Source organism: Trachypithecus francoisi, unplaced genomic scaffold (assembly GCF_009764315.1).
Source record: "Trachypithecus francoisi isolate TF-2019V2 unplaced genomic scaffold, Tfra_2.0 Lachesis_group16, whole genome shotgun sequence".
Lineage (NCBI taxonomy): Eukaryota > Metazoa > Chordata > Mammalia > Primates > Cercopithecidae > Trachypithecus > Trachypithecus francoisi.
Genome location: NW_022681461.1, coordinates 59,607,433 through 59,679,521, shown reverse-complemented (window position 1 = coordinate 59,679,521; position 72,089 = coordinate 59,607,433).

The following is a 72,089-nucleotide window of genomic DNA, read 5'->3' as shown; positions in this document are numbered from 1 at the left end:
CAGGCAAAGATGTGGTATCACAGAAATTGTTTCTCCTAATCAAAAGAAAGCTGGAATTTTATTAATCTTATTTATTTTTTGAGATGAAGTCTCTGTAGCCCAGGATGGAGTGCAGTGGTGCGATCTTGGCTCACTGCAACCTCCGCCTCCCAGATTCAAGCGATTCTCCTGCCTTAGCCTCTGAAGTCGCCGGGATTACAGGTGCCCACCACCAGGCTCATTACAAACTTCTTTGTATTAGTTCTAACACTGCTCATGAAGACACCTGAGACTGGGTAATTTATAAAGGAAAGAGAATTAACTCACAGTTTAGCATGGCTGGGGAGGTCTCAGGAAACTTACAATCATGGCAGAAGGGGGAAGTAAACACCTTTTTGCTGCCAGCATGTGAAGAAGGATAAGAATGAGTGTCCAGTGAAAGCGAAAATCCTTTTCATGAGAACAAGATGGGGGAACCACCCCCATGATTCAATTATCTCCACCTGGTCACTCCAACATGTGGGGATAATAGGAACTACAATTCAAGATTTGTGTGGGGACACAGCCAAACCATAAAACTCGTACAAAGAACATGTGTAGCTGAGTCTGCATGTTTTCAGCCCAGTTGTATAACAGAGTTCTCTAAAATAACTTTCAATTATAAAACACTATTAATGATACATAATGTAAATGTGCTAATATGAAGCATGTTTGTGTAATTAAAACAATTTCTACACAATGTTTGTATTGTTATTTCAAAATTAGACTAAGAAAAGATTTGGAAGGGTAATTGCTGTCGATATGAAAATTGTGAGCACATGGTGAGAATAAAATGACCATGAGTTAGTAAATGTAATTATTTCTTATTTTTTTACAGAAAATGTATTCCTTTATCCCCTACACCCAGATCAGGCCATCTTTACCACACTTATGGAATTTCATTGAGCAGGATCTATTCTAAGAATTTAATACAAAAAAATTAATACTTCAGTAGTATTTTTGTTGTAATATCAGCATTTTTACTTTGGAACTTTTTAATAAGGTAAAGCAAATTAAGCAGTCATGTTAATTACATTAAGAATAAGTTTATTCAATATGAAAAAGATGCAACTATAAAATGAAGTGAAAATACTAAATATTACACTGAAAATTATTGATATATTTAGTCTATTCTATAAACATATTCTCAGTAACTATAAACACTAGTATTACAGTTAAGTTTGTAAAACAATTACTAAATCTAAGATTCTTTCAGGTCCTGGCCATGGAAAGTTGAAAGTAATCCTGATGTAAGGCAGGATAACAGAAAGAGGAATGCTGTCTTAGTTTGTATTGCTCTAACAAAATATCAGAGACTGTGTAATTTGTAAAGAACACAATTTTATTTTCTAACAGTTCTGAAGTCTGAAGTTCAAAAGCATGGTGCCAGCATTTAGTTTCTGGCAAGGGTTATCCTTTTTCCTTCCAGGGTGATGCCTGTTGCTTCCTCCTCTGGAAGGGATGAACTGTGTCCTCAGATGGAAAGAAGGGGCAGAAAGGCTTATTTCGTAAGAGCCTTAATCTCATTCACAAGTGGGAATCCCCTTGTGAGAGGGGAGCCTGGTGGCCTAAGGCTGTTACCAAATAGGCCTATTTCCTGTGGTCTAATCACTCCTAAAGGCCCTACCTTTTGATATTATTGCATTAACAACTGACATTTCAACATGAATTTGGAGAGGACGCAAACATTAAAACAATAGCAAAAGCTTTAAAAAAAAAATCAAAAAATGAGACTGCCTGAATTCATACCATTGTGAAAATGAGCAAAGGAATCGGTTTTTGTTTTTGTTTTGTTGTTGAGATGGAGTCTTGCTCTGTTGTCCAGGCTGGAGTGCAGTGACGCAATCTTGGCTCACTGCAACCCACGCCTCCCAGGTTCACTCCATTCTCCTGCCTCAGCCTCCGGAGTAGCTGGGACTACAGGCTCCCGTCACCACACCCGGCTAATTTTTTGTATTTTTAGTAGAGACGGGGTTTTGCCGTGTGTTAACCAGGATGGTCTCGATCTCCTGACCTCATGATCTGCCTGCCTCGGCCTCCCAAAGTGCTGGGATTACAGGTGTGAGCCACTGCGCCCGGCGGAATCGTTTTTATAATAATTGACACATACGGACTCAAAGAAAATTATAATAATACATTTTAAAAACAATGTTAGGGAAAAAATCTTGTAAGCATTTGGGAAACCAATCGAATAGCTGCTTCTTAAAATTGTGACAGTTTTAACATATATCCATTTTTTCTAGTAGGAAAACAATGGTCCAACTTGATCCACATTTAAAAATTACTATTCCATAACACTGAATAAATTGATCCAGACAAAGGTTACCAACTGTTGTTGAAAGCATGTGGTCTGTGGTCAAAAGAAGACATTCATATGATACCAAAATATTAGGCAAGTTACTTCTTAGTTACAAGTTGGTCAACAACTGTAACGGAGAAGTTAGAATGTCATGATCATAATATAATGATGTAATTCAGAATCAATTATAAATGTTCAATCAGATGTGTGTGTCATGATGTAATGCAATTTGAACTTCAAAATACAACACTTAGCACTTATGAGCTATTTTATCCACATTTAGTATATGAGAACATCACATTTTTAGAAGTATTTCCAGGTTACATGAAAACAAGTCAATGGGGAAAAGCTACACGCCACTATAATACCTAGACTATTTGGTAACATTCATCACACTTTATTATACCCGTTTATAGCTCTCCAATTTTCTCAAATTGCTGGTACATTCATAAAAAAGGAAATTGAACGGATAAAAATATTTCCTCATCTTTCTACATCTGGCCCATAGCAAATGCTTAATGCTTAGTTGTTAAATGAGAAATAAAGTGGAATGGAATGCTTATCCTATCTACTGCCTTTCCATTTGAGAATAATATTTTACTTAAGTATTATAAAGGAAATTATCTTTTTAGAGGAAATCCTTCACAGGGCATGGATAGTATCTATCAATCAAGTTCAAGTGAAAAAGGTATAATCTTGATTATTGGAGCATCTGTTTTGTCACTCATCACTTATACTCACTAGTGAATGGAGGATAATTATTTCACAGAATTATTTCGAGGATTACATGGTAAACCATCATCTGACTTTATATCAGGGCTATTCTACCTCTTAGATTGCTTGAACATGTCTATATGACTTGAGTTATAGAAGCAAATTATTTCCTTCCGAGTTTAGAACCATTCAAAGCAAAAATGTGAATTACCTGTGAAGTGTTCTGATTTATAAATAATCTTAGTCCACTATTAGAACGAGAGAGAGTACACCTTTGGCCAACATGTTTGATATTGACCAACATCAAACATTATTATACCAAGAGTTAACTATGAACTCTCCACACTCAGAAGCAATAGAGTAGATTAAAAATGAATTTAAAGAGGAATATAAAAGTTGTCTCAGCTTTAAACTCATATAGATATCACCTAGAGTCCAAGTGGTAGGGGTTTTTCAATAGAAGTCAGAAACATATCCTGTATTAGAATCAGGAAAGTGTCATCTCAGAATAAATTCCTTGCTTCTATTTACCTACGTTTTGTCATTTTTGCCTTGCCTGGAAAACAAGATCACTGAAACTTCACTTGATCCATCTTCTCTAGCAATGTGTAGTTTATGACAAAGCAGGGTTTTATGGAGCTTTTGATCTATAGAGTTCTGTTTGATTGTGAGAAGCCCAAACTCGTGTTTGGAATACAGATTAAGACAGAGGTGAAATACCTGTGAAAATAAAAACTAACCATTGAAATAGTGCTGTATATTTAGAGCTGGGAATAATCCTTCATAGCAAAATTATAAAATCATACACTAAGAACTATATATATTTTATGATTCCCAGTTTCCTAAATTTATAATAACATTACCATCTTAAATAGACTTTCTGTCCACAACGTTTGATTCTGTACTAAAACACACTCTAAATAACTTGGGATAATTTACTGAAGTCTTCTATGTCTCGGCTTCCTGTAACATGAAATGGTGGTGATAATAATAGTAACTACTTCCAAAGTTTATTGTAAAAATTAAGATATAAATAAATCAGTTGGAAATGTGCCAGTAACATTTTCTACCATTCTCTGCTATGCACTCCTTGTTCCAATCATGACAAATTACAATGCTTCACATTTAGTATGCTATAATCTCCAGTGGTTCCAGGCCTTTGAACAAGCTGCTTCATATACTGAGAATTTCTCTCAAGCTCTGGCTCCCCTAGCAAACATTGTCTCATATTCAGAAATCAGTTAATCCTTCTGAAAGCCAGGAAGCTACATCTGGCCTTCTTAGTCTACATTTTATATGATACCATCCAGGATAATCTATAATTCTCATTAATCACTTTGGTATCAAATGACTTATCTGTGCTCTTGAAAAAGCCACTCACCAGCCTGCAAATATAATATCCATATGCCCCTGAAATTCAAAGCGGTGATAGCTTAGAAATAGCAAGAAAAAATATAATTAACATTCAGGACACAATTTACAAGAATGATATAAGTAAAACCATGATAAGTACAAATATGGAAGTTTGAGACATGTATTGTTGTAATTTATTACTGATATTCATTGAAAATACATGATTTGGATTTTACTAGTAACTAGAGAAAACAGACAAAAAAATGAACAAAACAGAAATGGCACACCATCATAGACACATGAAATTACATGCATGAACAAAATATGGAATTGTCATACTATGAAAGTAAATTGGAAAAGTAACTCAGATTAGAAGAGTTGATCCAGCAATGGTAAAGGTTATAGTAAGCAACTGGAAAAAAATGACAAGCAATATTATAAGGCAATGTAGACTTTAAAACAACAAATGATGCAAATAGTTTTATATTAATAAAAATTATAACTTATAAAACACATGACTTATCCTCAATCTTTAGCATCAGTGTGTGGAGCAAAAAGTTTTTAAAATTGTAACAGTTTGAGAAATGTATAATATTTGCTAAGAAGATTGTCTCAGAATTTGAGATTAAATTAGATAATGTGCATCCATGTAATATTTGATATTACCGACAAATGTGATTACAAACATATGCATCCACATTCATATAAAAAAGTAGTCTGATATTCATGAATATCACTCTTTCAAAAGTAATCTTATCGATAACAAAGGAAGCCTTAATACAAGAATAACCAAATGTTATAACCTCTACAGGATAGTGGGGGAAAAAAAGGAAATGTCACAATATGGTTTCAGCTTAAATGTCATCACAGAGACATTCATACAGATTTCAATGTGTGTAGTTTCAATTAAAAATATAGAAAAGATATGAAGTAAGCATTCACCTGTGGAAAATATAAAAATTAACATTAGTGGAAAGAAAAGCAATTAATGAAGATATAAGCAGATTAGGAAATATGGTAAAAGTTGGTAAATAAAACAACTGTTCGTCTCAAGTGAAACATAAATAAAAAGCACTGTGGAAAATGTGATTTTAAAAAAACACAAGTACACCACAGCACTTAGTAGCCAATACAAAGAAAAAGTAAGATTAGCAATATTTGCATAATGTATAATTTATCTACCTATAAAATCAAAAGGAATAAACTAAAACTTTGCATAACTAATACTTTACTAATATAGCAAAATTCAAAATAAATATTAAAAACTAGGTTTTTAATGTGAGTAAAATAAACGCCTGGAAATTTTAATTAAAAGAAGTGGAACAAAAGCTATAATATACTTTGTAAATATAATTGTTGCAAAAATAGTATAAAATTATAAACATTTTGAAAGTTTCATTCATTCTTTTCTACCTATCAATTATATATTGAAAAAACATAATATTTCACCCTTTTTTAACTTCCACAAAATTCACTATTTCTTTGTTTGCCTACATGTAAGTGGAGGAGTAGATTAAGGAATAATCATTTGTGTCTAAAATTTATCCGAGATTATGTGGAAAGAGGTAATAAACAGGCTGTTTTAAACCTCAGCCTTTCTCTGCAAGTTTGTTGAATCTGAGCTCCCATATTACTGGAACCTCCTTATAACAGAAGTTTTTTTTTTTTTTTTCCTCACTTATGTGTTTTGGGATGTGTTTATGCTGTCTATTTTCCTCCATCATGCTGACCTTAATTGCTGTCTTCCTGGAATTGCTCAAAATTTCTGTTCTAATAAAGTTTCAATGTTTAAGCTTTTCCCCATAAAAGTTTTTACTTTGAGATAATTGTAGAGTCACATGTAGTTGTAAGGAACAATATTTTAAAATCTCAAGTACCCTTTACTCAGTTTCCCCATTAACATCTAACAGAACAATATAATATCAGAACCAGGATATTGATATTGATACAGTTAAGAAGATATATAACATTTTCATCACCAGAAAGATCTTTCCAGCACTTTGAGACACAACCACTACCTTCCTGCCTTCACCCTCTTCTTAAACTGAATGGAAGCAACCACTAGTCCCTTCTCCAGTTTTATAATTTCGTCCTTTCAAGAGTCTGATATGCATTAATCATACAGTATATAGCTTCCTAATCTATTTTTGTGACACTGATTCTTGGAAGATTTATCTTGGATTTTTGTGTGTATCAGTAGTTTTTCTTTTTATTTCTCAGTAGTATCATAGGATATAGATGTAGAACAGTTTAACCTTTCACCTATTAAATGATATTCGGATTGTTTCCAGTTTTGAGCTATTAGGAATTAAGCATAAACATTTGTGAGGAGATTCTTATCTGAACATGTATCCTCATTTATCTGAGATAAACGCCTCTGAGTGCAATTGTTGGGTCATTGGGTCATATGGGAGTTGCATGTTGAGTTTTTTTTTTTTAAAGAAACTTTCGAATTGTTCAATATATCTGTACCATTTTTCATTCCTACTTACCATGTATCTTCACAAGCATATTATGTTTTCACTAATTTTTAAATTTTAGCCATATCAATAGGTATACAGTGAAACAGTTCACTGTTTTAATTTAGCTAATGGCTAATAATACTGAATACATTTCCATGTGCTTATATACCATTTGCTTATTCTGTAAAAGTCTAAATATTTTACCCACTTTTGAATGTAATTGTCTGCTTTTTACTAAATTTCAACAATTTTTAATATATTCTAGATATTTAGTCCTTTGTCAGAAATTTGGTTTGCAAATATTTTCTCCTTATTTGTAGCTTGTCTTTCACCTCTTAGCAGAGTCTTCTAGAGCATTTAATAAATTTTTCTTGTAATTTACCAAATTTTCCTTTTATAAATTGTGCCTTTGGTGTCAAAACTAAACTCTTTAAAAGATTTTCTTCTATTCACTTTTTTAAAAGTTTTATTATAGTTTTATGATTTATTTTTTATAAGAGGTAAGTCTTGATGTTTAGTCTATAGATGTCAAACTGCTCCAACACTATGATGAAACAAAGGTTGAGCATATATTTGTGGATTTAATTTGGTGTCTTTATTCTGTAATATTGACTTCTGAATCTTACCTCTACCAATATCACACACTTTTGATTAGTGAGCTATGTATACATCTTGTAATTGTTTAGGGAATCCTTATACTTGATTCTTCCTTTCAAAAATACTCTATTTCTTGTGCCTTTCTATATATATATATATTTTGAAGTAGTGTCTTTTAAAAAAAAAAAAAAATGCTGGGAATTGGGGACTACGTTAAGCCTGTCTATCAGTTTGGAGACAATGGGTATCCTCACTAGTTGAGTACCACAAACCATGAACACATATCTTCTTTATTTTCTTTTTTTGCCTGATTTCACTGGATATAAATTTTAACAGTATGTTCAATAAGTTTGAGAAAGGACAACCTTGTTTAGTTTTCTCAATCTGGAGGGAAAGCATTCGATCTTTCATCACTAAGTATGATGTTAGCAGTAAGTTTTTGATAGATGCTTTTTATCCACTTAAGGTAATTTCCTTCAAATTCTAGTTTTCTGAGTATTATGAATGGGTGTTAAATTTTGTCAAATGCTTTATTTTCAGTGTCTGATATAATCATGTGATTTTATTCTTTAGCATGCTAATATACTGAATTGTTCGACTTTTAAATATTAAGGTATATAATTTATTTTATTGCTACATTCTATAATGTTTGCATCTGTATTCATTGTTCTACAGTTTTTTTTTGCAAATGTTTGGTTTTGGTATTGCGAATATTAACTTCATAAAATTGGGAATCACTTTTTTACGTCAATTTTTCTGGAAGAGATTGTGTAGAACTGATGTTAATTCTGTTTAAAATGTTTGGTAGAATTCTCCAATGAAATATGGGCCTGAATATTTCTTTAATTGGAGTTTTAAAATTATGAATTTTAAATGCAATTCAAAGTTTCATACTGCATGAGTGTGGTAGCTAGGGTTATTTGAGGTATTGGTCTATTTTCTGTAAGTTATTAGTTTCTGTGCATAGAGGTGTTTGTATGACTCCTATTATCCACTAGATGTCTACAAACTGTAGACATGTTCTTTGTTGCATCCCTAATCTTGCTGATTTGTGATAGATATATCTATAGATATATATATTTTCTTTTTCTGGTGTTGAGACTCAGTAAATACTGTACCCCAAAAATGAAGTCCACAAAAGCAGGCTCAGAATGAAAGCTTTCCCTGACTTTTTGACTGTTAGTCTCATTCTTCCTCAAAGCTAGCCATAGAAACTAGAATCTGTCTTTCCTAAGGTGAGTCATAGAAACTAGAACCTCTTTTCACCAGAGCCAGCCATAAAACCTAAAAGGATTGCTCAAACTTACTCCTCCACCTTTCTGTGTAAAAACTGGTCTTGGAGAAATGTTCTGGCCTATGATGATTGATTGTAGGGCCTAAGACCCCCATTGATGTTGGTTTTGCTATAACTTTGTCAGCTGCTGTCATCTTTCCAAAGAATCAGCTCTTTTTATTGATTCTTCTCTATTGCTTTTTCCTTTCCAATGTCATAAGTTTCGGCTATGTATGTTTCCTTTCTTCTGTTTCCTTTGAGTTTATTTTACTTTTTCTAAGTTTTATAAGTAGGACCTCAGATTATTGACTTGACTTCTCTTCTTTTGTAATGTATATGTCTACTTATTGCTGAAAATTTCCCTCACAGCATTGTTTTACCTGTGTCACATAAATTTTGATATATTGCATTTTAAATTTCATTTTTCACTGTTTTAGTTTCCCTTAAGACCTCCTCTATAATTCATAAATTATTTAGAAGTTTCTTGTTTCATTTTCAGATATTTGGAGATTTTTCTTTTGTTATTGATTTCTAGTTTGATTCTATTGTGGTTGGAAACAGCATTCTGTATAATTTAAATTACTTTTAAATCTGCTTAGATTTGTTTTATTGTCCAGAATACACTTATGGTATGCAAAGTGCATTTTGATGTTTTTTGTATGGAATATTGTATGAATACCAATTAAATCTTATGGGCTGCAGATGTTATTGGATTATTTTATGTCATGTCGATTCTGTCTGGTTGGTCAATCAATTGTTAAGAGAGAAGTGTTAAAGTCTCCAGCTCTACTTATGGATTTGTATTTCTCTGTTGGTGTTTTCAGGTTATCGGCAAATACAGGCCCAAGTCCTAGGTTATGTGAAGCCCAGGAAGCTCATTATCATGTCATTCTTTGGATTCTGGGGTCCCTAGCAGTTTTCTTTCTTTTACTGACCTTTCAGAGAAATCTTATTTGTGTGTGTGTGTTATAATACATAATATGTATAATATATAAAATATATATATTTAATATATAAAATATATTTATATAATATATATAAAATATATAAAAAGTCAAGACCCTCAGCTCTACTTAGTAGATTAGGAAAAAGTACATCTACTCCATCTTCCTGGAGGGATTTTTTTCTGCTTTTTCTTTTTACTTTTCATCTGTGGTGTGCCACAATCCCATAAAAATACTTTTCTGCCATTTTAAGTTGTGTTCTCAACTTTTGGTAGAAGTTTGAATTATATGGGGATTTTAAAAGTTACTCATATCACCCCCTATATATTCTGATTTAAGAGTAGTTATTGCTTGGATATTGAGAGCTTAGAAGTTGTCTCTATAATTGAAAATATTAAAGATGAAGAAACTTATTTTAAGAAATTTGTGAAGGACAGGAAGTATCCCGATGCAGTCTACTCTCGAGTCACCCATTTTGATCTTTTTTTTTTTCTATGAGATACTATATCAAATTTAAATACCTGAATCTTCCCACTCGGCCTGAGCCGCTGACAGCTGAGTACATGTTGGTGTATCATCATCTTCCCTCCTAACTGGAAGCAAAATACTTACATAAAAATTCAGACACATCCACCTGTTACAATTTTATGCTTGCTTTGGTAACTATTTTTTTCTAACCACATTTCTTATAATTAAATTTTGGAGCTGAACCAATAAACTTCTGAAAATATGGGATACTAAAAAATAAAATCTCAGCTAAGTGAACATTCTAAGTTTCATTTTTATGTTTGACATACCTGCTTACACTCCAATGTTACACTCCAATGTCTTTGATGCCCAAAGGTCTTTTGAAGTTATAATGTTAACAGCAAGATTTTGATCTTATAATCAGCGGAAATGTCATATGAATGCAATGCTCTTGGGCTCTGAGCACTGGTATGAGTAACATAAATCAGTAGGTAATCATTTCTGTTGGATTGTGTTTTGATAAATTTGGATTTTTTTTTTTTTTTTTTTTTACACTGAATAACTTCCTACTATAGAGAATGCTTAGTCCATAATTTGGTATTAGATGTTCACACACCTAGAGTATATTAATCACTTAAAGCGCCATCTATCCACACTGTTGTATTGAAAATTAAGTTATCAGCACATGCTTTCTGGAAGACCCATTCAAACCATAGCATTTTGGGCCAGCCTTAACATTCATGTTCTTCTCATTGCAAAATACATTCATTCCATCCCAGTAGTCCCAAAAGTTTTAACTTATTTCAGTATCAACTCAAAAGTCCAAAATCCAGAGTCTCTTCTGAATCAGATACGGATGGAGACCCAAGGCAAATTCCAAGACAAATTCCTCAACTGTGAGCCTATAAAATTAACAAGAATACATGCTTCCAAATACAATGGTGACATGGGCATAGAATGGAATTTTCCATTCTAAAATATAAGTAGGCAAAAAGAAGGAGTAACTGGTTCCAGTAAGTCCAAAACCCAATTGGAAAAACTATTAACTCTTGAAGCTGGAGAATAATCTCCTTTGACTCCATGTCCCTCATCCTGGGCACAATGGGCCAGAGTCTGAAGCTCTACCCCTATGGCTTTATTGGGCTCAGTTCACCTCTAGCAGCTCTCATTGGTTGGAATCTCATGCCTGAAGCTCTCCCAGGCTGAAACTGCAAAGCTAGTCGCTCTACACTTTTGGGGTCCTGGGAGTGGCCCCACATACATGGGTCCATAAGGCATTTCACTAGTGGGGATTCTCTGTAGCAGCTCCAACTCCACATTTTTGCTTGGCCTTGTCCTATTAAAGCCTCTCTTCAGTGACTCCACCCTTGTGACAAGTCTCTGCCTGAGCCTCCAGCTGTCTATGATATCATAAACATTTGAAATGTAGGTGAAGGAAACCATGTCCTACCATTCTTGCATTCTGGGCACATGCAAAATTAACACTGGGGGTGTCACAAAGGTTTGCAGCTGATACCTTCTTGAACAACAGGTGTAGCCACACCTGGTATCACTTGAAGCACTGCTGGTGTGGCCAAGGAGTGTTGAGCTGGAATGCAGGGAACAGAAAGTTGAGGTGGTTCTGGGCACTGAACAGGTGGAGAGCTTCCCAGCTTGAAACCATTCTGCCCTCCATGAGCTCTGGGTCTGTGATGGGAGTGGCAGCCTCAAAGCTCCCTGAAGTGCCTTTGAGGTCATTCTTCCATTGTCTTAATGATCTATTCCTGCTAATCTCTTTATCAAATGATCTCTTGACCATACCCCTGGTTTGCTCTCCTGAAAACATTTTTATTCTTTACATGACCAGCCTCAAAAATTTCAAAAACTTTCCATTCTGCTCCTCTTCTAACAACAAATTCCTTCTTTAGGTATTTTTTACCTCTGGAATCTTACTGTATACTGTTAAAAGTAGCCTCACGGGTTTTAATATTTTACTTAGAAATTCCATTCACCAGCTGTTCTAGTTTATCACTCTTAAATTCCCTTTTCCATAAAGGCTTTGGGCTTTTCAACACTTTGTTTCTCCATTCTATTTGAGGTCCCATCAGAATAGCCTTAACTGTTCATATTTCTATCCACATTCCGATCTTTAAGAAGTCCAGGCTTTCCTGCTTCTGAGCCTTCGCCAGAGTTGCCTTGAATGCTCAGTTTTATAGCAATCTAGGCTTTTTCTAGTCTTCTCCTCCAAAGTATTCCAGCCTCTACCTGTTACCTACTTCCAAAGCTACTTCTGATTTTTGTTATTTGTTACAGCAGCAACCTCACTTCTCAGTACCAATTTTCTTCTGTAGTTTATTCTGTGCTGCTATAATAGCATACCATAGACTGGATAATTTATAAAGAAGATAAATTTGTTTCTTACAGTGTTCCAAGGTTTGAGGGCTGCATCTTGTGAACGCCTTCTTGCTGCATCATGCTATGGTGAAACGCAGAAGGTCAAGAGCACAACCGCAAGAGAGAGCCAGCAAAAATGGGTCAAACTCACTTTTATAACAAATCCACTCTCAAAATAACAAACCTGCTCCCATGATAAATACATTAATCCATTCCTGAAGGCAGAGCCCTCATGACCTACTCATCTTGTCAAAGGTCCATCTATCAACATTGTTGCATTGGGGATTCAGTTTCCAATACATGCTTTCTGGGGACACATTCAAACCATGTGATTAAGGTGATACCAGCAACATAAAATATACACTTGAAAGCTTAGTGGTTTAAAAATAGTTTTTTTTCCCTCTTAGTAAAGTCCCAAATTTTAGCTTTGTCAGTCATTCAGGGACCAAGCATGACAGAAGAGATGTCATTTTTTAACATACAGCTACCAATGTTTCCCTGTACCAGAACAAGGGGGAAAAGGTTTGTGCTAGAAATTTAATAGTCTGAGCCTGGAAGGGGTGTACATCCTGTACACTCATATTTCATTGCTTAGAAATTCTCATTACATACCTACACCTAAATGAAAGCAATACGTTAGCTGGTCAGTTTCTACCTTTACTGATCCTGTTATACATATTGTCTGATTTTGTTGGATTGATATGATGTGAAATCATTTTATTGATGAAGAGACTGAAGCTTTAAGAGAATAAGTAGATACTGTAAGGCCAATGAACTGTACACAGGTAAAAATGGGAGAGCAGGATTTTCTAACTCTAAAACAAAGTGTTGCAGATACAAAATGAAACACTATAAGCACTTCAGCTAAAGACAATGAAGTGAGCCAAAAGTATTGAATAATTTCTAATTTATCAAAAATTAGTATTATTTAATATTACTTGAATGGCGTTTTCACTAACATTTCTTTTTTAGTATGTTAAACTAAATCTTTATGTGGGAAATAAAAATACAACCCAAATGCAACTTGATTCTGTATACAAAACTGCTGAGGCTATGTCAGATATTTCTAGCTATTACAGCATTTTGTTGCCTTTATCAAATCCAAGCAATATACGGTAAGGTACTGAAATTCACCAGCATATTTTCGGTCCTAAGAAAAAGCAAAAGTTACTCTAAGAATAAAATAACATGGATTCCCTTAGTTAACACAAAGTTAAATTTTGTTGTTGTTTTGAGACAGGCTGTCAATCTGTTGCCCTGAGTGGAGTGTACTGGTACCATAATAACTCACTGAAGCCTTGATCTCTCAGTCACAAGTAATCCTCCTCTCTCAGCCTCCCATGTTGCTGGGACTGCAGGTATGTGCCACAACATCCAGCTAAATTTTTAAAAATTTTTAGTAGAGACAAGGTCTTACTATGTTGTCCAGGCTGGTCTTGAGCTTCTAAGCTCAAATGATCCTCCCACCACGGCCTCCTAAACATCTGAGATTACAGTCATGAGCCACTGTGCCTGTCCTATAAAGTTAAATTTCAAAAACATTATCCTAGGTGCCATAAATCCTAGGCTAAATTTGAATAGTTAGGAAAAAAAAAAAGCTTAATAAGATGGTTCATTTTTGTTTTAATTTTTGCTTTTTTGAGACAGATTCTTACTCTATCACCCAGGCTGGAGTGCAGTGGTGAAATCTCCCCTCACTGCAACCTCTGCCTCCTGGGTTCAAATGATTCTCATGACTCAGCCTCCAAAGGAGCTAAGACTATAGGTGCATGCCACCACGTCCAGCTAATTATTTTTTATTTTTAGTAGAGATAGGGTTTTTCTGTGTTGGCCAGGCTGGTCTTGCATTCCTGGCCTCAAATGATCCTGCTTCGGATTCCCAAAATGCTGGGATTGCAGGTACAAATCACCATGCCCGGCTAGATGATACATGTTTTTATTGTTAATAAGCAACCCAGTTATTTGTGGCAATTAAGATGTATAGACACAGGCGGTTCTTTGCTATTATCGCAATTTACAAAGAAATTTATATTTGCATCTTGTGAAGATGACTGCATATAAGTTTTTATGGGAAAATATGAAAATTACTATACAAAGTAGTGGAGGAAAAGTTTTAGGTTCTTATGCATAAAAGGCCTGCATTTGAGAGTACAGTGACACACTCCACCAACAATTCTGTAATACCTCTAACAATCCTACCTTTGGAATAAGTAACACAACACATTACAAACCTCACGAAAATAAACCCAAAATTGTCATTTGTGGACCAATTATTTCTTGGTAACTTCATATCACAAAAAATGCCTTTTAGGTTCATCACTCTTGCTAAGAGTATGAATGGAGATGTGGTAACATGATATTGAAAGGAGAAAGAGGGAATAGAATCAGACCAAATTAAAATGTATGTTAATAAAAAATGTATTTCTATAGTACTCCAGGTGGAAAAATAAGGTCAAGTCAGAATCTTAATGCTTCTCATAGAAAAAAATAAATGACAGTCTAAACATTTACATTTAGTATTTTAACTTTCAAAGCAAATTCTTATATTTTACCTGCTCCATACTTTATATGAATGTCTAAATTATTTTGCATTTTGATTGCCAAAGGGGAAATTTTATAAAAATGTTCTATAAGGTAATTCTCCTTTATACATGGATAATATAAATAGGTTGAGATCAGTGGTATAAAAATGACAAAGTAAAATTTTGACTGTAATCTAAATCTCAACTAGGATTGTGGTTAGCACAAATTCGACAAATTCGACTTCTTAGTGTTCTTAGATTGTAAAAACTAATATTTAAAATACTAATTTGAAAAAGAAAACTGAATAAAAGTCCATTTTCTTTTTCTGAATTTGTTTTTTGAAGAAGTTTAAACCTAATATGAAATCAGATTTAAAATTATACAGAAAAAGTGCATATTATTACAGAGACAAGTTTGGTTATTATAATTTAGTGTTTTCTTTTTACTACTTTATAAAACCACTATGCCCTGAAGGACATTTTGACACTCAGGCAGGTCAAAGCTTTAAAACTTGAAGATGGGCCAGGCGCGGTGGCTCACACATTTTGGGAGGCTGAGGCGGGTGGATTACAAGGTCAGGAAATCGAGACCATCCTGGCTAACACGGTTGAAACCCTGTCTCTACTAAAAATACAAAAAATCAGCTGTGTGTGGTGGCGGGTGCTTGTAGTCCCAGCTACTCAGGAGGCTGAGGCAGGAGAATGGCATGAAACCCAGGAAGTGGAGTTTGTAGTGAGCAGAGATGGTGCCACCGCACTCCAGCCTGGGTGACAGAGCGAGACTGTCTCAAAAAAAAAAAAAAAAAAAAAAAAACTTGAATATATGTATTAAAAACAAATAACTTCTATCAAATTGTAAAATTGCTTTACAATTTAAAATGTTTCAATTGCATATTTTAGAAGTGGGACTCTAGTGGACCTAGAAGTTTATTCTCCAGATATTCATTTAACTTCCCTAAATTCTGGGATGTTTATTTATAGTGGTTTGATTAGTTAGTAAAAATTGACCAAGCAAATTAGTGAATACAATTGAATTGGTTTATATTTACAAATACAATGTGTTTTGTTTCTTTACCCTGACATACTTGTTGAAATTATTAATTTTAGGCAGAGATTATTTTAAACTCTACAGTAAGAGAACATTACATCCACTTAAATTATTTAGCATGGTACTTTCAAATAATCACTTAAATTAATTGAATTAAGGTTTAAAATATACAGAAAACTACGCTAGAAATATTATTGGAATGTTGAAAAATGTTTCCAGAGTGAAAGTATACAATATGTATACAATATTGATATTTAAGAATCTATTAAAATGAGCACAGTTTTGCCCAAATAATAGAATGCATGCCAATATTGCCTCATTGATAATTGAATAGGCTGGCATCCAAATCTTAAATCCTATTCTCATATCCAGAAAAAAATTAAAACACTGGGACATAATTAAAATATAGTGATGCTTTATAATTAGAACAAAAATTACAAGCAATTATTTAGGAAAGTGTTTTATTTCTCGAGTGCACACAAAATATTACTGAATTGGTTCTTTTTACCTTTTGCGTAGTATATAAGCTTAAGAATCAGTCGTCATGCAATATCCAATCTCACATTACTAACTTAATTTTCTGAAATATGGATGGATTATAATGTGAACTTTGACTAATTTTTAAAGAATAAGACCAACTGTTGGCTACTGTAAAAGTTACCAAGCAAAAGTCTTAAAACCAAGAGTAAAGTAAAAATGTGATGAATTTTTAAAAGTAACATAAAAAACAAGAGACCTGATGACCCCTTTTATAATAAAGAAATAATTTTTGTGAATCTAATCTTTTCCAAGATTCCACAAAGAGTTGTATGCTTTGGCAGGTAATTGATAGCCAGATAAGAATAAAGAAGCATGAAGCACAATTACAACCATAAAACTAAATATTAACCAATATCATGGTAATGTAATATTTGAAAACAATTGAATGGCTTAATGTATCTCCAATCATAACCACAAGAAAATAACATGATTATTAATATGACTTCACGACAACAGTGGTAATTAAGTACATCAGACAGTGTGACACAATGCATGTCAGCCTTTTCCTCTAAACAGATTTGTTAATTTATAGTAATATCAGATAATAACCAATTCTATAAGTGGATAAGCTTTTTTTTAAAAAAAAATAATATGGCAATAACTGAAATGGAAAAACAATTATTGCCCACTCTGACATCATCTAATTTCTGCAATATGCTTACTTGTCCTTGTTACTTTGTCTTCATCAACAAGCCATTCACAATGAAAATAGTAGTGATGACTTCTTAGAGGGGGGATAATGAGACATTTAAACTTTATTTACCTTCAAAATTTTCTTACAGATTCATATATTACCTCTGTAATCAGAAAAGAAGACCACATACTTTATTTCTAAAATTATTAGGGAAAAAATCTGAGTGTTAAGAAGATATAAGTAGAATGTATTATAACAGAATTTACCAGATTTAACCTCCTGGGCTTTTCTCTAACTTAGGAATCTTACCACTCATGTCTACCTTGAAGCTGAAATAATAGCAAAAATAGCAATCTTTGCTTAGTATATTACTAGAGCACTGATTTATGTATGTAAAAAGTAAATAAGACAATTTGATCAAGATTCTAGATTAGATAGGCTTGTCAGGGAGACTTTAGAAGTTATAAATTTTACAGAAAATAGAATTTAGCTTTTCTCTGATAACATCTAGACAGTAGCAAAACACATTTCAACACTTCAAATATAAATGAAAGCTGAAACTCCAAGTTTATCTTTTTAATTATAAAAATAATGAAAGATTTAAAATGCAGCACAGAAGACAGTAAATTCCCATCTATGTCAATGTGTGTTTGTTTAAACAATGACAGTATGCATAGTGGGGATTTATTCAGATTAGAAGAGTTAGTTTATTGAATGCAATAAAATTTTTATGAATCAGTCTTCATTTCTAAGGAGGCATAATTGAAATTATTGTCTTTTTGCACATTTTGTAGTTGGATTTTTGTTTTTGTTTCTACTTTTGAGGTTGAGTTCTTTATGTTCCAGACGTTAGCTCTTAGTAGACTATGTGGTTTGTAAGTATTTTCTCCTAATCTGCCTTTTCATCTCCTGCAAGGGATTTTTTCACAAAGAAAATGTTTCATTTTGATGAAGTACAATTAATATTTCCTTTCTAGGATCATGCTTTTGGTGTGAAGTCTAACATCCATTTGGCTAAATATTAATCCTGAATACTTTCCCTATTTTTTCTAAAGTTTTATTGCTTTACATTTGACATTTAGGTCCATATTAATTTTTGTATTATGTATAAATTTTGAGTTCCATGGGAATTTTTGCCGTTGTTTTAGTTTTGTTCTGTTTTGTTTTGTTTTGCTTGGCACTGTGAATTTTAATGTCTCTTCTTTGGAGAAGGAGAGGGCACATTACAGACTTTTGAAGACATCTCAAAGGTTATCTGGCACAGTAAAGGATTTGGTTCAGTTTTACTCTGGATTAGGATACAGAAAGGAATGTAAAGTTGGTGACCCAACCTCCTCTGAGTTTAGGTGGATAGAAGGTCAACATAGATGTGTTTTGGGAGAGACGGCATTAGGTGCATGCTTGAGTTGTGACCAAAGCAGTTGATCCTGATGGGATACTTGGGGGTGACCAAGAGCAGTCAGGCTGGGTAGACACTGTTGTGATAGCCCCTCACTGCCCAGTTCACCAGCTCACTGCTCTGGTATCAGCTGGATCTCTCTGGGACCCACCCACAGATTTCCTGGCATGGGTGATGTTCCTGCTAATGTAGATGCTGAGGTCTCCCACTATGGTCCCCAGCAGCATCAGCTGAGTTGGTGAGGCCTATCATGACCCTGGAGGCATGAACCACATTGTACCCTTTTCAGACAATGGCTGCCACAGCTCATGTAAATGATGAGGTATAAGAGCTACGTGTAAGAGCTTCCTTTGCAGGTACTGGCCGTGCTTAGCAAGGACGCTCTCCGATGCCTTCAGCATCTTCATCCACACCAGCTTGGAGACCCACTTCTCAAGGCACAGGAAGGAATAGGTACCAGCACCTGAGTCCTGGAGTCCGAGTTTCATGTGTTAATTTATAGATATTCCATTCTTCCAGCACCATTATTTGAAAAACTCTTTCTTCCATTCAGTTGTTTTTACACCATTATCAAAAATCAGCTGAGCATATTTTTGTTGGTCCAGTTTATTTTCTGTATTCTTCATTCTGTCCCATTAATCAATGTGATCTGCCAGTATCTTAGTCTTGATTGCTGTGGCTATACAGTAAGATTTAATATCTGTTAGAGTGAAACCCCTTACTTCATTATTCCTTTTCAAGGTGATTTTAACTATGCTAGTGCTGTGATTTGTCTGTTTTGATCATGCATCCTGAAGGCTTGCTGAATCCAGTTCTTCATTCTAGGAATGTTATTTTGTAGAGTTGCTAGGTAGAGAATCATGTTATCTGTAAACAGGAATAGTTTTCTTCCATCCTTTCCAAGGTTTTTTATTTTTGACTTTTATTTCTTTATTCTCCTTTATTGCAGTAGAGGTTCCAATATTATTATTAAGTTCCAGGGTACATGTGCTGAACGTGCAGGTTTGTTACCTAGGTATACACGTGCCACGGTGGTTTGCTGCACCCATCAACTCGTCATCTAGGTTTTAAGCCCTGCATGCATTAGGTACATTAGGTCCTAATGCTCTCCCTCCCCTTGCCCCCAACCCCCGACAGGCCCTGGTGTGTGATGTTACCCTCCCTGTGTCCATGTCTTCTCATCGTTCGACTCCCAGTATTATGATAAGAGCAGACATTCTTGCTATATTCCTGGTCTTAGAGTGAAAGTGTTGTCTTTCACAATTAGTATGATGTCAGCAGTAAGTTTTTGGAGATGTTTTTCATTAAGTAAACTTAATGTCCATCTAATCTTAATTTGCTGTGAGCTTTTACGATGCATAGGTATTAGATTTTTTCAGATGCTTTTTTCTTCAGCAATTGATTTTACTATATGATTTTTCTTCGATAGCTGTTATTATGGAGTCGTTCCTTGATTAGTTTTAAAATGTAGACACAACCTTGCATACCTGGAATAAATCTCACTTGTTCGTAGTATGTAATTCTTTCTACACATTGTTGGAATAAATTTGCTAATCTTTTGTTGAATTTAAAGTGAGTTAATGTAAACAGCATTAAGTGAGTCATCTTTTGTTATTGTTGTTTCTGCTTCTTCCTTTTATCCACTCTGCCAATCTGAGCCTCTTATTTGGTATATTTAGACCATTTATATTTAACTATTGATTTTTTATTTTATCATTTTCTGTTTTTCTCTTGTCTCTTAAACTTGTTGTCTTCTGTTGGTTATTTGAGCAATTTTTAGGGTTACATCTTGATTTATTTCATGTTTTGATTATCTTTAGTTTTTATTAGTAGTTGCTCTCTAAGTATCTACATATTATTATGACTTATCAGTTTACTTATATTAATATTTACCACTTCAAGCAAAATGTGGAAACATTATTTCCATTTAGATCCTCTTAATTTTCCCACTTTTAAATATCGTTCTCAAATATAAGATAGTGTTACTTGACATGAGTTTTTACCTACCTGCTTGTATGTTTTTATTTTTCTTTTGTCTTTAGTTTTCAGAAGTTTAACTATGGTGTGCCTTGGTATATATTTCTTTAGGTTTATCATTTTGGGGATTCGCTTACTTTCTTGACTCTGTAGGCTATTGGTGTCTGTTGCCAATTTTAGGAAGTTTTCAGCTATTAATTATTGAATACTCTTTTTGCATCACTTTCTCTCCTTTGGGAATCCAGTGACACAAGGTTTTTATCTTTTATTGTCCCACAGGTCTCTCAGGCTCTGTTCATGTGTTCTCCGCCTATATTGTTATAGGCATTCTATTGATCCAGCCCCAAGTTGAGTAATTCTATTCTCTGCCATTAATTCTCTGCCATTAACTACACTGTTAATTCCATCCAGTAAGTTATTTATTTCTGTTATTGTTTCTCCATTACATGTTTTTCATATAGTTGTTTTAACTTCTATTTCTTTACTGAGAATTTCAGTCTTTTTGTATTTGTCTCAAGGTCATCTGTAATGCTTGTTTAAGCACTTTTATGCTATCTGCTTTTAAGTATTTCTCATAATTTCAGCATCTGCTTCATCTAGCTGTTGGCATCAGCATTTTTTTTCTCATTCAAATTGTGAATTTCCTGGTTCTTTGTATGGCAAGTTATATCCCCTTGCATCTTGAACATTTTGTCTAGTCTGTTAGGAGATTCTAGGTCTGATTCTGGGACCATGCCAACCTTCCAACATGGTGTCCCTAAGTAGAGGAGAGAGTCTCAGGCCTTTGAGGACAAAAAGGCATTGCATGCCAGGCTGCTCATTATGGCAAGATGACTTTGCCACTGTTCCTAAGCTAATGGGTGCCTTAATGCAGAAGTAGAACCTCATACACAGTGGGGAAAGGTGAGAATTTCTAAGGTTTGCAATTTGCTGTAGTAGGATACCTCCTCTCAGCAGGGGGAAGAAGGATGCTTCCAGGGATGGATGCTTCTTTGTGTTGAGATTCATCTAGCTACCTGTTGCCATCTAGCTACCTCTCATCTATGAGAGAATATTTGAAGTTTCAGGGCTTTATAAACAATATGGCTTCCTCAGCCAAGCCACTTATTTAGTGGATCCTTGCTATTGACACTACATTTCTTTCAGTGAGAGACAGTAGTCAGCCCTGAGGCTTCCTATGCCAGGCCATTTTTTGTAGCCCAATTTATCCTGCAAGTTCTGCCTGAATACCCAGTGTCTCTGGGTGGGTGATAAAAGTCCAAAGTTCATGGAGATAAAGGGTTTCCAGGATGGGCATTTTTCTGTAGTGTAATCCTCCTTGTTACTACTGTCAGTCCATATCAGTGTCTTTCAGTCTGAGGGGACCGTTTCAGACTCGCAAGGACAGAGGCTTCTCGTGCCATGTGCACATGCTGCTGGACTCATGTATGTTTTCATCAGAATTCCAGTTCTAGCTGGTGAAAGAATATGCCTACATAAATGGCTTTCTGTGGACATTGGGAACTCCCAGGCTTGTGTTCCCTTATTATATTAAGTGAGGTTTGTAAAATCTTGGTGTCCTCTTGTCTTAGAATTCTTAAGAAATTTGCTTTCCTGTCTCCTCCTTTCCTACTTCTCCTTTGGCTGTCTCTTACATTATTTCCAGAATTTATAGCAGCACTTAGCAGAGCAGGGCAGGGAGAAACAAATACATGACATTGCATTCAGGCCAAAAGTCTCCTTGCATATTTTTCACCTGTATTAGCTGCATATACTTATGGTTATTTTCTTTTTTTATAACTAATTTTTTATAATTATTAAATGTCCCTCTTTAATAAACTCTATTTTAGATATGAGTTTATTTTGTTAACATAAATACCAATTTCTCTATACCAGCCCTTTTGCTCTTCATGTTTTCAGTTATATATTTTTTCTATCTATTTAAATTGAACCTATTTGTGTTTTTAAAGTATACTTCTTTTATCTAGCTGACAATGGGGATGTTTTTAATATTAATCTCAGCCTCTTAATAGAATGTGCAGGTGATTAATATTTAATGGGAATTCTGATATGATTTAATTTAATTAGGTTTGTCTAGTCTGGTTTTAACTATGTACTGTTTTTATTTTCCTATTTTCTTTTGATTATTTAATGTGTTTTAGAATTCCCTTTCAACTTAATGTATAGGGTTTTTCCCCCACTATATCACTTTACTTTTTTTTTTTTTTTTTAGCAATTACGTAGTCTTATAATATGTATCTTTAACCCTTTATGGTCTATTTAATGTTTACATTGTACTATTTTATATAATATGTGAAGACCTTTCAAACGAAACCCATATACTGTCAGTCTGAACCTTCATGTTTCAGTGGCCATATGTATTATGTCTACACGTTATAAATTTTACAAAATAGTGTTATTTTCCCTTTGAATATTCATAAATGTCATATGAAAAATTAGCACGTTATGTTTACCTATATATTAATATTTTCAATATTCTTCATTTTTCCTGAAGATACACATTTCCATCTGGTATGCTTCCCTTCAGCTTGGTGGAATTCCTTTGACATTTCCTGCAGAAGTCAGTCGGTAAAAAATTCTTAGTTTTTTAAAAAATGTGAAAAATATAATTTCTTTATTTTTGAAGAATGTTTCCTGAATATAAAACTCTCAGCTGATAGTTACTCTTTTGGCATGAAATGCACTGTTCTATTGTTTGCTTGCTTTCATTATTCCAATGTGAAATCAACTGTAATGCTTATTATTACTTCTCATATATAATATTTGATTTTTCTGTCTGCTTTTTAAGGTTTCAACTTAAGCTCTATTTTTAGTTAATTTAACTGTCATGTGCCAGGGAATCTATAATGCTAGATCCTCCTCATGAAGAAAACATCTAGTACAATAAATACAGCCTGCAGATTGTTGTAAATGCAATAAAATAAAATGCTATGATAAAGAGTGCCAAAGAATGTTGTAAGAAGAACTCTATATTAATAGGTAAGGATTATTCTAAGGAGCTGACATCGAAGTGGAGACCCAGAGGATAATAATAAAACAACTGTCAAGGCACCATAAGAAGAGTAGATAGGATGATATAAAACTGACAACAATGACACCATTTTTAAAAAAAACATGGTTTCAGTGTTAGGAGCTGACATTAATTTGCAATGGTCAAGGGGGCTGGACAGTGGCCTGAAGTTTGGGTAGACAATATAGAAAATATTAGCATGATAGTCTTTGAATTTTACATTAATTGCATTGAAGAGTCAATGAATAATCTTAAGCAGAGGTCTGATTTATCCTGATTTACATCTTTAAAAAATTTTACTGTTTATATTGTGAAGAATAAATAAAAGAATGGTAAGCATAGAAGCAGGTTGAGAATGTAATTAACGTACAATATTAGTCCAGAAGAGAGGTGATGGTGGTTTTTGAATAGGGTGATAGTGGACATAAAGATAATTTGATTTGATATTTATTTTGGAATTAAGTTTTGATAGTTGTAGCTAATTTGAGAGGCACTATAAAAATGTGCTTCAGAAATATTGTAAACATTAATAGATGGTTAAGTTTTGTGATCTAGAAAAATGATACCAACATACTCTGTTTTTAGGATAATATTTTTTGGGTCATTGTATAAACTTTTCATTTTACTTTTTTGGGGACTGATATATATGATACTTTAACCCATAAAAATGCAGATATGAACCTAAGCTAAATTCCATACAAAAATACAATTATTCTCACCTTCCAACATCACAACTCAAAGAAAATATGGCCGCTCATGGTAATCCAATGAGGGTGTTTGTTATTTGATAATGAACTACTAAATTAAGTATATGAAATACCACTAAAGTATATGAAATACCACAGAAGGATAATTTGCCTTTTCTAATGTAAATTGCTGGGGCTGTGCCAGCTATTAAAACCTAACAGAATTGACCGTCAAGAAGAGAATGCTGGAAGTCCAGTTATTTCATTCCTTAAGTCTAACTTTCATGTTCCTGTGATCCTTCATCAGATCCTATTATTTCATTGAAAGTATTTTGTCTTGGATTACTTCTTAATTTTATTTGAAAATATACAGACTTGCAGAATTTATAAAGATCTATAAGATATAAAATTACATGGGACTTATAATAATTTTAATTGGGTGATACCTAAATCTACTAGGCTTTGAAATGCAGTCTTTTTTCTCTTTATTTGTTTAGGCCATATGCTCCCTATCATTTTAGCACAAATATAAGTTTTAGATGGAAGTTAAAATGGAAACATGAACATACATAGTGTGAAATGTTGGAATAAAAAAATACACACAAGTGTACTTAAGTATACAACTGCCTCTGATTTCTTGAAAGAAATACACAGACTCTAGTTGGTTTAATTCAACCTTAACTATTGGACCATCAACTCTCAGCAGATAGGGTTTCAAAGTCATTATGCTGTTGTACTTTGGGAAATTTTGACTTTTCCTCACTAAATATTTAAAAGTAGTAACAGTTGAATTAATTGCAGGGCTAGGTTAGCTCCAGAATCTCATGAGTCTAGAGTCATTAACATGGTGAAAGGTGAACACGGATACTTCATTCAAAGATACTACTGGTCTGTTGGGTGCTGATTCTGCATCTGACTATGGCATTGAGGACTGGCAGTTAGTTTAGGTTCAAATGTCATATCCACAGCTTATGGAAAGAAATCTTAATGTCCTATGATACGGCAAACATTTTTTAAAATACTCAAAGTATGACCTTTTTTTCTAAAAATGTTATTCAAATTGAAAAATGTTTTCCTCAATCTACAGAAAATTCAGAAATTGAACCACATAAAATTAATTTAAATATATTGTTGAAATCTCTTCCGTTTGATAATTCATCTTTCTCCTGAAAGTATTGGATAATTTCCTCATAATGCCAAATATTCTCGCTTCAGTTTCTCTAAGGTCAACTTCTTCATGTTACTCTTTTTCTCCTTGTAGGCCCATTAGTCTCTTCGTATTCCTAACTCATTTGTTTTTCTCTCATGTGTTTAGAAATTGTTTCCATTAAGAATTCTGACTCAATATTATGTATCTTTTCCTTTGATCTTTGTATTCTTTCCTGCTACTCATTTTATTCACGTCAATTTGATGACATTTTCACACTCTTGTTAAAACACAAGTTTATTTGTCCATACCTATGACAAACCACAGCAAATTTTCTATGGTCATTTGACTTATTCTGAAATAATCGCCTTCACTTTGTCTTGCCATGTCTTTCATTTAAATTTGTCCAAAATCAAACTTCTTTATTTCTATAATTTTTTTTAAACATTTCCCTAATTGCTCTCCTGATGGCTAAATCCTGGAACTATCTGTTTTTCTTTTTTTCCATTTCTCAATGTCCGCTTATATTTAGGTACCATCCTATGGTTTATTAACAATAGTACTTATAAGGCTATCCCTTAAATGTCAGCTTCTGGCAAACTATATTTTAGGATAATAAGAAAAACAGAATATGGTTAGTTACTAGTCAGGCCTTGTGACTTAAGTTTGTTGGAGTTGCACAATCACAGTAAAGTATCTTGAAAGAACTCAGTTATGAGTTATTCCTAAATATTGAATGCCATACTTCAAGTCTCAAATGACCTCTCATGTTATTCCTGAATATGAAAATTTCCACTTAGAGATAAATACCTATTAGAAATGCAGCAGTTCTCTTGTTAAAGAAAACACAATAGGTTTCCTCTTCATACAGACTTCAGTCCATTTGTAGTGGCTACATGGATTATAATGTTAGGAGGAAGTCTGAGGTCATAGTTAGGATCAGCTAGAAATATAACTGTTAGTAATCATAGATACCTGCCTTGGACATGGAAACTGAGAGTGATGTCTAAGTGCTGGCTTTATCATTCTTTATATAACAATAACAACAAGAGAAAAAAACTGACATCTTTAAGAAGGGAAATTGCAAATGACAACACCCATGTAGAAAGTTACAAGGAGAACAAAAGTTTTGAAGGCAGGGGAAGTCATAATAAAACAGTTGCTGCAATAGTTCAGACCAAGCAAATAAATACATGTTTAAAGAAAGATGAAAGAAAATGAAGAAATGACAAATCAGAAAGCATTTTCACCATTACAATGTACTGCAGTTAATCGCTGATTAGATGTGGAGGATGAGAAGGAGATGGAAGTTAAGAAAGGTACTTAGACTTATTGCTAAAATAGTGTGGACTGTAACACTGATGAAAATACATAAGAAAAAGTACATTTAAAGGAAAGGCAGATGTTTTGTTTAGAATATCTCTATCTTTTTTGTTTCCAAGTTGATTACATCCTTTCAAGACACTTTGGTTTCTGTTCATTATGTTTTATTTTTATCAACCTTTACACTGTTCTATAAATGCTGTGAAATGAATACAACACAATATAATAATGACTAAAGTCTCCTTACTCTTCAGTCTGAAATCAAGTCTTTACCTCCATTCCCCAGAGATAATTGTAGTTACTAGTTATTTTACATGGATTTGTGTATATGAGGGGTTCTGGACTTTTGGTTTTCAGTACAACTTACAAGGAGCTGAGAAGTAACCACTGGATCCTAACAAATAAATTGAAAAAATCAAACCCTGCCTCAAAAATTGGAAAGACAGGCAGATACAGACAATTACCATTTACTGGAAAAGAGTCCCATGAGCAGAAACCTCTGAGAACCAGAGTTGGTATAGGAAAACCTGAATAGTAATTATAAACTGCTGGAAGCTGGGTGTGGACAAGTCTGAGAGTTAAACTTTTAAGGGGAGTGATCCAGTCATAGCAGGACCCTCACACTCTTATGAGTTTTACCTTTAAGGACGTGGGTAAGTTCTCACAATGAAGATGACAGAAAAATCTTCTTGTGCATCAGGCAGGGAAAAGGGAAAATAAGCAAATTTGGAATAAGTCACACCATTCTGTTCTTCCTGTCTCCAGAATAAACTGTTCTGTCGAAGCCTAACCTACCTAGGGAAAGTGAAATACTTAACTCCTTCTAGCCTTCCTGTCCCATTTAAGAGGGGTGGGGAACTGAGAACTGCTGATAAAGTTCACAGTCCAGGGGCATGGGCTCATGAAAAGGCTGACACCTAATCATTTGACTATAAAATGCTGTTGCTCCCTCCATACTTCACCACCACATCACTTAATGGCCTATTTGCTGCATTTCCTTTTAGCCAGTACATCTTGTCTGAATTTCAACGAAAAATTACATGGCATATGAGAAAGCAAGACAACACAACTTGAAGAGACTATAAACAAGCATCAAACCCAAAATGAGATATAGCAAGAATGTTCGGATTAATCAGATTAGGAATGTAAAAAGTAAAACCTATTATATTGCTAAGGGCATTAATGTGAAAAGTAGCTGACATGCAAAAAGAGATGGAAAAGGGTAAGCAGAGAGATGGAAATTATATGAATGATTGAAAAAGAAGGGTTAGAGATAAAAAACGCTGCAACAGAAATGTAGAATGCTTCTTGTAGGCTCAGTAGTAGACTGGACATGGCTAAGGATAGAATCTCTGAGCTTGCAAATATAGGAATGGAAAATTTCAAAACTGAAAGAGAAACGAGCGACAGAAACAGAACAGAATATTCAAGAACTGTGGGACAACTATAAAAAGTGTTAATATATGGGTAGAGGGAATCTAAGAAAACTGAAAGAAACTATTTGAAGTAATAATGACTGAGAATTTTCCCAAATTACTGTCAGATAGCAAACCACAGATCCAGGAAGCTTGGAGAAAACTAAGTGGGATGAAACAAAAAACAAAAATATAAATTATTTCTGACCTTTCCTCAGGAAAGATGCAATTGAAGAATAGAGAATATCGAAAGCGTTGAGAGAAGAAAAACAATCAACCTTTATTAGGGTTTCTTAAGTTCACTACCATTGGTATTTTGGACGAGAAAATTTTTTGTTGGAGGTTGTCCTATATATCGTAGGGTGTTTAGTGACATTCTTGACTATTAGAAGCCAAAACTAAATCCTAGTTGTGACACTCAAAAATTATGTGGACAAATGTCCCCAGGGAAAAAACTATTTGAGAACCATGGATATTTACATATCTGAATCTATAGAAAAGATATAGTAAATGTATTTGTCCATTCTTGTGCTACTAATCAAGACATACCCGAGACTGGGTAACTTGGAAAGAGGTTTAGTGGACTCACAGTTCCACATGGCTGGGGAGGCCTCATAATCATGGTGGGAGATGAAGGAAGGGACATATTACATGGTGGCAAGAGAGTTTGTGCAGGGGAATTCCCATCTATAAAACCATCAGATCTCATGAGACTTATTTATGCCCATGAGAAAAGTATGAAGGAAACCCCAGATGATTCAATTATGTCCACCCGGCCCCATCCTTGACACATGGGGATTATTACAATATTGGGTGTAGACACAGCCAAACCATATCATTCCACCCCTTTCCCCTCCCAAATCTCATGTCCTTATATTTCAAAACCAATAATGACTTCCCAACAGTCCCCTAAAGTCTTAACTCCTTTCAGCATTAACTCAAATGTCTGCAGTCCAAAGTCTCAACTGAGACAAGGCAAATCTCTTCTTCCTATGAGCCTGTAAAATCAAAAGTAAGTTAGTTCCTTCCTAGACACAAGGGGGGTACAAGCATTGAGTAAATACACTCCTCCCAAATGGGAGGAATTGGCCAAAATGAAGGGGCTACAAGTCCCTTGAAAGTCTGAAATCCAAAAAGATAGTCATTAAACCTTAAAGCTTCAAAATAATCTCCTTTGACTTTGTCTTACATTCAAGTCATGCTGATACAAGAGGTGGATTCCCATGGTCTTGGACAGCTCTGCTCCATGACTTTGCAGTATAGACTCTCTCCCAGCTGCTTTCATGGGCTGGCATTGAGTGTCTGTGGCTTTTTCAGGAACATGGTGCAAGCTGTCAGAGGATCAACTATTCTGAGATCTGGAGGACATTGGCTCTTTTTCCACAGTTCCACTAGGCAGTGCCCCAGTGGGGACTCTGTGTTGGGGCTGCAACCCCACATTTCCCTTCTGCACTGCTGTAGCAGAGGTCCTCCATGAGGGCTCTGCTCCTGTGGCAAACTTCTGCCTGGACATCTAAACATTTCCATACATCCTCTGAAATCTAGGGGGAGGTTCCCAAACTTCAATTATGGACATCTGCGCCTTGCAGGCTCAACACCATATGGAAGCTGCCAAGGTTTGGGGCTTTTACCCTCTGAAACAACTGCCTGAGCCATACCTTGGCCCCTTTTAGTCATGGCTAGAGCTGCTGGGATGCAGGGCACCAAGTCCCTGGGCTGCACTACAACAAGGGGACCTTGGGTCTGCCACATTAAACCATTTTTAGCTCCTAGGCCTCTGGGCCTGTGATGGGTGGGGCTGCTGCAAAGGTCTCTTACATATTCTGGAGACATTTTCCCCATTGTCTTGGTGATTAACATTCCGCTCCTTGTTACTTACATACATTTCTGCAGCAGGCTTGAATTTCTCCCCAGAAAATGGGTTTTTCTTTTCTATTGCATCATCAGGCTGCAAATTTTCCAAACGTTTATGCTCTGCTTCCTCTTGAATGCTTTGCTGCTTAGAAATTTTTTCCACCAGATACCTTAAATCATCACTCTCAAGTTCAAAGTTCCACAGATTTCTATGGCAGGGGCAAAATGCCACCAGTCTCTTTGCATAGCAAGAGTGACCTTACTCCGGTTCCCAAAAAGTTTCTCATCTCCATCTGAGTCACCTTGGCCTGGAATTTATTGTCCATGTCACTATCAGCATTTTGGTCAAAGCCATTCAGGAAGTCTCTGAGACATTCCAAACTTTCCCACATCTTTGTCTTCTGAGCACTGCAAGCATCTTGGAAGTTTCAAACTTTTCCATGTTTTCCTGTCTTCTTCTGAGCCCTCCAAATTGTTACAATCTCTGCCTGTTACACAGTTCAATGTCACTTCCACATTTTGATATCTTTACAGCAGCACCCTACTGTCTGCAATACCAATTTACTGTATTAGTCCGTTCTCATGATACTAGTAAAGACATACTTGAGACTGGTTAATTTATAAAGAAAGGAGGCTTAATGAACTCACAATTCCACATGGCTCAGGAAGCCTCATAATTATGGCAGAAGGCAGAGGAGGAGCAAAGTCATGTCTTACATGGTGGTAGGCAAGAAAGTTTGTGCAGGGGAACTCCCATTTATAAAACCATCAGATCTCATGAGAACAATTCACTACCAGGTGAACAGTAGGGGGAAAATAGCACCATGATTCAATTAGCTCCACCTGGCCCCATCATTGTGAAAAGTGGAGATTATTACAATTCAGTGTGAGATTTGGGTGAGAACACAGCCAAGCCCATATCAGTAAAAAAATTTCTGTTAAACATAAATGTGGAAAATATTTTATAATAGCTCATTCAATTCCATTCCAATAACCTTGTAATATTCCTCACTGCATGTTAGTAAATGGCAAGCTAAAAGCCAAATTTCCAAGACTTTATTACAGTTTAGATTATTATTTAGATTAAAACATCCCCTAATAACTAACACTGGAGTTAAAAGGCCAAAGGAAAAAAAAAATAAAGCAGAGATAAGCTCCCGCTAGTAAGCATGGTCTGTATGAGCTGTATCAGAATCCAAATTCAGGAACCTATTTTCATGGCTGTGCAGAGAGATGGGGAAAGTATTTTCTTGGACCAGTTCTTGGCAGACAGTGTGGTCCTGGACTCAGCAGTAATGATGGTGGTTTCATAAGTCTCTAGTATCCCAGACATCACAGACTTAGCATCTTCCTCAGTGGTCTTATTCAGCAGTGTTGCTCACGTAGCTCATCAAGAGCTGCTTATCTAGCCTTTTCCGTGACTTTGTAAGCCACAAAATAATGAATAATATATATTAAATCCTTCTCTACTTACTCCACTTAGAGGGCATCTGATGGTCAGCATGGAAACAGGCTAATGCTCTGCTGTCTTCTAAACATTTAATAATGAAAACAAAGGTTTTCACATTGTATATTTACCATTACAAAGAGAACAGGAGAGGAAAATATAGTGGATAAATGATATGAACAAATTTTTAATGGAATGTGGATGAGGCAGTAGCAGATTCAGGAAGCTGATTGTCAAGTGCCTGCAAAGGACAATGCAAATGAATAGGAAGAGTATTAACCACAGAACTTTGAAAAGATTCAGAAATAAGGGGCAGTGTTGTTATGGGGTGGGCTGTATGTGTGGAAGTGGAGACTGTACATTACATGTGGGGTTAAAATCAGAAGACTTGATCAAAAGTATGAGCCGGGCGCGGTGGCTCACGCCTGTAATCCCAACACTTTGGGAGGCCGAGGTGGGTGGACTACGAGGTCAGGAGATCGAGATCATCCTGGCTAACATGGTGAAACCCCGTCTCTACTAAAAATACAAAAAATTAGCCACATGTGGTGGCATGCACCTGTAGTCCCAGCTAGCCGGGAGACTGAGGCAGGAGAATCACTTGAACCCAGAAGGAGGAGATTGCAGTGAGCCGAGATCACGCCACTGCACTCCAGCCTGTGTGACAGAGTGAGGCTCTATCTCAAAAACAACAACAAAAGAAGGTATGCTATGAAATAGATACATCCCCAGTTTGCTTCCTCATTCCATGCATCCCAGTAAGTATTCCCAAACGTATGTTGTTTACCAAGGAACTGAGAAAATTGAATCAAAGAGGCATCAGACCCTGGACACTGGCCACTGGCCACTTCAGAATGAGAGAACTGCACACAAAAAAAGAAAAAAGTGAAATTCAGGTTATGGTATGGTAGGACTTCCAACCCCCTGGAACATGATTAAACTTCTAGAATCCTGGCACCAAATGTATACACTCCAAGCATGAGATGGGTGGATCCTGCTATGAAGACTCTGAATAAACCTAGTAGGAAAGATTCATAGATGCTCTTATTTAGAAGTCCTTCAGGTAAACAGATGGGTCTACCATCTGCTTATTCGATCTTTCTGCATAGAAAACCACCAGTTGACAATCTTCTTTCCCCACCTAACACAGAGCTTCTATCAGTATATTATTGTCCTGTACTTAAATACGAAATGTAACGTAAAATGCAACATTCATGTCTGTGTGTATGTTGTGGGGAAGGAAGATTTGTGGGTATCCAACATTTTGAAAGACAAAAACAGTGAGTTACAGAGAAAAAATAGTAAAACTAGGAAATGTATTATATCAAAAGAAATAGTAAAACTAGGAAACTTATTATATCAAAATACATAATATATCATCTAAATATAAGAGGAAAGAGAGAGAACCCAGAGCCCAGAGCCTGCATCTCCACTTCTAGACTGGACTCCATGACCCAGTGCTCTAAGACTCCCTGGCCTAATGACTTGGAGCCAGCCTTCATATTCTGCTGCTTTTCTTCTCTGGGTTATTCTCCAAAGGCAAACCATGTCACAGTAGTGGTAGTTACTTGGTAATGGAGTTACTGTGTTCAAGGAGCTTGAGTAGGTTGTACTGAATCACGATGTATGCCTAGGGGGAATACCCAGAATACATGTGCTGTGCCCTAGATGAATTCAAGATAGGAAGAGAGAAATGGATTTGGCTAAGAATCTGGAGGTAGTTGTTTATTCTCTTATCTCAGGCACTGCAATTTAAAGTTAGCCATGGGCCTGTATTTCCTGCTAATAAACCTCATGTAACTGAATATGTGACCCATGGCAAATATTTTAAGCTCCACGGACCTCAGTCCTTTCATCTGTAAAAATGAAGAGCTTGAACTTGATCTCAGAAGATGCTTCAAGCACTAACATTTTGTTGTTTTTTTCCATCTCTTTTGATGCTTTATCTTTTATACCCCCATGACATATAGTTATTTGCAGGGTCACATAAACAATAATTTTACTGAATGTTTCCTATTTATTTCCAAAAGACATTGATGGAACACACATAAAGCAGCAGATTTAAAGTCACTCCTGTGCCTTTTATTTTTCTACCCCCTTTAGAAACCGTAACTAGGTTAGCAATGGAGCCCCCATTGACCAGAGGGGCATCTGGCAGTGACAGCATTCTCTGGTTCATTTTTTTTCTTAGACGAAGTTAAGGTGCCAAACCTAAAACAATTTTCCTATGCAACATTTAGCATGGAAGGAATTATTGAAACCACAGGGTGGAAATTAATGATTAGCTTGAGATGCCATTAGCATACCAGCAGGAGAAAAGACTAAATGAGCTATGATCTGAAGTAAAATATGTCATCCTGGAAATTGCAAGTGATGTGATGGAGGAACAATGGTGGGTAATAGGGTAGGAGAAGAAATGAGCTATTAGACTGAGAGGCATGGAGACAAGCGTATAAATTAAGAGGACCAGACAAGGAGACAGCTTGAGTTAACGTGCAAAATCCCAGACTAAAAGACACTGTGGTTAGTGACTGCAGACAGGAAACAATCCATCAACTGAGGGAGAATGCAGCACTAAGGACACTAGGCAAGGAATATGATACAAAAGTACTTTCCTACTAGGATAAAATCAGCAAACATAAAATTCATTCTAAGCACTTCCTTCCTTAAGCAATATTATTAAGAGCTGCCAAGAGCAAAGTCTCACTACTCAGAAAATTACTGAGAAAAAATGAGGTGAGGAAATATGAAAGAACTGAGACTAATGTATAAAAGTTAAGGATAATTTAGAAAAAAGTGAAAGCCAATCTTCATCACATATATACACAATTTGTTTATATATTTATAGAGAACTAACAAACTTGCACTGAGCAGCCTTTTAAAAAAAATCTACCCAGGTTTATGGATTCAGACAGATCACCTCATAAAGAACTGATTCCTTTGTATGATTTTTTTGCCAGGAAAAATGTGAGTTTTGCTGTGTACATACTATTGCTACTTTCACTGTGATATGCAAGCTTTGACTATAGCATATCATTCTACCCTATGTGTCTGACCCCAGGAGACTTGGGTGGGGAAGACAAAGAAATATTTTAAGCCTGCAGCTAAGCCAGAGGAAATGGATATTAGATTTTTCAATTTTGTGTGATTGAGAATAGTTAATAAAACTAAGAAATTAGATCAGTCTCTTTTTGGGAGCGTTTTTAAACTATTAAATACAAAGCTATGGGTATGGATACAGAACCAACATTTCTGAATCCTACGAATTTCCAGGTTCAAAGTTGGGTTACAGATCACAGCTAATTCTGCTTAATTTACACCAATCCTAAACCCAAAGAATCAGATTTGAAAATCTCAGAACCTCTGTATCCAGACGTGAAATATTTTTGCTGGTTGCTTGAAAATTGAGGATACTTAATTTTATTCCTAGCTTTTTATATTCAGTAACAAAGAATTAAAGGTTTATCAAAATTAATCATCAATATAATTTTTTAAAGCTAAGTCTTATTTTGTAATTAGTAGTTTCAATCTGTTTTATTAACAGGCTTTTTGTTTTGTTTTGTTCAAAAGTCAGGGCTACTCATCAGATGAGTAGGAAACAGTCTGTTTCCTTATGTAGTCACACATTAATATAGGAATCAACCTTTTGCAATGAGTAAGTTCAGTGAGAAGTATGTTGCACTATTAATGCATATCAGAAACAGTGAGTAAGCTAAGATGACACCATCAGCTTTTTTGGGTGATAAAATAATTCTTCACAAAGAAGATACCTGAGCTAGAACCTGGAGAATAAGCAGTGTTTGCCAATTTGTCAAACTGGAGAAGGTCTGTTAGGGCTGACACCAGCATCTACATGGGCTTGTTAGAGTAAAACAATCTGGCCAGTGGAACTATAAATGTTTCGATATGGTTGGAGCTTAGACTTGAGGAAGACAGCTAATGAGCAGTTGGTAGGGGCTTAACCAATATTAGAATAATGAAACAATACAAAGATACAATAAAATTACCTACTTACCTGAATTTACCACCAGTTTAACAAGTCAAAGCTTGTTTTATCACAAGAGCATGTCAGTTGCTTTATTCTACCTGATTTGATATTGGTGATCAATGATCATATACACTGCAGTCAAGTAAGTCAAGTTTGTTATCACAGACTAGATTCATGTATTGATTTGCTTTCTTACCAGTTCAACTAGTCCACAGAATGTTTCAGAAAGGGCAACTAAAATAGATCCTATTTTATATTCAACATAAATGTCTTGGAATTGTGTCTTTGCGCAATTGGGCAAATTTTAGTTCTTTCATCCTTCCTGTTTTTAGAGTTTAGAAATTTCTCAGCCCTTAAAATGCCTTCTTTATTAATTGGCAAAAATGATTTTATTCAGACAGATGGCTTATTTAAGGAAAGCAGTAACTTTTATACCCTTGGGAAACAGCCATCTGTTCTGATTGGGGTCTGGGGCTTCCAGATGTTGCCATTTCCCCATAACCTGTAGAGTCTTGTTACCCATTATTTCAAGGATTATATAGTAATCCCTAGGGAGTAACAGCAGATTTACATACTGGATTGAGACCAAAGTTTTTAATCATATCTCTCCTATTCCTTACCTATTCTCACTTCTTTTGGTTCAAAGATTAAAGGTCCCATTATTGAACTAGAATGGGGGAAAAACAGTTAAAATGGGAAAAAAATTGGTTAGACATTTCTCCAAAGAAGATATGAAAATTGCCTACAGATGCATGAAAAAAATGTTCAACATCACTACGAGGGAAAGAAATGCAAATCAAAAACACAATGAGATACCACCAAACAACTTCAGGATGCTAATTATATATATACATGTGTGTATATATATACATGTGTGTATATATACATGTGTGTATATATATACACGTATATACGTGTGTGTATATATATACACGTATATACGTGTATGTGTATATATACATATATATGTGTATTATATATATATATATACATATATATGTGTATTATATATATATATGTGTATTATATATATATATATATATATATGTGTATTATATATATATATATATATATATATATATATATATGGAGGGGAGAGGGGGAGAAGGTCTCCCTGCATTGCTCAGGCTAGTATCCAATTCCGGAGCTCGAGCAATTCTCCTGTCTCAGCCTCCTAAAGTGTTGGAATTACCGACATAAACCACTGTGCCTGGCCTAAATGAGATTTTGAGAGATGTGAAGAAAGTGGGTTACTCAAAATCTGTATTCTCATGCTAAAATGATTTTGTAAGCTTCTAATTTTGAAATAGTGTTAGACCAAGAAAAGTTGTAGAAACAATACAGAGGCTCCTACATATCTCTCATCAGCTCCTGCCAATATTAACATCTGACATAGTACACTATCAATAGCAGGTAATTAGCATTTATGCAGTACTCTTAACTACAGATCGTATACAAATTTTACCAGATTTTCTGCTAATGCCATCTTTCTGGTTTAAGATCCAATCCAGGATTCAATGTTGCATTTTTTTGCCTTCTGAAATTTTTCTTTAGTCTTTTTAGTCTCTTCCAATTCCAATCTCCAATCCTGCCTCCCTGCCTCCCTGCCTCGACTTGGAGGGATGGAGTGCAGTGGCGTGAACTCAGCTAACTGCAACCTCTGCTTCCTGTGCTCAACTGATCCTCCCACCTTAGCCTTCCAAGTAGCTGGGACTATAGGCACACACCATCATGCCCAGCTATTTTTTTTAATTGTAGACACAGGGTTTCTTCTTGTTGCCCAAGCTAGTTTTGAATTCTTGAGCTTTCAAGTGACCCAACCCCCTCATCCTCCCAAAGTACTGGAATTACCAGCATAAGGCACTGAACCCAGCTAGCAACAATTTCTTAGTCTGTCTTTATGTATTTATTCATTTAAGTTCAGGGGCACATGTGCAGGTTTGTTACATAAACTTGTGTCATGGGGGTTTGTTGTACAAATTATTTCATCACCCGGGTATTAAGCCTAGTACCCATTTGTTATTTTTCCTGATCCCCTCCCTTCTCCCACCCTCCAACGTCCCATAGGCCCCAGTGTGTGTTGTTCCCCTGTATGCGTCCATGTGTTCTCATTGTTTGGCTTCCACTTGTAAGTGAAAACATGCAGTATTTGGTTTTCTGTTCCTGCATTACTTCGCTAAGAATAATGGCCTCCCGCTCCATCCATGTACCTGCAAAGAACATGATCTCGTTCTTATTTATTTACTGAGACGGAATCTCGCTCTGTCGCCCAGGCTGGAGTGCAGTGGTGCGATCTCGGCTCACTACAAGCTCCGCCTCCCGGGTTCACGTCATTCTCCTGCCTCAGCCTCCGGAGTAGCTGGGACTGCAGGCACTCGCCACCACACCCGGCTAATTTTTTAGTAGTGACGGGATTTTACTGTGTTAGCCAGGATGGTCTTGATCTCCTGACCTCGTGATCTGCCCGCCTCGGCCTCCCAAAGTGCTGGGATTACAAGTGTGAGCCACTGTGCCCGGTACCGATCTCATTCTTTTTACGGCTGCTTAGCATTCCATGGTGTATGTGTACCACATTTTCTGTACCCAGTCTAACACTGATGGGCATTTAAGCTGATTCCATGTCTTTGCTATTGTGAATAGTGCTGCAATGAACATACATAGGCATGTGTCTTCATAATGGAATGACTTATATTTCTTTGGATATATATTCAGTCGTTGGGATTGCTGGGTCAAATGGTATTTCAGTCTTTAGGTCTTTGAGGAATAGTCATACTTTCTTCACCAATGGCTGAACTAATTTACATTCCCAACAACAGTGTGTAAGCATTCCTTTTTCTCCGCAACTTGCCAGCATCTATTACTTTTTGACTTTTTAGTATCACAGCAGTTAGAATGGCTATCTCATTGTGGTTTTGATTTGCATTTTTCTAATGATCAGTGATATTGAACTTTTTTCATCTGATTGTTGGCTGCATGCACTCTTCTTTTGAAAAGTGTCTTTTCATGTCTTTTGACCACTTTTTAATGGGTTTTTCTGTATCATTTTTATTATTTTGACACCTATGAATGGTACTACTTATTTCATAAAATGTCCTTCAATATGAGTCTGTTTTATGTTTCTTCATTATTGAACTGAGCTTATAAATATTTGGCCTATATAACAGAAATGACAATATGTCATTTTCAATGTATCATATCAAAATATCCATAATATCAATATGTCATATTAGGACAATGTTAAATTTGATTATCAATTAGAATGGTGTTTGCTAGGTTACTATCTTTCCATTTGTAATTAATATTTTTGGATAGATACTTTCAGATTATATTAATAACCTGTTCTCAAGCTTTCTCCCACTACTTTTCACATACATTAATGAATCTTGTCTGCAACAATTATTTCTGTGGCACTTGCATATCGGTGTTCCGCTGGAATGCATTTTGAATCGGCAATAGGTAAAATGTGCCTACATTGAAGAAGGCACATTTTTTCCTTCCTCAGGTCTTTGGTGTCTATAGGGAATGTAAATGTATCTCTTTATATTGTTATTTTCTTAATCATCACTGGATTCCGTGAAAAAGTGGTACTTACCTTCAGCCAATAACAGTGTCTCACTTTTCTCAGCCACTTTAATTTGAAGCTAGATTGGAAAATAGAGTTAAAAATACGACTTTGAACCATATGAATGGTTCATAAGACCATGAACCATATGAATCTGCTTCCTCCTTAAATACTGATAATGGAGGAAAACAACAGCAGTCTTATTTTCAGTAGGATAGATGTCAGCAACCAAAAAAGCTTCACTGATATTAGGTATCCCAGTATTTGGGCTTTTAATGAAACAGACTTCATGGATGTAAGAAAAAGTTATTCCATGAAACAAAGGTTCTATTTGTTTAATTATTGTCTACCCCCCCATACTGTCGTTTTTTTTTTTTCAAAATAATTGTACTAATACTGAGGTACTGTGTTCCCATAAAACCGAAGGAAAAAGTTCCCTAAAAGAAATTGGAAGAATGAAGTGAGTAAAAGTCTTCCCATCCTCCCACTCCATTAAGAAAAGGAGCTTAGGAGAAGTCAATCACAGAGTACACTTGGCTATGCCTTTTAAATATATGTCATAGAGGTCATAGAGGAAGTCTTAACTTATATTTTATTTTCTCTAAAACTGAAGACTGGCAGACAAGTGATCTCTAAGATACCACATTTCATGGAGCTTTCAAAATATTATTTACTTAAACAGTATAGTCAAAATATAAAGTATAGAGTTAAGTCCATTAATTTCCCTAACTATATTTTAATGTATTTTACTTATTAATCTACTTTTTATTGCACTTATCTCCTTGTCAGAAATTGACAGGTATTAAATAGGTTGAGAAAATGATTAAGCCTTATAATCTATATGAGTAGGTTTGCTTTTATTATTTGCATATTATGTGGCCATCTCTGTATTTGCAGAGCTTGTACAGTACTGTCATTTAGAATATGTTTTGTTGAACTCAATAGAATTAAATAGAATTGAATATTAAGACGATCCCTAGTAGGCCGGGCGCGGTGGCTCAAGCCTGTAATTCCAGCACTTTGGGAGGCCGAGACGGGCGGATCACGAGGTCAGGAGATCGAGACCATCCTGGCTAACATGGTGAAACCCCGTCTCTACTAAAAATACAAAAAACTAGCTGGGCGACCTGGCGGGCGCCTATAGTTCCAGCTACTCGGGAGGCTGAGGCAGGAGAATGGCGTGAACCTGGATGGCAGAGCTTGCAGTGAGCTGAGATCCGGCCACTGCACTCCAGCCTGGGCAGCAGAGCGAGACTCTGTCTCAAAAAAAAAAAAAAAAAAAAAAAAAAAGACTATCCTAGTTAGAAATGAAGGATCTTGACATGGTAGCAGAGAAACCAAAGTCAAATTACTGCTCAATCACTTCAAAAATATGTCAGAGCACGTTTCTTCAGATTCTTGACCAAAAAAAGGCAGTTTAAAAACGTTTTCTTAATTGATTTACTGTGTAGATTATAGGATGGCATACTGAACCTCCTCTCCTATGATAAAATATATTTTCATGATGTGAAAAGGCATCACTAGTGAGCCAGAAAATTAAAGAATTTCCAGAATATGTGATGCAAATGAGATTAGATCAAAAGGGAACCAAAAGCATCATCCCCCAAAACAATATACAACACAAGCAGGAGCAAACTTCACAAGAGGAAAAAGAATTCTCATTATACAGTAAGTACTGAGTAAAAAAATTATAATAATAAAAATTCTTAAAAGCTAGATCTATGTTAATATGGCATAAACATTTTCTTTCTAAAAGCATTGACTCTACCCACAAGAAGGTCTCTCGTTCAGGAATTAAGACCTGAAGAAAGAGAGCACAGCTAGACCTTCCAAATAATAATAATAATAATAATAAAGATATGTTCATAAAAGAAATTTACTGAAGTACCACCCACCTACTTATTCTGAAAGTAGTTCAGTGCCCAGCTTGTCTGCAACATAACACACTTAAGCAGAACCTACTAGTTGGCATGTTGTGCAGATTCACACAAAACCCACTTTTTATTCTCATTCAGGAGAAGGAAATATTGGGAAATCAGACCCACACACCTCAGAGAAAACAGAGCAGCGATCTCTATTAAAACTGTGAACAAACAACTCTGACCACTTGACAATCTAGGGGAGAAAATTCAGTAAAGAAAGTACAAGGTGTGCAAACAGCAAAACTGACTTGCAGGCATAATATAAAAGCTTTAAAAAGTTTAGTCAGTTTCCTCAGGAAGATATAAATAGTTACTAAGTCTATAAAACAAGAAGTAAAGAAGCATGGGAAATATTGAGCTAAAAATATCATAAAAATTGACTAAAAAAAATAGAATCAATGGAGCTACATACCTAATTAATAATCACAAATTTACTGGGAGAAAATAATCCCTAGAGTCCAAAGCAAAATAAAATTATGGAAAATATTAAGATATGGAGAATTATTCTACTTAAGAGTTCTAAAAAGAGAGAATAAGACAATTATCAACAATGTGATAGAAGTATATTTTCCTGACCTGAAATATCTTAAAATTTATAAGCGGAATAAATAACAAACAATATTCTAGACAAGTTAGAACTCCACTGGTAATAATATTTCAAGGAAGATGAAATTGCTTACAAATAAGTACAAATTTTTACTATGAATTCCAGTCAGCAATACCTAAAGATGGAAGATAATGTGAAATATCCTTTAAAATACTGAGAATTATTTTGTTCTATATCTAGTCAAACTAGCATCAAAAACTGTGTGTATGTGTTCAGTAAAGTGAATCCCTACATATTATCCACATTTGAAAAAAATTACTGAATTATCATATGACTTGAGATTGGAAAAGAAAACAAAAAAGGTCAAAAATTAAATATCCCAGGAACAAAAGAACTATAATTGATTATGGCCCATGGGGCATCAAAAATTATGAAAGGAATGAAAAGACATTTCACTTTACCTTGAAGACTGGATAATTCGTCTTCAAACAACACATGTTTAGTGTTACAAGATTTTCATTTACTTTTCCTTAGATATAAGCACACTGATTATTCATTTTTATTTACATGATGCATTAAAATTGTCTTAATGTCTGAATGAAATATTTCCAACAACCTGGATTTATGTATAAATGTTATAACTGCGCCGAAATTAATTCTGTCTGTTCAGTTATAGCAAAACAATCCTGCAACAGTGAAATCCCATTCTCCATAGCACTTTCACAAAAAGAATAAAAAGTATAGCATTCCTTTGTGGAGATGGATCTGTCAGCATTTTTACAATATAAGTATTGCAGTCAAATCAGATGAGATAAAATAAGCAATTTCTTTTCAATTCAGTGAAAAGAAAAACAAGAAGAAAAGCTTTATAATTACGGTCAATGAAGTCCCTGTTACTACTGAAAAGGACTAGCTAGACCCACTTATGTTTCATATATAAAGAAAAATATGAAGTAATAAAGTGAATATAAATTATTTGTCCCTATAAAGAAGTATTCCAACCTATTTGGTATAATTTTAGTTCTCTTATGAAATAGAACATTTGTAACATATCTAAAGCTTTGAGTTAGGATTTTCTACACATAAAATTAATTAGCATTTGCATAAATCTGGATTTTTTTGTTTAAAGTGCAGTGTAGAGAACATGTCCCAGAGAAGAACTCGTATTGCCTCCTATCCCTTGTCCATCACCACATTTTCAGTCGCCAATTTAAGCCTTTACTTCCTCTCACTGGTATCTCAAATGCTGTAATGGGTAATAGTTTAAAGACACTGTACTATATTTCTGTTACCACTGTAAAAAATTTCTATAAAATTAGTGGTTTAAAACAGTGCAAGTTTATTATCTTATAGTTCTATAGGTCCCATTGGGCTATAATTAATGTGCCAGCACAATTGTGTTTCTTTCTGAGATTCTGTAGGAAAGAATCTGTTTCCTTGCATTTCCAAGTTCTTAATGGCCCACCATAGACAGTCCTTGTTCCCTTCCCTTTATCTTAAATTCAGCAATATTGCATCCGCCTGGCCATTTTTCCTTAGTCACATCTCCCACTCTAACCATTGCTTGGAAAGGCTCTCTGCTTTTAAAGAGCTGTGTGATTACGTTGGGTCCACCTTGATAATCCAGGAAAATCTTCCCATCTCACTGTCCTTAACCTTAATCACATCTGCAAAGTCCCTTTTGTCATGTAAAGCAACATGCACACAGTTTCTGGGGATTAGGCTATTGACATCTTTGGGAACCATTTTTCTTCCTGTCACAGATAATCTCCTCTGAACAGACTTGATCACTATTAAGGGCATGTCTTTTTTTCTTCAAGTTTTTGTTGCCCCAGATCTACATTTTTAATATCTTTTCAATGACCAATTGTGACCATTTGTCTAGCCATTTGACAAATTACCCTTGCTCAATCCCTTTGGATCTCCTGTAGCTTACAACAGATATAGAATCATTATTGTAAATCCTTTTAAAGGTTGGGTTTCTTGGGAAACAGAATGTGAGATAAAGAATAAATTTTTGGAAATTCGTTAGAGTATGTTCTTGAGCTATATTGTCTGATGGTTCTATAGTTCTTATTGGGCTAAAATTAATGTGCCAGTAATTACTATAGAAGATTATTTCTATAGTTATCTTTTTTTTTTTAAATCATAGAAGAGGAAGAAAAGAAGCAGCAGGATTGGGCAGAGAACAAGACTAGTCTTAACAGAAGCTGCAGCTGACTGTATATTGTAGAAATGTTTCTGAAGCCAAGAGATACCTTTCTATTATCATGTGTTGCAGTAAAAGAACCGGACCTTTATGCTATGAAAGCTATGAGTCGCTGAAAACAGGCTGCCTGGTGAAAAGTAAGGCGACTTCTCGAACAAAGGGCAACTTCCAGAAAGGGCTGGCAGCAGAGAGCCATCAGGCGGTAGCACTCACATCAACCGGAGAAATAAGATTTTCCCTCTTCAGTAGGGATCTGGAAAGTTCGTCATACCATCTGCTACTCAGCTCTGATCTTGTCTACATGTACTCTTGCAATATATGTGTTCTCTGATTCTCTGGTCATAATCTTTGCTCAAATCTCTCATTTGCTGTCACTCACAATTGTTTTAAAAGCATTTGTTTATTTGTTTATATATACCTTTTTCCAGCTCCATTTTAACCCTTCTGTTTACAAATACCTCCAAATCAGTCCTGTCTCATTTGAGTGACAATAGACTTGGAATAATTTGGATGGAGCTAAAGAATGTAATTTCCCTTGGACAGAGACGCCTGTTTATTACAATAACTCAACTTCTGGTTAATCCATAAAATGGGGATGTAAGGGGGAGGCCAAGTCTTTACAATTTTAAGTTACATGCAAATGAGAACTAGAATTGAGAATCTCCCTCTTTCATTATCCTGTGCAGTATGACATGGGTGGATTAAAATTGAAGCTTCACCAACTTGTTGCTTTTGTGATGCATGGCAAAAGATCTTAAATACTGTGAACGTTGTTTTCTTTATTTGCAAAATTTACATAATATCCACTTTACAGGGCTGTTTATATGTGTTAAAAACCATAGTGATGTGAGATCTTTAGCACTTTTGTTCAGGATTTGTTAATTTTGGCCTTTTTCTCTTGGTCATGAACAGGTCATTAAGAGTCATCTGTCTTTCCCATATCTCTGTTCCCACTATGGTTGCTGTCCTCACTACTTACTATATCATATATATATTATAAGAATAGAAATATAGTATTTAGATTAATTTTAACTTGTAGAGTAAAATTGTTTTAAGGAATGATAAACTCTTAGGAAAACTGACATATACAATATACTCAATATACTCTTTCCACACTGTTGGAATTCAAATTTAGTTTCATTTCCAGGAAGATAAATATATTTTGTTTGTAACTAAATTAGAATATAAATTTTTTCAATTGAAAGATAAAATTGAATGTATTTATCACATACAACATATTGTTTCGAAGTATATATGCACTGTGAAATGATTAAATCTAGCCAACTAGCATGTGCATTACCTCATATAGCTATCATTTTTGTGGTAAGAATAGTTTACATACTCTCTCAGTGAATTTTTGAAGATTACAATATCACTACATTGTATAGATGTTCTTCCTAACAGAAATTTGGTATCTTTTGATCAATATCTTCCCTGTGCCACCGCTCCAAATACATCACCACCCAAAACCCATAATTCTACTTTACTTCCATGAGATCAGCTTCTGTAGATTTCACATATCAGTGAGATCATGTAGTATTCATCCTTTTTTGCCTGGCTTATTTAACTTAACAAAATGTTCTCCAGATATATCCATCTTGTAAATGACAGGATTTCCTTCCTTTTTAAAGGCTAAATAGTATTTTATGGTGTATATGAACTATATTTTCTTTATTCATTCAGCCATTTATGGACATGGATTGATTCTACATCTTGCCTGTTATAAATAAGACAGCAAAAACATGGGAGTGCAGATATCTCTTTGACAACTGAATTCATTTTCTTTGGATACATACCCAGTAGTGGAATTGCTAAATCATATGGTGGTTCTATTTTTAGTTTTTTTGAGGAAGATTCACACTGTTTTTCATAATGGCTGTACTAATTTTCATTCTTAACTGTGTTAAGAGTTCCCTTTTCTCTACATCCTTGTCAACACTTATCTTTGTATTTTTGATAATAATCATTCCAACAGGTGGGAAGTGATGACTCCTAGTGATTTTAATTTGCATTTCCTTGATGATTAGTGACGTTAAACATTTTTTTCTTATACTTTTTGGCTATTTCTATGTCTTTTGAGAAATGTATACTCGAGTTCTTTATTTTTTTGCTTTGAGTTGTTTGATTTTCTTAAATATTTTGACTATCTCTTATCAGATGTGTCATTTGGAAACATTTTCTCTCATTCTGTAGGTTGTCTCCAGTCTGTCAATCATTTCTTTTGCTCTGCATAAGCTCTTCAGCTTGACATATACCATTTGGCTATTTTTGCTCTTGTTGCCTGTGCTTTTGGGATCATATAAAAAAGATACTATTGCCAGGCTAATGTCATAGAGCTTTCTCTCTGTGCTTTCTTACAGCAGTTTCATAGTTTTGAGTCTTAGGTTTAAGTCCTTAACTCATTTAAAATTGATTTTGGTACATGGTGTCAAATAAAAGTCTAATTTTATTCTTTTGCACATAGATACTCAGTTTTCCCAACATCATTTATTAAAGAGATTTCCTTTTCCCATTATGTGTTAATATCACCTCACTTTTGTTGAGAAATCAATCGAAATTAAGTGCATGCTTTTTTCTTTTGTCTCTATTCTGTTCCATTGGCTTATGTGTCTGTTTTTATGCCTGTGCCATGCTGTTTGGGTTACTATAGTTTTGTAATATAAGTATTTTGAAGTCAGGTAGTGTGATGCCTCCAGTTTGTTTTTTTTTTTTTTTCTGAATATTGTTTTGACTATTTTGGGGGGTCTTTTCTGTTGCAAGCCAATTTTAGGGTATTTTTTTACATTTCTGTGAAGAATGTCATTTGTATTTTGAAAGGGATGGCATTGAATCTGTAAATCACTTTGGGTAATATGGATATTTTCACAATATTCTTCCAATCCATGAATATGAGGTTTTTTTTTTCCATATGTGGTCGTCTTGAATTTCTTTCATCAATGATTTGTACCTTTCAGTGTAAAGCTTTTTCACCTCCATGGTTAATTTATTCCTAAATGTTTTGTTTTCTTATAGCTATTTTAAGTGGAATTGTTTTATGATTTCTTTTTCAGGTAGTCCACTGTTAGTGAAAATGCTACTGATTTTTTCCATGTTGATTTTGTATCTTTCAATGTTATTGAATTTGTTCATTATTTCTAAAAATTGGTGAAATCTTCGGGGTTTTCTATACATAAGATCATGTCATAAGCCAACAATTCCAATTTAACTTCTTTAATTCCAGTTTAGCTAGGCCCTCCAGTACTATACTGACTAGAAGTGATGAGATTGGGCATGTTTGTCTTGATACAGAGCTTAGATGAAAGGCTTTCAACTTTTATTGATTGAGTTTGATGTTAGCTGTGGGTTTGTTTTATGCAGCCTTTATTATGTTGAGCAACATTCCTTCTCTGTCTAATTTTTTGAGAGTTTTTTTTCATTATGAAGGGATGCTGGATTTTGGCAAATGATTTTTCTGCATCTATTGTAATAATCACATGAATTATGTCCTTCATTCTCTTAATGTGATATATCACTTTTATTGATTTATATATATTGAACCACCCTTGGATCCCTGGAATGAATCTCACTTGATCATGGTGAATTATCTTTTTAATGTGTTGTTTAATACAGTTTGATAGTATTTTACTGAAGATTTTTAGATCTGTATTCCTCAGGGAGATTGGCTATAGTTTTTTGTTGGTTTGTTTTTGTAGTGTCTTTTCTAGCTCTGAAATTAAGGTCATACTGGTCTATTTATAAAGGGCATTTGGAAATACTTCCTTCACTTCAAAATTTTGGAAGAGTTTGAAAATAATTGGTATTAGTTCTTTAAATGTTTGCTACAACTCAGTAGTGATGCCATCAAGTACAGGGCTTTACTTTGATCAGAGACTTTTTATTACTGGTTCAATTTCCTTACTCATTATTTACTGGGGGAACCCACCCCCAATATTTCAATGTAGGTTCTTTCTATTTTCTGTAAGTGTTGGCCGGCTGAGAAATAAAGACAGTACAAAGAGGAATTTAACAGCTGGGCCACCGGGGGTGACATCACATATCAGTAGGACCATGATGTCTACCTGAGTCTCAGACCAGTAAGTTTTTATTAACAGTTTCAAAAGGGGAGGAGGTGTAAGAACAGGGAGTAGGTACAAAGATCACATGCTTCAAAGGGCAAAAAGCAGAACTACTAATAAGGTCTAACAAAGATCACATGCTTCTGAGGGAATAGGACAAAGGGAAAAAGTAGAACCACTGATAATAATCCAACAAAGATCACAGGGCAAAGGGCAAAAACCGGAACCACTTGTAAGGGTTTTTGTTCAGCAGTGCACGTATTGTCTTGAAAAACATCTTAACAGAAAACAGGCTTCGAGAGAAGAGAACCGGTCTGACCACAAATTTACCAGGGTGGAGTTTTTCCCCACCCTAGTAAGCCTGAGGGTTCTGCAGGAGACCAGGGTGTATCTCAGTCCTTATCTCAACAGGCCAAGACGGACATTCCCAGAGCATCCATTTATAGACCTCCCGGCAGGAAAACATTCCTTCCCCAGAGTATTAATATTCCTTGCTAGGAAAAGAATTTAGCGATATCTTCCCTACTTCCACGTCCATTAATAGGCTCTCTGCAAGAAGAAAAACATGACTCTTTTTGCCTGACCCCGCAAGGAGTCAGACTTTATGGTTGTCTTCCCTTGTTCACTAAAAATTGCTGTTATTCTGTTCTTTTTCAAGGTGCACTGATTTCATATTGTTCAAACACACGTTTTACAATCAATTTGTGCAGTTAACACAATTATCACCATGGTCCTGAGGTGATGTACATCCTCAGCTTATGAAGATAACAGGATTAGGAGATTAAAGACAGGCATAAGAAATTATAAAAGTATTATTTGGGAACTGATAAGTATCCATGAAATCTTCACAATTTATGTTCTTCTGCCGCAGCTCCAGTCAGTCCCTCTGTTCGAGGTTCCTGATTTCCCGCAACAATTATTGGTCTGTTGAAATGTCTGTTTCTTTTTAATTCCATCTTAGTTGGTTATAGGTTTCAAGAAATTTATGCATTTTTACTAGATTACCCAATTTGTTGGTATGTAATTTTTAAGTCTATTATTATCTTTTGTATTTCTGTTGCATCCGTTGCAAAGTTTTATTTCTGATTTAATTTGTCTTCTCTATTTTTTTTTAGTTCATTTAGCTAAAGGTTTGTTAATTTTGTTAGTTTTCAAAAAAGCAACTTTTAATTTTGCTGGTCTTTTCTATTTTTTTATAGTGCATATTTCGTGTATTTCTTGTCTGATCTTTATTATTTCCTTCTAACTTGGAGCTTGTTTGTTCTTGTTTTCTTAGGTCTTTGAGGGGAAATATTAAGTTGTTCATTTGAAATATTTTTTTCTTTATGGAGGCATTTATTGCTATAAATTTCTTTATTAGAACTACTTTTGCCGTATCTGATCTGTTTTGGTATGTTGTATTTCCATTTTTATTTGTATCTTATCAAGATACTTTTAAAAATATCCTTTTGACTTTCTCACAAACCCATTTTTTCACTAACCCATTGATTTTTCAGTGCCATGTTGTTTAATTTCTATGAGTTTGTGCATTTTTCAAAGTCCCTCCTGTTCTTGATTTCCAGTTTTATATAACTGAGGTCAGAAAATATATTTGATGTGGCTTTATCTTCTTAAATTTGTTAAGACTTGTTTTGTGACCTAATGTCTAATCTATCCTGGAGAAGTTCCATGTTTAGTTGAGAAAAATACATATTGTGCAGTTGTGATATGAAATTTTCTGCATATGTCACTTAGGTTCATTTGATCTAGGTTATAGTTTTAAGTCCAATTTGTTTACTAATATTCTGTGTGGCTGATGTGTCCATTGCTGAACGTGGGGAGTTAAAGTCCCCTATGATTGAATATTGCAGTTTCTCTCTCCCTTCAGATCTATTAATATTTGCTTTTTGTATTTAGGTGCTATAACATTGGGTTCATATATATATGTATACACACACACACACACACATATACACACATAATTGTTACATGCTTTTTCTGAATTAGTTTATCACTATGCAATGAGTTACTTTATCTCTGTGTCCTTTTTTTTTTTTTTTTTTTGAGATGGAGTCTTTTTTTTTTTTTTTTTTTTTTTTTTTTTTGAGACGGAGTCTCGCTCTGTCGCCCAGGCTGGAGTGCAGTGGCCGGATCTCAGCTCACTGCAAGCTCCGCCTCCCGGGTTTACGCCATTCTCTCGCCTCAGCCTCCCGAGTAGCTGGGACTACAGGCGCCCGCCATCTCGCCCGGCTAATTTTTGTATATTTTAGTAGAGACGGGGTTTCACCGTGTTAGCCAGGATGGTCTCGATCTCCTGACCTCGTGATCCGCCCGTCTCGGCCTCCCAAAGTGCTGGGATTACAGGCTTGAGCCACCGCGCCCGGCGAGATGGAGTCTTGCTCTGTCGCCCAGGCTGGAGTGCAGTGGCCGGATCTCAGCTCACTGCAAGCTCCGCCTCCCGGGTTTATGCCATTCTCTCGCCTCAGCCTCCCGAGTAGCTGGGACTACAGGCGCCCGCCACATCGCCCGGCTAATTTTTTGTATTTTTTTAGTAGAGACGGGGTTTCACCATGTTAGCCAGGATGGTCTCGATCTCCTGACCTCGTGATCCACCCGTCTCGGCCTCCCAAAGTGCTGGGATTACAGGCTTGAGCCACCGCGCCCAGCCTCTGTGTACTTTTTTCCTCACAGTCTATTTTACCAGGTATAGTCACTCCTCTCTTATTTCCTATTTGTATGGAATATTTTCTTCCATCTCTTTACCTGAAGTCTTTGTGTGTCCTTACTGGTGAATTAAGTCTTTTATAGACAGAATATAATTAGGACATAGTTATAATTGAAATTTTAAAAAAATAATTGATTCAGCCACTCTATGGATATTGATTGGATAACTTAATACATTTACATTCAAGTTAAGTATTGCTAGGTTTGGTCTTACTATGGCTTTTATTTATTGTTTTCTAGTTATTTTCCACATCTTTCACTAATATATTTGTCTCTTGCTGCCTTCCTTTTGAATTTTTCTTTTGTGTTATATTTTCATTCCCTGCTCTTAATTTTTTGTTAATTTACTATAGATTTTTGCTTTGTGATTACCAGGAGATTTACAAAAACATATTGTAATTATAGGTTATTCTAAGCTGAGAAAAATATTTAAAAACCTTTACACTTTTACTCCAATCTCCACTCCACATTTTGAATTTTTGCTGTCAGTTTATATTTTTTATATTATATATAGTTTCACAAATGATTATAGCTTTTTGAAATGTGCTTATCTTTTAACCTTCATACTTATAAGGATATAAATGACTGACACACCAACTTTACAGTATTAAAGGACTTTTTGAACTTGGTTGTATAGTTCCTTTTATCAGTGAGTTTTATACTTTCAGATGATTTTATGTTACTCATTAGTATCCTTTACTCTCAGCTTGGAAACTCCCTTCAGCATTTAAGACAGATCTGGTGGGAAAAAAAACTCCTTCAGCTTTTGTCTGGAAAAGACTTATCTCACTTCAATTTCTTAAGAGATTTGCTGAGTAGAGTATTTTTTGTTAACACTTATTTCTTCAGCACTTTTAATATAGCATCCTACTCTCTTAGCTTGTAAGATTTCTGCTAAGTCTGCTGCTAGTCATATTGGAACTTCCTTATGTATTATTTGTTTCTTTACTGTTGCAGTTTTCAGGATTCTCCCTTCATCTTGATCTTTGATCATTGACAACTTGATTATGTCTCAGGGTAGTTTTATTTGGATTGAATTTGATTGGGGCATATACCGGGATATTTACATGTTTCTCCAAGTTTGGAAAGTTTTCTGCCACGGTTTCTTCAAATAAGCTTTTCACATCCTTATTTTTTTCTTCTTAAACAGTCAAAACTTAAAAATTTGCTCTTTTAATGCTCCATAAATCTCATGAAAATTTTCTTTCTTTTCATTCTGGTTATTTCTTCCCCACCCCTCCCCGACTATGTATAATCAAATAACCTGTCTTTGAGTTCATAATTCTTTCTCCTGTTTGATCAATTCTGCTATTGATGCTAATATTGCATTTTGTGTCATTTGTATTTTTTCTACTCCAAGATTTCTATTTGACTTTTTAAAAAATCTCACTGTTTAATTTATTGAAGTTTCCTAAGCTTCCTTAAGATAGTTATTTTGAATTCTTCATTAGGCTATTTATACATCATTATTTCTTTAGGATCAGTCGCTGGTACTTTATTTTGCCTATATGATGACACGTTTCCCTAATTTTTTTTTTTCCCCTTATGGTCATAAATTACTGTGTGTGCATTTAAAGAGTTTGCTAATTGTTCCAGCTTTCACGACTGACTTTGTCTGGGAAAGACCTGTGGCAGGCAGAGAACTGCAATGCACCAGAAGCTGGGGGCAGCTACAATTGACATGGCACTGGGACGTTGGAACTGGAAGCCCAGGGCCTACTGCTGCCAGCACAGCCCTGGACAACAATAGAAGCCTGGGGACTCTAAAGGCTGCCTATGGCTGAGAATTTCAACAGTGATACAGGCCAGAAGTCAAATCAGCAAGACTGAAGCCTAGGACTGTGTAGCAATGCCTGGTAACAGGGAAGGTCTAGAGGTTGTCTAGCCTAGAGGTGGCTGCTAGCCTGAAGGATGGGGCAGTGGGATCTGTCTAATGCTGGGTTTTACTAAGACGGGCTCAATGTTGAAGTTCAAAGCAAAGTCCTTTACTTCCATTTTTATCTTTTCCCCAAGTGGATGATGTCTCCCTCCATGCCGTGCTGGATGGGGTTGGCAGGGGTATGATGCAAGTAATGCCAAAATGTTCTTACTACCCTCTTAAATGCATCTTTTCATTTTAAAATTGTTTTTATTTTTAATTATTATGGATAAATAATACTTGCACATATTTATGAACTACATGTGCTATATTGATATAGCCTACAATGTGTCACATTCAAATCAGGGTAATTGGGGTATCCATCAGCTTAAGCATTTATCGTTTATTTCTTTATGTTAGGAACATATCAATTCTACTATTTTAGTTATTTTAAAATACATAATAAGTTGTTTTTAGCTATAGTCATGCTATTGTTCTAATGAACACTAGATCTTATTCCTTCTAACTATACCTTTGTACCCATTAACTACTTCCCCTTTATCCCCACTATTCTGCCCAACCTCTGGTAACTATCACTCTACTCTCTATCTCCATGTGTTCAATTCTTATTCTTTTTCTTTTTAACTCTCATTTATTGGTGGGAAAATGTGGTATTTGTCTTCCTGTGCCTGGCTTGTTTGACTTAATATCTTCCAGTTTCATCCATGTTACTGTCAAAGACAGGATTTCTTTATTTTTATAGCTGAATAATATTCCACTGGGTGCATGTACCACATGTTCTTTATCCATTCATCTTTTGATGAACACAAAGGTTTGATTCTGTATCTACATTATTATGAATAGTGCTTCAATAAACATGGAAGTCCATGTATCTCTTATACATGCAAAATTCCCTTTTTTTGGTGTATACCCAACAGGATTGTATAGCAGTTCTATATTAAGTTTCTTGAAGAACCTCCATGCATTTTTGCATATAGGCTGTACTAATTGTTACATTCCTACCAACAGTGTATGAGTTTCCCTTTGTCTACATCCTTGTCAGAATATGTTACGCTTGTCTTTTGATTAAAAGCTGTTTTAACTGGGGAGAGATGATATCATTGTAGTTTTCATTTGCATTTCTTTGATGATCGATGATATTGAGCACTTTTTCATATAACCATTGGCCATTTGTGTGTCTTTTTGATAAATGTCTATTCAGATTCTTTGCCTGTTTTTTAATTGGATTATTTGTTGTTTTTTTTTTCCTATTAAGTTGTTTGAGCTTATATATACTGGTTATTAATCACTTGTCATATGGCTAGTTTGCAAATACTTTCTCCCATTCTGTGTGTTGTCTTTTAACTTTAATTGTTTTCTTAGCTGTACAGAAGCTTTTTAGTTTGATGTAACACCATTTGTCCATTTTTGCTTTGGTTGCCTGTGCTTTTGAGGTATTACTCAAATATTTGCCCAGATAAATGACCTGGAGTGTTTTACAAATGGTTTATTCTAGCAGTTTAACAATTTGTCATATTAGATTTAAGTTTATAATCTTTTTAAAATTTGATTTCTGTATATGGTTGAGATATGGGGGGGGGAGTGTTGTTTCACTCTTATCCACATGGATTGTCATTTCCCCAGCACCATTTATTAAAGAAATTGACATTTTTCCAATGTATGTTATTGGTACCTTTGTCAAAAATGAGTTCACTGTAAATATGCAGATTTCTCCTGGGTTCTCTGTTCTGTTGTTCTATGTGTCTGTTTATAAGTTAGTTTCATGCTGTTTTGGTTACTATGGCTCTATAATATAATTTGAGGTCAGGTAACATGATTCCTCCAGTATTTTTTTTTCTTTTTGGTCAGGATGGCTTCGGTTATTCTGGGTTGTTTTTGTGCCGTTGTAATTTTCTTACTGATTTTTAAATTTCCGTGAAGAATGTCATTGGTATTTTGATAGGGATAACATTGAATCTGTAAATTGATTTGGGTAGGATGGACATTTTAACAACATTCTTTCAATCAGTGAATGTGGAATATGTTTCAATTCTGTGTCCCCTTCAATTTATCTTACTACTTTTTGTCGTTTTTATTGTCAAGATCTTTCACTTATTTGGCTAATTTCTAAGTATTTTATTGTATTTCTGGTTATTTTAAATTGCTTACTTGCTTGGTTTCTTTTCAGGTTGTTTATTGTTTGCATATGGAAATGCTACTAATATTTTTATGTTGATTTTTGTATCTAACATATAAAAATTAAACAATATGCTCCTGAATGACCAGTAGGTCAATGAAGAAGTTAAGAAGGAGTTAAAAAAAATGTTGAAACATATAAAAATGGAAAAACACCATACCAAAATGTATAAGATATAGCAAAAGCAGTACTAAAAGGGAAGTTTATGGCAATAAACACCTATGTCAGAAAAGTAGTCAAACGTCAAATAAACATTATGATATATCTTTTCACAATAAAAAAGCAAGAGGAAAACAAACCCCAAATTAGAGAAAGTGAAATACTAAAGACAAGAGCAGAAATAAATGCAGTGGCCACTAAAATATTTTGATTTGATGTATTCCTGAACAGCAATTTCATTCCTTTGCTTCAAAACAGAAGGAATTAAAAGCATATAAGAAGCACCATCAGGGCCTGTATTCATGCATTTACCTTGTCACCAGGTATCTGGACACATGTGTGATGGAACTGCTGATGGCATTTCTAGTTCCTACCTGTAAGGGGTTCCACCTATGCATCATTTGAAAGTTCTATTGTATCACAAGGCTGGTTACTGTCGTTTTATAGTTAAATAATAAGCCATAAGATTCAGGACTAGTCTAATATCACATACCTTTTATGTTTCTGCCTTTCTTCTAGATTTAAGGTAGCAGCACATTATCTAACTAGCAATTGTATCATTCCTGAATCCTAATCTCAACAGTTAATGACCATACACAGGGGCAAGGTCCCGTAGAGCCATTGCCTGAAGAAATGTACCTCTCTCCTCACAGCATTGCCTTGTGCTTTGCTCCCAATAGAACGTATTATAAATGTTATTCAATAAACTCTATTTTTCTCATCTATGAGGGCTTGGTAATATCTCAATTCTTGCTATCTCTTTTAGAAGTTTACATATTTATGAAAAGATAGGTGGAAGACAATTATTTTATATCAACATACTATTATTACTTTATTATGGTACTTTTTCATTTAATAAGGATTCATAGCACTTACAGTCTGTCACTGACTATTCTAACCTCTTTTTCATCATCAATATTATTAATGTCTTCATAGGCTAGGGGCGCAGTGGCTCACTCCTGTAATCCCATCTCTTTGGGAGGCTGAGATAAAAGTTCTGCTGGAGCTCAGGAGTTTTAAGACCAGCCTGGGCACCATTGGCTAAACCCCTTCTCTACAAAAAAAAAAAAAAAATACAAGCATTAGCTGGACACGGTGGCATGTGCCTGTAGTCCCAGCTACTCAGGAGGCTGATGCAGCAGGATACCTTCAGCCCTGGAGTTGGAGGTTGCAGTGAGCCATGATTGTGCCACTGCACTCCGGCCTGGACGACACAGCGAGAACCGGTTTCAAATATATATATAACCTGTATTTGTGTGTGTGTGTGTGTGTGTGTGTATATAATATATATATAAAACCTGTGTGTATATGTATATATAGCTTCATATCAGCTCTATAAAGAACTATTACTATTAGTTATCTGTGTAATATCATAGAGCATAAAGTGACAAAGCCTTATGCATTTTATGACAGTTTTAACACCATGAGTTAGACTTAAATGCCTACAACCATCTTGTTTAAGCAGCTGAACAATTTTAGATTTCATTATCAGCCTTTGGAATTCTTCCTATCTCAGAGATATAGATACTATCCAAAAAATTTGTTTGTTTTTGTCTGTTGTGGCTTATAGAACTAAAATGACATTGTTAACCACCTCAATGTCTCAATTCTATCAATAATTGATTCATATTTCATGGCTCAACATGCTTAAGAAATATTTTTGTTCATGCAAATAATAAAGATGTGTATTTGTAAAGAACGACCTGCTGAACAAGAGAGGCAGTTAACATACTCATATTTTATATAGGAAGTAAGTATTGCAAATTTGATCATGTTATATACTGGTAACAAATTGCAGGGATTATAGCAAGTTTATTTTTTGTCTCTACCACTTGTCAATTTGTAGTGTTTTATGATTTTTCCCCCAAGGAGAATAATGTGGTTAAAATTCCTCAACAAGATTACTTTGAAGCCCTTCACAATTCCATGAACTATCTGGTAACAAATATGAAAATTTCCTAGAAATTTGGTTTATCTGGTTTCCTGGAATAATTATTATACAGTAGATGTCATAAAACCTGTGATACAAAGTATTTTAAATCAGAAGTTACAAAAGTATGAGTGTGGTCAACTAATTCTGGGAAACACTGCATGCTAAAACTGAATTTGGATAATAACAATATTTTTTAAACTATTAAAGGTTATACGAGCTCCTACAATCAATAATACAAATTAATCTAGCATTTCCTGCAACTTCTTAATATACAGTCTTTTCTTTTTGCTATATATAATTTGTGATATCTCCCAGAGGTTCCAGAGTACAGCAGCATCTCAGATCCTGCAATAATAGAGGGAGGGGCTACTAGCAAAACATGAGTCTACTCTAAATGCTGGAGACTTTCATCAAAATGAAACCAAAACTTTGAGGGGCCCCTGTGTGTATCGATAGACTGATTATGATAGCGGGAAACTGTTGTCTTTGGTTTAATGTTACATTAGAAGCATTATCTGTACAGAAATCAGTTATAAACTGTACTAAAATACACAATAAAAACACAAAGTTTAAAAATCTTAACTTTTTTTAAGATTTAAACATTGACTTCTCCATTCATTCATAGCTTTTCCATAATCTTGCATGAATAAGTCACTCCACACCATCCTCTAGTTGGCAATTAACTAATGAAATACACCATATAGAGGGAATGTCAGTTCAACAAGTGCAGAACATGTTGTTTGCCTTCAAGAGGGTGATAATTCAGTTGTAGGAGAGCTAACATACAGAAGCATGCCGTTAAATAAGTAAATGTATGTCATTTCAGTATATAACTGCCTGAGCATATTCAGTCGAACTAAAATTGCTGGATGTGAGTTCATAGAGAATGTGAATATAAGTTGGATTCTGAAAAGGTTAAGAACAGGAGAGGAATCTGTATATTCATAATGATGTCATGTATCGCATTAAAGTAGACAAGCTAAATAATTGCATTCAGCGTAATTACATGTGTTGTGTATGTTGAATGTCAGTACTATTTTTTATGGAACAGCACAAAAACTGTTGTACTAATAGAAGTGTGAAAAAAGACTGTCCATGACTTTGATTTGCTAAGGTAAAAGTTTAGGAATACTGCAGCTAAACACCGGCTGCTTTGTATTGTCTTCAAATTTCCCAAAGAATTCCACCTCCAAAGGTTGAACCCTCTCCATTTTAAGCCCATAATGGAGGCAAGGAATCAGAACAAGTTATAGGTATAGGATATTGTTGTTTGTCAAATTATCAACATAAATAATGCCATATCAAAATTATACACATTTATTTTTGTTAAATTTAAATTTTGCTTTCTACATTCCAGAATTGTAAATTAAAGTGTTTATGCCTATTTTTTAATTATTTAGATCATTTGCTTTTTTTCCGATGGAAACAAGGATAATTGGATCAGGGATTATAGTGTTAGGGAAATATTTGTTCTCCTTGTAGATGTCTGCCTGTATTATTATTCCTCTGTATTATTTTACAGAAAATGTGAAACAGATTTTTATGTCAGTCAAGATATCTTTGGATAATATTGCTACATAGAAAAATCGTGAGCAACTGATTAATTAGATTTATGTTTTCAGTTTCTTGCACTGACTTAAGAGGCTGCCTTTTTGAGAATTTTAATGATACATGCAATAATCAAGGATGAAACGGATTAATTTTCACATAATTTTGACATCTAGAATACTTATTTTACAGAATTTTAAAGTAAACAGAATAATAAGGTTAAGACTCAGTTGCTTTTTATGACTAACGTTATGGGTACAAAAGTAGTGGCTGATGAATTATTAAATGTATGGTTAAACACAATAATTTGATGATTTTTTGTTAACATCAACTGAAATTTAAGTTCAACATGTATTTTTATTCCTATTTTTAAACAAAATTATAAATTATCTTGTTCTAATCAACTCAAGTAATAAATACAGTAAGAAAACCAAAATGTTCCCCATTTTGCCTAATCTTACTTTGCAAATGAAACTACTTTTAAATACTTAGTGTATATTCTTCACACTCTAAAGCCTAGAGCAACAGGAATATGAGTATATATTTTTATGAATTTACACATGCACATAATAGATTTTAAGAATGAAAACTATAATACAGGTACTGATAGACCTTTTTCTATGCCATAATGTGTTATGAACTTTAAAAAATGTCAGTATATTTTTAAATTTACTAGAATACAGATAGAGGTATATATATGTGTGTGTGTGTGTGTGTTTGTGTATCTTTGACACATTTATTCATAGATACCTAAATATTACTATTACATTATAAAAACATTACAGTAAGCATTCTTACACAAATACCTTTGTGCACCTGCGCCGCAATTGTGTTATTTGGACAAACGTAAAATCTTTAATTGGCCTATGTAAAAAATAAGATTTAATATATGCTGACCTTTCTTTCCATGAACCATGAACAAGGTGCAATAAGTCCTTTCACAAAACACTTCTGCACATGCTGCTACTCCTTTCCTCCTATACAGCCTGCTCCTACTCAGTCTGTAGATCCTAGTTCTAGTATCACTTCCTGATGTTGCTGCTTAGATTACTCAATAGTATTTTCTCATAGAACCCTGTATCTTCCATCTTTCTTGCCTTTGTTAGAGAAATACACAGACACACACAAACCTCAGCATGTATATAAGCATACATAATCTTTTGAAGTTTACTTTTATCTTCTTCACAAAACTATAACCTCAATGTAAGCAACATTATTTCTATTTTTCCTTGTGATTTTATGTCTGACATGTAAATCAACACCTATCACATATTGTAGGAGATTAATAACTATACTGATTATAATAATGATTATAATAGTAAAGATTACAAAATTTTAATTTGGTTGCTTAGAATTTATGGATTAATTGGGGAATAATTCATATGTTACAATATGTATGGAAACTTCTTTATATTTTTCCTAACAGTTTTAGAGTTTTGATTTATCAAAATTCTATAAGCTATATTAGTTTTCTCTTGCTGTTGTGATAAATTACCACAAGTTAAGTGGCTTAGAACCTTACAGACTTGTTACTTTTCAGTTCTAGAGGTCTGAATTCTGGGAGTCTGAGGAGGTTAAAATGGCTGTGTTTTTTCTGGAAATTCCAAGTGAGAATTCACTTTCCTGTGTTGTCCACCTTCCAGGGGCCATTTGCAGTCCTTGGCTTGTGGACCCTTCCTCCGTCTTCAACATACATCACTCCAAACTGTTTCCATTGCCACATCTCCTTTTTCTGACTTTGACCCTCTTGCTTCTTTCATAAGAATCTTCATGATGTTGTAATTACATTGAATCAACCTAAATAATCTATAATCACAGATCTATCTCAAGATAATTAACTTAATCACACATGTAATTTTTTTTTTATCATACAGCATATTAGTCACAGATTACAGAGTTTAGTGTGTAAACATCTTTACAGGGCCTTTATTTTCTCTACCACAAAGACTTTGCACATTTTTTTGCCACTAAGTGTGTGTGGGTGTGGGTGTTGTATTGTTACTAGTTTGTGTGAATAAAATATAACATATATTCTTATTAATTATTGTTAGTATTTAAGATAGATATGATTTAGGACAGGCCATTTTACTGAATCACTTTAGTACTTACAAGTTCTCTTTACTGGTTTAAGTTGGTTTTCTTGAAATATTTAAGTAAACATGTATTTCAAGTACAAATTTTCTTTTCAACCACACGATTTCTGCTATTCATTGAATCAATTTTTTAAAAATAATACTTTAAATGCTTACTTAATCTCCAATTATTTTTATTAAAGTATCATGTTCTTGTATTACAGATATAAAATCTGCTTGAATTTCTGACAATATAAATTAGACATATATTTTAAAATTTTATATTTCCCTATTTTCTTAAAAGTTGATTTTTAAATGGGGCTCATTATCTTTATTTTCCCCTCTTCATCTGACTAATATATCTGATAGTCCATTCAGACTATTCATTGTCCATTCGTGTAAATAATAGGGTGATTGGTAATAATAAGCTTTAATAAGTGATCAGTATAGCAAACTGATTAGTTTCCTTGTAGAAATCATTGTTTTGTGTTATTAGCACAAAATGCAGCTGCTAATAGGAAATCCCTGGCTTTGATAAGTGGGTATGATGTGCTTCAGCCTGTGAGCTGTATAAATTTTGAGGGGTAAAGTTACCAAAAATACCACCTTGCTTTTCTTTCTAGCTCTAATATGCTTTGTGTATGGCATACAAAAATCATTCGTTTCTGATTAGAAAGTTGTTCATATGAGTTTTATTTAACCTAGGAACAACGCACAAATAAAGCTATTGTTATATGCAGAGCAGAGGATTGGTTAAGTTACTTACCCATTAGGATACCATAAAGCACACTCTGCAAGTTTCCTGGGTTATCTTGTTAAATCAATATACATTTCTTCAGTAGCTCCTGTAATAGGTTTGGTTGTTGATTTGAATGGCTGCATTTAGTTTTGTTGTTGATTTGAACAACACAGCTCTTTAATTTGTATAAACTCTCCAATGTAACTGTTGAGTTTTCTAACTATTAGGTGTACTATATATTTGTTTTATCTTCTTCTTTTAGGGAGATTTCAGAAAAACGCATTGAACCCCAAGTTTTCCATCACACACGGTGAGTGTTAGTAGTTTCAGTGCATGTACATGTGGATTCATAGTCACTGGTCTAAGTTGGCCCAGAGAGGAAACAGAAAAGATAATCAACCAGGTAGACTAAATTCTGCCTACCAAAGTGAGAAACATGATATAAATATAACAGATGGAATACTAAAGCCAGCCTGAATATTTGGAACAGTTCATAGAAGAAGAATGTGTAAACTGATTAAGAAAAATATATAGATTTTGAGTAGGCAAAGAGGGCTGGGGGAGACAGGATCCAGAGACAAAAGCTTCAAAAATAATTTATATGGAAATATGATATATGATATAAAAATTCTCTGCAAATCTTTTTATTATTCACATTTAGTTGCCACAACTAGAATAAAATATTCACTGACAGAGGGAAAGAGAGGTTAATAAACTGGCCTCTGGCCACTCTTACTTTCTTCTTCAGTATTCTTCTTAATACTACAGTATTATCTTTTAATAAGGTGTGTTAGTGTCAGTGATGCCATAAAGCACCTAAAACATTTTAATGTCAGTGTCCAAATGAGCACAGCTACTATGGTCTTTTGAAAGTCATTCAGCTTTATGATAATGAAAAATGTCAGCTGATTAATTTTTGTAGTTATGCCTCTCGCTTTATAACATCCCAGATGTTCCCTTCGCCTCAATTTAAACACTACACACTCTGCAAAGCGTAAACATATTTGTTTTCCAATGTGCAATTAAAACTGCCTGAACTCTAGAGACCATAAGCAATATTATTTGACCTTGTGTGGGCTGTAGCTACAATATTCACCAACCAAATTACAATAAAACAAATAAGAGGTTAATCAAATTGCTTCTTTCAAATTAACAATAAAGTATAATGCTAATCATTTGTTTCTTTCTACTTCCTTCTGTCTTGCTTTCCCATTCCTTCTCCCATTTTGTCCTACATTTACATTGTCCTTAAGACTCAATTTTTTTCCATTCACTTTGCATTAGTACCTCTATCATATGTTTATGTGTGTGTTTTCATATAATTATTTTTTCTAGTTTTTCATTATGTATTTTTTACTAATATTAGAAGAACCTTATATGCAGGGATTCAGTTTTGAATAATTTTCACATATTCTAAACAGTTTTGTTGAGGTATAATTGCACACATCTAAAATATACAATTGTATAAGTGTTGACATATATGTATGCCCAAGAAACCACTGCCACAATCGTGATAAACACATTTAACATTCCCAAAAGTTTCAACATTTTTTTTTGTAATACCTCCTTCTCTCCCCTACATGGCCAATTCCCTTCCTCCACCCCCAGGCAAACTACGGAGAAGGTTTCGGCAAAGGTTCCCTGGATTAATTTGCATTTTCTATTGGAGTATTTTTAATAAATGGAATTGTATAATACTCATAACTTGTTTCACTCAGCATATTTATTTTTAAATTTATTCATGTTATGTATTAATAGTTCCTTTTTATTGTGGAGTAGTATTCGATTTTATAGATATACTACAGGTTATTTACACATTCATCCACTGATTAACATTAGAGTTGCATTCAGAATCCAGCTATTACAAATAAAGTTGTTAGGACTGTTTATGTACAAGTCCTAATATGCTTCCACTTATCCTGGGTAAATACCTACTAGTGGATGCATATTATGCATAATCTTTATTATAATATTAAAGGTACACACAAAGTAAAAACTAGACTGTAAACATTAGGGGCATAATTTCAAATAATTGCTCCATAAAAGCATAAAGTATTTGAAATTCCTTCAGCTACTAAATTGACATAATAAATGCATTAAATTGGTCTCTTGTTTCTAAAATGTAGATATGTTTTTAAAAAATGAAGATTTTGTCTACTAGAAAGTTCTATCTCAGAGCCGAAAAGAGTGATCAAGTTCAACTTCCTCCTAAGACTCAGGGAAGTCAAGAGATTTGCATAGAATTAAAACACTACCATCTTCAGTAGGCAAAGTTAGAAGCTATGCTGGGTGAAACCAATCCAATATATTTTGCATTATACTCATCTGACTCACCATACTGCACTCAGTAAAACAGGCTATATTGCTGAAGAAATAAACGCACAAGTTATTTCTAGTAGTACATTTTGCTTTATGCAATAAAATATACCTATATTTGCACTATTAACCTACAATGGAAATATAATGTGTTTTTATCTTCTGCCATAATGTGGTATCTCTTCATCTCCCATATCACTTTATGAAATTTATTTTACCTTAAAATTTGGAAGGATTTGTTCAATGTCTTTTGTCAGACTCCATCTCACTCTGAATTTGGTCAAACGTGTTAGCTAGGGTGTTCATTTCCATATCTGAAAATGCCAGCTTTAAATATTAAGGTATTTATTAGCACCCAAAATATGAAAGTCTATAGTGTCTATTGGATATTTGCAATCAATAGATAAGAAAGTCAGTATGTTGAGAAGAGAAGTATTGAAGTTATTCAGGAATGCCTGAGCAAAAGGAAAAAAGAACCTTATCAAGAAGAGACTAAAATATCTTTACTTCCTATGTCAAGTTCTACATGCAAGAAAATATTGCTATGGAGTCCTCTGCAGTAGGAACAACATTTCCAACCTTGAATGAAACCAAACTATGCATCAGAGAAAAGACGAATTAAAATACACTACTTTGCTCTAGAGATTTGAGTTATCAGGCTCATGGGCCAATGGCTTGTTAGCTCTGGAATCCGTCTTCAATTCATTTGTAGTTTATTAACTTCATAAAAGCCTATTTATTTATAAAATGATTGAAGGACTCTATGGGAAAAAATGTCATAAAAGTAAGCAACCACTTTAATACTATCTCTCTACGCTACTAACATTGGTAAGAGAAAAGTAATGTTCATGCCAACCACGAAACATTCTTACTCATGAACCCAATACTGACAGATGCTGTCCAAGATCCAGAGCCACTCTTCTGCAGCTATGCCCTTTTCTACTAATCCCCTCCAAATGACCTTTGGATAGTCCTGTTACAGTGAGTGCTTCCCAGATTATTCTCCAGTGTATGATTCCTAGGGTCTACTTGTCACATCACTGAGAAGTTTGGTAGTAAGAAATATGTTTTTCAGAACGGCAAGCACAGTAAAAATAAGAAGGTAGCAGAACAATTCCATCTCTAGAAGTTCACATTTTTGTTAACCGGAGGAAAATATTGTTTTGCTAAAATTTTATTATGATGTAAATCTTGCTATGTGGTCATTGATGTGATGTAATGGAAGACTAAAAAAATTACATAGTAATAACATGGTAATATAGGTTGAGTATTACCTTACATAAAATGCTTGAAACCAAAAATGTTTTGGGTTTGGGATTTTTCCACATTTTTAATATTTGCATATACCTACTTAGGTATCTGAGGGATGAGACCCAAGTCTAAATGTGAAATTCATTTTTGTTATATATATACACCTCATACACATAGGCTGAAGGTACTTTTAACATTTTAAGTAATATTGTACATAAAACAAGTTAGTGTAAGTACTTACGTGGAATTTTTCACTCATATCATCATGTTGGCACTCAAAAAGTTTTGGAATTTGGATCTCAGATTTTGGATTTTTGGATTAAGGATCCTCAACTTGTAAAATATAATATTAATTGCAATATATATAAAATAAACAATTTTAATAGCTAAACTGCAATGGGTTTTTATTGTGTAAATTGATAAGTCAAATGTAAAAAAATTTACATTTCTGTTCTTTTACATACAACTCCTTTTTAAAAAACCATCCCTGTGATTCAACTATTAAGGAAAGTTTTCAATTGCTCTGAGAGTAGCAAGGGCAATATCAAAGCTCTCTTTGCAACCTGGGAGTTCTTTTAATTCTGATAAAATGAATTGACAATATTGCACAACTTTTAAAATTTGCTAATTCACCTTTTCACTATTGGAATTTTGTCGCTTACATCAAGGAGATTTTTAAAAGACACCAGTAAACAATTCTGAATGACATGTCAATCCAGAGACCTCAGAATCATGAATTTTAATAGTTAACCATATTAATAGTGTTTAGAATAAAGCCTGTGGTCCAAAGAAAATAAAATGAATATTATGTTTGGTGATTATTTTTCCAAAAGTTGTATTGCAAATAGAACATTTCTAAAATTTTCATATTCCCACATAAACTTTAAGGTGATTGAATATACCTGTTTCTAATTGTCTTCATATGAACAAAGATCTATTTGAAGCATATAGTTAAATATTTTGATAAGAAAATGTATAATCCCTTTATTCTTAAATTTGAATTTCAGTAAATATAAAGTCATTATAGTGTTGCTTTAACTGGGTATGGCTTTATTAGCTTTTAAAATTTGCTTTTCAAGGGAAAGAAAGTAATCTTATTAAAACTGCAGGGAGGAAAGTAGGTAGGCAGAAGTAATTATAGAACTGGAACTTCTCCAGAACACTTGGGCTAACATCCTAATTATTAGAGCAACATTTTTTATGGCTACAAGTGATTTCAGATGAGTCTAATTCATCAGTTCCTGCTTCCCTAAAGGCCACTTCTAATTCCTGCTGGAGCAATGGCCACCTGGTAAAATAGGTGATAAATTTTCCTTTCAGTACACCACATTAACTTCCAAAATCCATGTGAAGCTATACCTCTCATTGCTTAGGCAGTCTGAAATGGTTGTCAACATAAAGCATTCTATCCCGTTGTCTGGGGACTGCCTAAGACAGTTACCACAGACAGTTGGGGTTAGGAGGCCCTGAGAGAGTCAGATTTTCTAAAATAGCCCTTCCAGTGCATTAAGGAGAAACAGAAAGAGGGTATTGCCATTAAAATAAGATAGTGAATTCTATAGTCCAATGAGATTTTAACCCTGGGGAAGAAAATTTCAGTTTTCTAGGTTTCATTTATTAAGTTGTACATTCACCATGTCTAAGATGCTATAGCACAAAAGTTAAAAACATGTAAAAACCAGGAAGACCACAGTATGGAAAAAAAATCTTTTTATTTCATCTTGTAAAAGCTGGCATTGAAGCAAGGGGAAAACATTTATCTGTGGAACCCCTACCCAGCATATTATATGTAAAACATAAATAGATATTTGTTAGCGAGTGAATCCTGTGAATCGTGACATGGGAATCAAAGTTTTCAAGATGGTGTGGTAGTTCAGTCACAAGAGACAGAATAAAGAACTTAATCATATTTTAGCTACTTCAGTGCTCTTTAAGTTTCATAAGGGAAGCTCGGTAGAAATATCAGAATATGCTATCAGGTAATTTTTCTAATTTGTAAACATCCAGGTCTGAATGACCAGAACTGCATAAAACTATTAGAAAAACTTGGTAAAAGTGACTCATGACCTTCACACTGAAAAAAATAAGTGAATAAAATGTATGTTTATAAAATTACAAGGCAATAATGTTCTCATCTTATCTACTGCTCTCAAACTCCTGCCTGGAAGATGCCAGGATTAAAACAATTTCAAAAAGTCACTTAAACCAAAAAAACAAGGAAAAACACTCCTACCAATTAACATTTATCTTACTAAATTGCTTTTATGTGTTCTGAATACATGAAATGAATTCTCTTCTTGTACAAGTCACTGTCCCCTGAGTTGCAATCCCGTACTTACCTTTATTTCCAGGAGGAACATGAAATAGCTGCTATAAAATTAGAATGAGTATTTGCATTCAAGTATCAAAGCAAACATTCAGTTGTAAATGATTATAGAAATTCACCAGGAAAGGCTGATTGATATTTTAAAAATTTCAAATTTCAAAGCACACATCTTTATTTCATGTAACCAGAAAGCTGTCAATACCATTCGGCATATCAAGATTTTGACATCAAACAGAGCTCTGTTTGTATTCCCAGGTTTGTCACTTATTTAAAGAGTATGTTTTTACGCTATAAATTTTCTTAATTTATTCTGGCCATGTATTTTATTGTATTGCATTGTATTGTGTTTTAACCTAAGTAATATAGCTTTGGTCTTGTCATGAGAAATGGAAAATACAAAAACTTGGGGTGATTATGAGGATTAAACTATACAACAAGATTAATACAAAATTAAGTAACACAAATAGAGAAACTTATATATATATATATAAAATATATATATATATAAACATAAGTTTCTTAATTTCTACCTTGTTATCCCATTTTTATCTCTGATACCTGCCTTACAAATACCAAAATATCTATTCCTAGAAATTAATATGTGAATATAAAATAGAAAATGGAGCATAGAGATCTTCCAACCAAATAATTTATCCAGAAAGCCAATCCAAGGAACACAATGAGGAAAAAGAGTGTAAGTTCCACATTTCTATTAAGGAGTGACATGGAGATTATTGATTAACCTTTCAGAATAAACTGACTTAATTTTTTTCTGTAACAGAATTTCACAAAAGATCATGAGAATTATCACCAGGTTGTCTTTAGTTTAACAGCCAAACTGATTCTACACAGTGATATTTACAAACTGAATTTGAGATCCAGAATAGGTATAAGACTAAAGAATAATCAACATAAGCAAGAGGTCTTTTTCATACTATTTACCATACTTTATTGTAAATACTGGTGCAATGAGCTTTCTTCCTGGCTAGTTGCTAACTTAGTCTGTTTGTGGTGTTATAAAGAAATATGTGAGGCTGGGTAATTTATAGAGAAAAGGGGTTTTTAGGCTCACAGTTCTGCAGGCCGTAGAAGAACGTTGCTGGCTATTGCATCTTGTGAGGGTCTCGGCTGCTTCCACTCATGGCAGAAGAGGGGGAGCCAGCATGTGGAGAGTACATGGAGACAGAGAAAGCAAGAGAGAGAGAGGGGAGGAAGGTGTGCCAGGCTTTATTTAACAACCAGCTCTCCCAAAATCTAATAGAGCAAGAACTCACTTATTGCCAGAAGGATGGCACCAAGTTAATTATGAGGAATTTGCCCCACGACCTGAACACCTGCAATTAGGCCCATTGGGGATCAAATTTCAGCATATGATTTGGATGGGTCAAATATTGAAACTATTTGCTAAATATCTGGAGATTAGGGACCAGACTTTTTACTCTTTTACTATTTATGTGCCTAGCACAGTGTCTGGAATGCAGAAAGCACACAAGAAATGCATGGTAAATTAAATTACATGGGAAGATTAATCTCTGGGTTCTTTTTTCACACCAAAGCCATTGAATTCAGATGTATTTGACTTATCGTTGTAGAATTCAGGTACTTTTGTGTTCAAACTAATAAATTACCCTAAAGAAAGCAATCCTGTGACTATCATCTGCTACATGACTAATAAAGGTCAGCCTCGTGATTTTGGTTATAAGGAAGCCTTTGTAGTCCTCATTGCTTCAAAAGCATTGGCACCAAAACATATTTCTCAATCTTACATGTTTAGAATAAAAAGTAAAATGAAAAAATACTGTAATAACAACTGTGCTTCAGAGTTTCAAGCTTGAGTAGGAGCGTGTAGAGAAACATCAAAAAGATACTGGAGGTCACGGCCTTAGATGTAGTTTAGATACAAGAAACTTACGTATTTTGTTTAAAAAAAATTTTATGATTATTTAACATAGCATTTCAGAATCTCTTGCAGAACATGCATCAGTGTAAAGGAATAGGGAGAAGAGACAGCCCATATGCCCACTTAATGATGAGTAAGTACCTCACACTGAGTAGGATGTCTTAGATATTTCATGCAGGTGCAAATTGGTAAATTTTAAAAATTAAATGAAACTTCAATTTTCAAGCATACCAGTTTGAGTACTAAGGAATCAGGATGTCAGGTACTAATACAGATATTGTTTTGAAATAGTATGAGTTAAATAGAACACCTGTAGTATTTTCTGCAAATGAAATTAAATTACATAAAGAATATTCATTTCTCTTCAGATAAAATTACTTATTCAGAACAATGCTTTTAACAATCAAGTCTGCAGTGGTAGAAATGAAAAAAAATTAGATGTGCGTCCATGTACTTAAAGAACTATATAACTCAAAAATAGATTTTTCTAATACTAGAACTGGAATAAAACTCAGATTATTCTACATTTTTTATGATCCCTAAATAAAGTGAACCACTTAGCTGTTTTGTTCCTATTACTTTTCTTTTTCATTTTTCATTTTGAGATAATTGTGGTTTCATGAACAGTTACAAGAATAATATGGAGTGTTTCCTATACCATTCATCTAATGTACTCAAAATTGAAGTATCTTAAATATGCTATAAGTCACAGCAAGGACATTGACGTTCATGAAAATCATTTGACTTTATTCAGGCCAACTACTTTTACATGCACTAATTGTGTGTGATTGTGCATGTATGTGGCTGTTTCCTACTAAGCTATTTTATCATGGTTACATTTATGTGATCATCATGTGAGTATGTTTCAAAATCATTTTGTCCTACCTGTTTTTCTCTTATAGCCACTGCCACCCGCCCCCCCCACCACCCCCCACCACCACATCCAACCCCTGGCATCCATTAATCTATTTTCATCTCTATCTTGTCATTTTAAGAATGCTGCAAACTAATAGTGTATTATTTTAAGATTGGCTTTTTATATTCAACATAGTTTTTGAACCTGGATCTATATATGCTGTTGGGCATATCAATAGCCTTTTTAATGCTAAATGGTATTTCATGACATGGGAATACCAAAGTTTTTTTTTTTTTAACATTCACTTATTAAAGTTTTCAGTTTATGCCTATTACAAGTAAATCTGTTATGAACACTTTTATATAAGTTTTTTTGTGACCATAAGATTCCATTTATCTAGAATAAGTGCCTAACAGTGCAATTGCTGACTCATATGGCAAATATCACACATATTTGTGTGTGCTTTTTTCCACCTGTATATCTTCTAAAGTAAGAAGTATGTTGGTTTATTTTGCTCATTTTCTAACAGAATATTTTTTGTTTTAAATAAATGTGGAGTGTTGTTTATATATTTTAAACAAAAATGATTTTTAAAATTTTAGATTCTGGGGTAGATATGCAGGTTTGTTACATAGATATACTGCATATAGGTGGGGATTAGTCTTTCAGTGTACCCATTACCCAACTTGTGAACATTATACACAATTGATTATTTTCAATTCAATTCTCATACCCCTCATGCCCTCCTCTCTTCTGGAGTCCCCTGTGTCTATTATTTCTGTTGTTATCATTTTGTGTACCCATGTTTTAGCTTCCACTTATAAGTGAAAGCATGTGGTATTTGGTTTTCTTAGTTCACTTAGGAAAATAGCCTCAGGCTCTATCCATGTTGCTCCAAAAGAAATGATTTCATTCTTTTTTATGACTGACTAGCATTCCATGTTGTATACATACCATATTTTCTTTATACAGTCAACCATTTAAAGACACTTAGATTAGTTCCATGGCTTTGCTTTTGTAAATAATGCTGCAATGAGCATACAAGTTCAGGTGTCTTTTATATTGAATGATCCCTTTTCCTTTGTATAGACACTCAGTAGTAGGATTGTTGGGTTAAAAAGGTCTTTAGTTCTTTAAGAACTCTCCATACCATTTTCCATAGAGGTTTAACTAATTTACTTTCTCACCAACAATGTCTAAACACAAATTCTTCATCAAATATGGCCATGTGACACAAAATGACATTCAATCAACTATTGACTGCATCCGCCAATAGAATAGTACATTTGTTACAACTGATGAGCCAACATTGACACATCATTATTGGCCCAGAGTACACAGTTTAGGCTCACTCTTGGTGTTGTATGTTCTATGGATTTGGAAATATTTGGAATAACATGTATCCATCACCATAATAAAATACAGAGTAGTTTCACTACCTTAAGAATCCTATGATTCTTAAGACGAATACCTATCTATTCATCCCCCTGCCCTTCCTCTAACCACTGGAACCCATTGATCTTTTTGCTGTCTCCATGATTTTGTATTTTCCAGAAATTCGTATGTCCCGAATATACACCTCTCAATTTAAGAGAAAATGCATTCAATACTTCGTCATTAAGTATGATGTTTACCATAGGCATTTGTAGATACCCTTTTTAAAAATTATTATTATACTTTAAGTTATGGGATACATGTGCAGAACGTGCAGGTTTTGTACATAGTTATACATGTCCCATGATGGTTTACTGCACCTATCAACCCATCATCTACATTAGGTATTTCTCCTAATGCTATCACTCCTCTAGCCCCCCACACCCTGACAGGATCCAGTGTGTGATGTTCCCCTCCCTGTGTCCATGTGTTCTCATTGTTCAACTCTCACTTATGAGTGAGAACATGCAGTGTTTGGTTTTCTGTTCCTGTGTTAGTTTGCTGAGAATGATGGTTTCCAGCTTCATCCATGTCCCTGCAAAGGACACGAAATCATCCTTTTTATGGCTGCATAGTATTCCATGGTGTATATGTGCCACATTGTCTTTAACCAGTCTATCATTAATGGGCATTTGGGTTGGTTCCAAGTCTTTGCTATTGTGAATAGTGCTGCAGTAAACATCCATGTGTATGTGTCTTTATAGTAGAATGATTTATAATCCTTTGGGTATATACCCAGTAATGGAGTTGCTGGGTCAATGGTATTTCTCCTTCTATATCCTTGAGGAATGGCCACACTGTGTTCTACAATGGTTGAACTAATTTACAGTCCAACCAACAATGTAAAAGTGTTTCTATTTCTCCACATCATCTCCAGCATCTGTTGTTTCCTGACTTTTTAATAATCACTATTCTAACTGGCATGAGATGGTATCTCAATGTGGTTTTGATTTGCATTTCTCTAATGATCAGTGATGATGAGCTTTTTTTTTTGGTGTTTGTTGGCCACAT